The sequence below is a fragment of the Pinus tabuliformis genome, chromosome 4_2 (assembly GCF_031772625.1).
Source record: "Pinus tabuliformis cultivar Carrire ecotype Pingquan chromosome 4_2, CPIR1, whole genome shotgun sequence".
Lineage (NCBI taxonomy): Eukaryota > Viridiplantae > Streptophyta > Pinopsida > Pinales > Pinaceae > Pinus > Pinus tabuliformis.
In genome coordinates this window covers 840,613,756-840,685,844 of record NC_142304.1, presented here as the reverse complement: position 1 = coordinate 840,685,844, position 72,089 = coordinate 840,613,756, and positions in this window count along the sequence as shown.

The window sequence follows — 72,089 nt, the reverse complement described above, 5'->3', positions numbered from 1 at the left end:
GATATTCTGTGCGAAGGATTCATAATGACATTCAACTTTGAATATGGGTTTGACTGTGTTGACAAGGCTCTATAAGAGGTGAAAACATCAATCTTTAGGATATTGTGGGATCCTTTGGACCTGATTCAGCCTAATTGGGCTACTCAGCTGAGTCACACGCTGGAATGCTATAATGTAACCACTAAAGAAGAGGATGAAGACCCATGAAAGGTTAGCATCCCTGAAACGGAAGGTCACCACGAAGTTGAAGTACCGCAGATTGAGAATCCTGATATAACCACGCCATTGAAAACGAAACAAGTAAATATTGGTATGGAGGTAGAGCCCAAATTCGCGAAGATTGGAGATTACTAGGATGACGTGATGGTGGATAAATTCACTGAGTTGCTCCGCGAATATCAGGATTTTTACGGATTTAAGAGAGATAATCGGGGACCTATGTGTTATGAAGATCACATTGAAGCCCGATGCGAAGCCGATTAAGCAAAGACCTTACCGTATTAATCTGAAGTGTGAGGAGAAGGTCCGCTTAGAACTAGACAAGATGCTCACGGCAGGCATCATTGAGTCGGTGGAAGAATCTGATTGGGTGAGCCCAATGGTAGTATAGGAAAAGAAGTAGAAGGATGAAATAAGGATATGCGTGGATCTTCGAAAGTTGAATGATGCTTGCATACATGATCCTTTCCCAACTCCGTTCACTGATGAAGTTTTGGACAATGTCGGTGGCCAGGAAGCATATTCCTTCACTGATGGGTTCTCTGGGTACCATCAAAGCAAAATCACACCGAAGGATAGTAGCAAGATGACCTTCGCAACTTAGTGGGGGTGTTTTTAATACACTGTAATGCCTTTTGGATTGAAGAATGCACCTGTAATTTTTTCGCGTGTAGTCGTTGCTACATTCAAGGAATTTATTCATAAATTCCTGGAGGTATACTTTGATGACTAAACTGTGTTTGGGCTGGTGAAACACCATGTTTCAAGTTTGTGCCTGATGCTAGATACTTGTCAAAGATACTAGATGGCGCTCAATCTAAAGAAGTGCCTGTTTTGTGTTCCTTTTGGGACCCTGCTGGGTCATGTGGTTTGTAGACATGGACTGATGGTATATCCCGTGAATATCACGGTGATACTAAACTTGGAAGAGTCAAGGAGTTTGAAACAGCGGTGCACTACACTAGGACATACTAGATATTATAGAAAGTTTATCAAAGGCTATGCCCAGATCACTGCACCTATGGAGAAGTTGTTGAAGAAGGATGTCACATTCTGCTGGAACAAGGATTGTAAGAAGAGCTTGGATGTATTGAAAGAAAAGATGGTCACCCCACCAATTTTAGTCCTCCCGAATTGGAAAAAGGAGTTTCATGTACATGTCGACGCGTCCTGTATAGCGTTGGCAGCAGTATTGACATAGGCTCATGGAGGAGACTTGGACCATCCTATAGTGTTCGCAAGAAAAAGGTTATCTAAGGCAGAGAAGAACTATTCCACCACCAAGCACGAAGGGTTAGCCATGGTATACACACTCCAGAAGTTTACCACTACTTGCTGGGTGGTCATTTTAAGATGTATACAGACCATTCCAGGCTGAAATACTTGGTCAATAAGCCTGTGTTGGGGGGGAGAATCTGCAGATGGTTGTTATTGTTCCAGGAGTATGATTTTGAAGTTATTGTGAAGCATGGATGACTAAACATGGGACCAGACCATCTGTTGCACATCGAAACAGGGGAAGAGCCCACTAATTTGGAAGAAGGATTGCCTGACTGTTACAGGAAAATTTAGGCACATCAACCTGGACTTCTGGATCAGTGATATTAGGGTCCATCAGCCCCTAATTTAGTTGTTTTCATTCCCTACTGAAGTTAACCTACATCATGCTTGTCTCCCAAGAGTTTCATGTCGTCATTAATCCAAAAAATGCCCTTAAGGAGATCATCTCATGCAACCTTCTGTCTGGCTGCAATGCATTGCAGGAACTACACTGTCTGGGTGCTATGCATTGCACCTAGCTTTTGTTTCACCTGTGCCGAGTGAGATTTATTGAATTTTTGAAATGAATCCATTGGATTCCTCATCCAATGGATGCTTCTGGAAGTTTCGAGTTGGATTGAGCTCGCTTTTGGATGAGGAAGAGGATGAATGAACCTTAATCCATTATCCCTTCCTCCATGGAACCACTTCCCAATTTTGGAAAAGCATTGATGAGGGCCATTAATGGCTTAACCTCCTCCATTCAACTATAAATGGACCAAGCATTCAAAGGCTTGGGGAGGTTGAAACTTCTTGAGCTAAGGAAATGTTGTTTGGATGAGATTTGTAGAGAGAGTAATGTTATCATGTCAAATTGTTGCTTCGTGAGGAGAGAAGGTTTTGAAGCTAGAAGGATGACATTGAATCGGACATGCATCTACATGGGTTGTAATTTTCCTTCTATTAATAAAGAGTTCTATGATTTTTCCCATTCATGTGTTATATGATATATATTGTACATTTGATTCTATAATATGTTTAGTTAACATATCAATATGTATGCTTTGATGGTTTTCTGTCTCGGCTTGTGTGCAGGTACCTTTCAAGCGAGTTAAGTACGGAAGGGAGTGGAAAAAGCGGTCAAAGGGAAGAGGGATCAACTGAGAGATATAGGTTGGCTCTTTTTCTCCTCTTTCTTTTATCTGTTAGCTATAGGAAAAGCAATGGAATTACTTTAGTTGTTGTTCTAGACTTGCTACTAGGTCTAGGGGTTAGTCATTTGAAGAACACTAAATTTGACCATAACAAAATGGCGACCCCACTGGGGATGAATTTCATCCCTTATAGTAGCTTGTCAATCTCTTAAAACACTTTGACATACTTTAGCCTCTGTTATTCATCGAATTCAGGTCCAATTCACTGAAATTTGAGTCAATTTTGAGCATAAAATTGTCATTATGTAATCATCGCAGCTCTGTAACTGACATACTGCACTGCATTGCACCCTCTGCACAGAGACAGTGCTATGCATCACACTATCCCTCACTTTGGCTTGTGCTGATTCCTTTAGGATTAGTTTTCCCATCTAGGAGCTGAAACCTTAAGTCAATTTTCAATTGTTTGAATTGTTTGTTGGATTTAGATGAGGTTTTGTCTTTGAAAATAGTCTTTGTTTCCTTGTTTCGACCCGATTTAGACTGGATTGTTAAATTTTTTTTTATGTATTTATTTTATCATTTGCAGTCCATTGTCGAAAGTAGTTTCAGTCGATTGTTTTGTCAAAAAACGAAGTGTCGTAAAATATTCCTTCATTAAATAATCGATTGGTCTATTTGTGCATCTGATTCATATTTTCGTTTAAGTGTCGAAAATATTCATTTCCTTAAAGTTGAAAGTGTTGTTTAGTCTTCCTTTACCTTTAAGAGAAATTTTCATAAATCAAAATGTTTGTGAAAAAGAGATTTTGAATCATTGTGCATTAGTTTTTCTTAGTGCATAATTCACATTAAGGAGAACTAAAAGAAAAAGAAATACATGTAATTTCATTTTAGAGTTTGAATGTGTGTGCTTAAAAGGAATGGTTAGGGAAGTGCATTAGTTTGTGCTCTTTGTTGTTTGATCCAAAAAGTACTTGTTTTCTCTATTCCTTGTAGCTAAGATTTTCATGGTGAAAACAAATGGAAAGAGTGCTTCTCATTCTAGTTGCATTCTTAGGAATTCTGGAAAACATCTAGTGGTGAAACCCAAAGGCAAATTGTAAGCAAGATCAACCTAAAATTAACTTCAATTAACCTAATAAGTCATTGGAATTTAATGCAAACATCTAGAGATGTCTAGGCTAGATACGTGTTCTGGCATCTTAAAACCTAGTGGCTGTCGTTTTCATTGAGGTTGGGTGATTCCTCCTCTCTAAACAGATAAGTAATAGTAGGGATTTATGCTCCCTGTACCATCGCATATATAGTGGGAGAACCCAATAGGTTTAAATCCTTTATCCCTAGGAAGCTGAGTTTGCCGCCTTACCGATCACAATGCACTAAACATAGCATTCGGAACACTGACTGTCGTATGGTAAATCCTTGGCAATTTCTCTTTCATTTACCACCAAGGTGTATATTGTAGTTTTGTGATTAGTTTGGTAAACCCTCCTGCTTAGTATCTCTAGAGCAGTCACTTTTTCTCCTTTTCGACTCCTTAAATGAAAAGGTTCATCTGAGCGCTTGTCTTTTCAAGCTCATTAAACAACGAAAGCAACAACAAAAGCGACTAGAGTCATCTTTTGTTTTTTCTCGACTCTTAAAAAATGAAAAAGCAAAGTTATGTTCTAGTGTCATAAAATTTAATTGATCGCGAATAACATCCTTTTTCCTTAGTTGAGTTTAGGTTGATAATAACAATCAACAATTTTGGAGGAAGATCAACCTCCACTGCATTGTTCGAGGAGAGTTACGAGTATACCGCCCTTGCCACCAGAAGTGACACCCATCCAATCAAGGCGGACTCATCAAACTAATTCTGGTACTTCAAGAGTTTCTGGTACTTCATATGAATTACCAGAGCCGACTATTACGGCTGTTACTGAGCCTCAAGTTACTCCAACCATTTCTAGTACATCTGTTACACAAGAAGAAGTTACTCAACTACTTGAGGCCACTATAACGGAAATAAGTGAACAAGTACCTAAAGTTGATTCACAACCTGAAGTTGATCAACCAGAAATTACTTCAGAGCTTGAACCTGTTCAATTGGAATTTGATCCGGAACCTATAGCAGTTGAAACCGAAGACATTTCTAAAGCTGAAGTTGTTCACGAACCTTCCTTTGAAACTGAAGTTCTTTTACCAGAACATCTGGACTTTGACCTTGAACATTCTGAAGTGGTTACTGAAATACCTCAATCATATGTAGTTCCTGAAACTCCATCTTTAACACCAGAATTCCTTTTCAGACTTGACAGCGAAATCCTTCCACCTAGATTAATTATTGTAGAGGAAGAAGCTGAAGAAGATTCTATCCCCAGGACTCCACATCATTTTGGACCTAGTTTATATCTTTATTCTAAGTCTCTTCCTCGTTCTGTTGTTGCCTCTGAGATACCACTTGATTCATTAGGTCAAATTTTGGGTCAGTTAACCATGGCAGAACAACTTCAAACATCCCAGACTACTTCATCTGATGCAGCTGTTGCAGAATCCTTTGTTGCTACTTCTTCGATGTTTACAACCACACCCGAGTCACATTTATATGGACAGTCGTCTGTCCTAACTGGTTACCAGTCAATGTTTGGAATCCACTCAGGGGTTTCTTCTTTGCCATGGTCATCTCCCATGTCATCATCAGGAATTTTACCTGGTTCTTCTTATCAAGGACAATAATTTGATCCTATGTACCAGTATCAAACTGGGCAATTCGGTGAACAAAGATCTGTATGTCCTCTTAACACTGGACTGCCACCATATGGTCAACAGTATGCCTATTCACAGTATCCTCCCTATCAAGGAGGACAACCCTATGGTTATGTCCTGCCATATCCAGGTCAGCCTGAAATGAGAGTCTGTCAGTGGCAGCCAACTATGCCACTACAACCAAGGCTTGTGTATCCAACACAACCTATGCAAACTGAGCCAATTATATCAACCCAACATATCGTATCTATGCAACCATAGGTACAAGCTCAACCTGTTGTATCTCAGCCTGTGCAAGTTAGTTCTGCTACCTCACAACCACAAGTTTTGAGTCAGCAAACCAAAACTTCTCAAGCTGTTATGCAACAACCACTTGTTTCTAGGGTACAATTACCTTAGGTTACTATACCATTATCTGGAGTGACTCAAATTGCTACAGGTTTAGTTTATTCTCAGCCTGGTCAAACTGGTGTTGGGGGGCAATATCAAACTTCACAACTGATACCCAAACAACCTTGGTAGCCGCAGTATCCACAACCTCATTTTCAAAATGTCCAACCTCAGTATGGGCCTACTTTCCAAACTCAGCCTGGGCAAGGACAATATCAAGCATATCAGGGTCCTGTGTATCAAGCCCAACCTAGTTACGAACAAATGCAAGGTCAAGCTGGTTTCAATCCATATACCAGATATGTCCCACCACCTTATCAAGGCTATCCGCCTTATGTGGGTATAAAAAGGCCTATGGCACAGGCAATTCCATCTTATGCTAGGTATGCTCAACCTGATTTGAATCGACAGTTGCCATTTGTGGCAATCCCAGAAATACTAGATTTAAACTGGCTCACCAATGATCCAATTTTGTATTCACCATTGTGGCCGGTAATTCCTCACAAGTTGCCTTCCGATATTCCAAAGTTTAGTGGAAATCCTGGAGAAGACCCATCAAATCATGTTATGACTTATCATTTATGGTGTTCTTCGAACTCATTGAACGATGATTTGGTAAGACTCCATCTTTTCCAAAGAACGCTCATTGGTTCAGCTACTAAGTGGTATATTGAATTTCCGAGAGCTTCTTTTAATAATTTCACCCATTTAGCCACTACCTTTTTGACCCACTTCCAACTACCCATCATATATGAAACTGGAACGGAACTTTTGACCAACCTTAAACAAATGACTTCTAATCACATATAAGATCATATTCATGAGTGGCGTCATCGTCATCACATGGTTAAAACCTATGTTCCTGATCAACTTTTAGCTGAGTGGTTCATTAAGTACTTATTTCCATCTATCACTGAGGATGTGGCTAAAGGTGGCATTGTTACAGAAGAGCAAGTTATTTCTTGTGCCCAATACTTGGATTTGATTTACACACAATTCGGCATGCTCTATGAAAAAATTCCACATGCACCACGCCTAAATCAATCCATTCCACCTCCACATGGAATAGGGACTCTCATGCCAGAAACAGTGTGATCGGTTCCTTGAGAACACAAATGGTGAGTAGACCATCTGGTCAATCACTTGCCACAAATCAAACTGTAAATGCACCTGAGGTTCCTGCTTCCGAGATTAATGTCATGTCATCTGACAAAGGTAAAAATCAAAAGCAACCAGGAAGCAAGAAGAAAGGGAAAAATAAGAAGAAAACTGAAAACCCTCCTCAAGAGAAATCATCTGATTCCTCTACTTCGGGAAAGAAACCTCTTTATCCATGTCTGATATGTGATAACGAGCATTTTACAAGGGATTGTCCTCACCGCTTGGAAGTTTCTAAACTATTAAAAGCTTCTACGACATCTGCAGTGTTGACAGATCCATTTCCGAACCCAGATACGAATATGGTTGCAACTGAAAATGCTTCCACATCCTAGGTATTAATTTTATCCATTGAAAAACCTAAAGGTGAAGTTTTGGTTTAGACATGTAGTAAAGATTATGGTAATCTGTAATTATTGTCAAATAATCAAGCCACTAATGAACCTAGTTCTTCGACTTCGGCCACATCGGAAAATATTCCACTACTCGTTGCACCAAAGTTAACAATAAAGCCACCTAAGGGAGTTGTGCATAAATCAATGTTTAACCCTCTAGCTCGAGTTGCTCAAAATTATAACATAGTAGAAGATCTTGCTCAGTATCCTTCTGCTATGTTGACGCTTGAGGTATTACAAAATTGCCCCTCCCAAAAGCAGGCTTTACTGTCAACAATAGGTGGAATAGATCCAATGGATCCTAATCTTGTGGTTTTTAATCATTCAAGATATACACCGCAGTTACCAGCTCAATTAGCTTTTATGATTCAGGTTAAAGCTCTCAACAAAAATATTCATCGAACCATCATAGATGAGGGAGCTTCTACTTGTATTATGTCAATGAGCTACTGGAAAACACTAGGGTTACCTACGTTGTCAAGATCACCAACCACATTGAAGGCTTTTGATGGAAGAACTTATAGTTCATGTGGGATTTTGAATAATTTTCAAGTAGAACTGGGGGGCAAAACGGTAACTATTGAGATTGAGATGGTTGACGAACCCCTTGATTACAACATTTTACTTGGATGACCATGGGTTTATGATATGGCTGCTATTGTTTCCATGTACTTTCATACGATTACATTTCCTCATAAAGGTGGAATAACAGTTATCGACCAAAACTCATTTTTTGCCTCTAGTTCTCAAGTTATTGGAAGCATTCCACTTGTTAACGGACCCCTGCTTTCACTTCAATCTGTTGATGTAGGTATTTTTAAAGGGCCCTTCTTAATGGATACTTTCACACTTCCTCCACCATCTGGAACTTTCACACTTCCTCCACCATCTGGAACATTGGAAGTTGTGAGAGTCGAGACATGTAATATGTTATCCTCTACTTCATCTGATTTAAAGAGGATCACCAATAGTATTGAATATGAGAGTTTTACTGAGGTTATGCTGCTAAGTCCCATCGAAATCGCATAGCAATCAGTTTTTCTTGCTTGTGCGGCATTTCGAGATCCACATTCGCCAAGGGTCCAAGGATGGTTCGTTGTCTTGTGCCAACCTCGTTAAAAAATGAAACAAGGGTCCAAGGATAGTTCATTGTCTTGTGTCAACCTCGTTAAAAAATGAAACAAGGGTCTCCGAGGATAGTTCCTGGTCTTGTGTCAACCTTGTTAAAAAATGAAATAAGGAATATGAGGATAGTTCTTTTACTGTGTCAACCTCATTAAAAAATGAAACAGCTCCCCAAGGATAGTTCGTTGCTTGTGTCAACCTCGTTAAAAAATGAAACAAGAAGTATGAGGATGGTTCTTTTATTGTTTCAACCTCGTTAAAAAAATGAAACAGGTCCATGAGGATAGTTCTTGGTCTTGTGTCAACCTCGTTAAAAAAAGAAACAAGGAATCTGAGGACAATTCCTGGTCTTGTGTCAACCTTGTTAAAAAATGAAACTAAGGGTATGAGCATAGTTCCTTGTCTTGTGTCAAGCTCATTAAAAAACGAAACAAGGTCCCCTGGAGAAAAGTTCCAAGTCGAGTCTTTGATTGGATCTTGTAAAATCCCAATCGAGTCTTTCACTTGATCTAGTAAAAGAACCTACATTCCATCCACTTGATAGCCATAAGTAGTCTACTTAGGTGAATGTAATGAAGCTTGGGGGGCATGCACCTAGTGGTAAAGTTAATTTTCCCTATAGGTTACGTGAAGGGAATCACCCCATTCACCTTTGTCTATCTAGATGAAGCCAAAAAGGTGTTGGATAACCATCCTGCTTCATCGCAGCGACTTCCATCTGGTTACAGGAGACTCTTCCTTTCATCATGCTGGGGGCATGTAAACGAATTCAAGCATAGTTTTTCGTTTTAAGCTTGTGTAAAAATGAAACTGAATCCAAGCATAGTTTTTCATTTCAAGCTTGTGTAAACATGAAATTGAATCCAAGCATAGTTCCCTATGGTTCAAGCTTGTCTAAAAATGAACCCATTTCTAGTTTAACCCTCGTGATTGCCATTCTATCAGCCTCTTTTGTCAGATGAGCCTTGGTTGTTTTCATCCCATCGCCACCATCTCTTTGTCCGATCATACGCTTTCAGTTGGCTGTTTTACCCTTTTTGAGGAACAGTTACAATGAGTGGTCTTATTAGCCAACCTCTTCACATAAATCAACATGTTTTGAGAAGTCCCAACATCACCGTAACCAGTTTCTATCCTAGATACCACTCATTCCTCAAAATGGAGTCCTCTTTAAGCTCTTTTCAGACTCTCTAAATATGAAAATATTGTTGAGCACTTGTCGTTTCTAGTTCGTTAATGGATGAGAATCGATATCTACTTAGTGTATTTTTACCCCTTCTTCGAGATGAGATAGATTAACTACAAAAAAGGTACTCGTTGGTAAAAAATGATCAATAGGTTCTCTCTTATATTATTTTATGCTTTTTCAGACTTGAGAGACAAATGTATGAAAAAGAACTTGTGGAGTTTTCTTTTAGTCCCCTTTTAGACTCTCTAAATGTGAAAAGGACCGATTTATCTTTGTCGTTAAAATCGTTGAAAACATTTAATAGCGACAAACTTGTCCATCTAGACAAGACCAAGTTTCACCTTTGCTAGACTCATTAAAACATCAAATAGCGATGGATTCACCCAAAGGGTGGAATTATACAACAAGCATATGTTATCCTCCTAAAGATTGATTAAAAATAAAGAGATATTTGTCAGAAATGACTAGGGAAAATGGGAAAAAGATCGGAACACTTTATGGTAGCAGGTCTCTCTTGAACATGACTTTCACCTCATCACCATGACTATTTGGATTGGGTCATTCAGCTTGATGGTTATCATACCATTGGTCTATCATACCATCCATCACTTTGTTTTGGGTCAATGCTACCAATTCACTTCAGTGTCACTGATATGTTCAAGAGAAGTCATTCAGTTCAAAACTTCATCCTTTACAATACAGTAAACCTTCATTTTCATGCCCACCATTCTTGAACCTTGTGTCGTCTGTTAATGTTTCATCTCCAAAATCATTTACCTCATTTCATGTCGTTGATGTGGGATACATCAAGGCCCTACCATGACGAGTCACTTCTTGTTGACATCAACACATCATCCAAGAAGTTGACTTAGAAACACCCCTTCATTACCTTGAGGCTAGCATACTTCAATGGCAAGTTTCTCGCTTCCAGCGATAGGTTAACATCAATGGCCTTTGACTAAAAGACTTTGTATGGTGTTTGACATAAAGACATTTATTCACACCATGTGGAATGTACTACATTACCTTGAGGGTCATTATCATTATCGATGATTCCTCTCGCGTCTGTTAACGGCTTACATCAGTGGCTGGTAATTAGATGATGTCTCTCCATGTTCGACCTCGAATCATCTATTCACATGGTTAGACTTGTACATTGAGTGAAAGATTGGACGAGATTGAAGACCTTGGATCTAGTTCCATCCATTCGGGCTGCGATATATTTTCAGGAGTACTATATCAAATGTACAATGGCCTTACATTCATGGTCATCCACTCATGGGTCTACATCTGTAGACGACTATATTTTTACATGTAATGAAAGTTTATAAAGCTGAGCATGGGTATGCCTTCCCTCAGCTAAAAATTGTGAAAAAAAATCAAAGTATCATGATATTGTATTATAACTGATGCAGGTCACCTTCTGTTTCAAAACCTTCTCTCCAGGTGGTAAAGCATCTCACTCAACATGTTTATTTTCTACTTCATGCTTTAGGGGGAAACTATTACAGGAAAATTTGGGCACATCAACTCCGACTTCCAGATCAGTGATATTAGGGTCCATCAACCCCTAATTCAGTTGTTTTCATTCCCTAATGAAGTTAACCTACATCATGCTTGCCTCCCAAGAGTTTCATGTCACCATTCATCCAAAAAATGCCCCTAAGGAGATCATCTCAGGCAGCCTTCTGTCTGGCTGCAATGCATTGCAGGAACTACACTGTTTGGGTGCTATGCATCACACCTAGCCTTTGTTTCACCTGTGCTGAGTGAGATTCATCAAATTTTTGAAATGAATCCATTGGATTCCTCATCCAATGGATGCTTTTGGAAGTTTCCAGATGGATTGAGCTCGCTTTTGGATGAGGAAGAGGATGAATGAACCTTAATCCATTATCCCTTCCTCCATGGAACCACTTCCCAATTTTGGCAAAGCATTCATGAGGGCCATTAATGGCTTAACCTCCTCCATTCAACTATAAATGGACCAAGAATTCAAAGTCTTGGGGAGGTTGAAACTTCTTGAGCTAACGAAATGTTGTTTGGATGAGATTTGTAGAGAGAGTAATGTTATCATGTCAAATTGTTGCTTCATGAGGAGAGAAGGGTTTGAAGCTGGAAGGATGACATTGAATCTGACATGCATATAAATGAGTTGTAATCTTTCCTTATATTAATAAAGAGTTCTATGCTTTTTCCCATTCATGTGTTATATGATGTATATTGTATTTTCGATTCCATAATATTTTTAGTTAACAGATCGATATGTATGCTTTGATGGTTTTCTGTCTTGGCTTGTGTGCAGGTACCTTTCAAGTGAGTTAAGTATAGAAGGGAGTGGCGAAAGTGGTCAAAGGGAAGAGGGATCGAGCGAGAGATATAGGTTGGTTCTTTTGCTCCTTTTTCTTTTATTTGTTAGCTATAGGAAAAGCAATGGAATTACTTTAACTATTGTTCTAGACTTGCTAGTAGGTCTAGGGGTTAGTCGTTTGAAGAACACTAAATTTGCCCATAACAATGACGCACAGCTATTTGCAGTACATATCGTAGATGGTCATTTTGAAGATATAATACACTTCTTAATGATAGGAAATTCCCCAAAAGGATACACCATCCAACAAAAGAAGGAGTTAGTGGTGCGCACGGCAGACTTCTCTATCATTGCCAGGCATCTGTATAAAATTGGGTTAGATGAGATACTGCGACGATATGTACCAAAGTTTGAAAGGAACAACATCCTCACAGACGATTATGGGAGTGTTGCAGGAGGACATTATGCAGGGGGAGCATCTACGTAGAAGATTCTACATGCAGGGTTGTGGTGGCCAACCCTCCATCATGTCTCAAAACCATATTGCAAAGCGTGTGATGTGTGTCAAAGGAATGGCAGGCCATCACGGAGGGATGAGCTACCTCTGAATCCACATATGACATTACAACCCTTTGTGAAATGGGCGATATATTTTTGGGACCCATCCAGCCCCAAGGAAATATGGGAGCAAGGTACATTATCACCGTGACAGAGTATTTGACTCGATGGGTGGAGGCACAACCTGTGAAAGATTGCACAGGCGCGACTGCTATGAAGTTCCTCTTTGAGTATGTACTGACGCGATTCTGGTGTCCAAAGATCTTGATGAGTGATCGTGGTACACACTTTCTAAATGAGACAATCAACGTGCTGATAGAGGAATTTCAAGTCTATCACCAGAAGAGCATGCCTTATCATCTGTAGGCTAACGGGATGGTGGAAGCATTCAATAAAGTACTGGAGAATAAGCTCACCAAGGTTTGCAATGCTCAACAAAGTGATTGGGACCTATGCATACCCGCAGTACTATGGGCCTATCATACGACATGCAAGAAGTTGACTGGATAAACACCCTTTAGGCTTATCTATGGTGTTGACGCAGTAATGCTTATGGAATATATTGTGCCTAGTATATGAATAGTGGTACTCATGGGTATGACAGATCATGGAACCCTGGAGGAGAGGCTCTCACAGCTGGCTGAGCTTGAGGAAGAGAGATTTCTAGCTGGATTTCACTAACAGGTCCAAAAGCAACGGGAAAGAGCATGGCATGATCAACACATTAAGCTGTGCACATTTAAGGTAAACAACCTTGTTTTGGTATATGACAGCAAGTTTGTTAAATTTCTCGGGAAGTTTAGGATGCACTAGTTAGGGCCCTATGTCATTAAGGAGATTACCGATGGAGAAGCGGTTCAGTTGGTCAATTTGAATGGAGAATGCTTCCCAAGAAAGGTAAATGGAAGTTGATTGAAGTCATACACCAGCGGTCCGGCCATGTGACTAGATGAAGGTAGCATAGTCTTAGTGCTCCAGGTAGCTAAAAGGAGGCGCAGGACTATAAACTACACTACCTAGGTTGGGGAGCTGCATGATTGGAGGATTATGCGAAGCAAGGAAGTGTCACAGGGTTCACGGTAGCGTGAAGGGAGCTGTGCTACCTAGGGAGAAATCGTGCAGTTCGACCAGAAAGTGACCGTTAAAATTACTGTTCATGATTTGATGGTAGAAATGCGGCCAAATGGAGCAGGCAGCCAGCATTTAAGATGAAATTTATGGGTCAGATCCTTGAAGATCTGCCACCAATCCGGCATTAATGAACTGAATTTGGGGGGAACGGTTGGATTTGAATTCAAGATGCCCTATAAATTACAAGTGGATGTCTAGCGAAAAACACTTGGTATTTTGAGAATCTAGTTATTGAGCTCTCAGATGCACATGAATCGCGAGCACTGTGAACTTATGATAGCCAGTAAATTATTTGAGACATTGTTGAAGGAGACACATGAGTTCTTGCATAACATCATGTGGTGCCCATAGAAGGTATAGATACCGAAGCAGAGGAGTCAGTGCCGGAAATGGAGATGGAGGTAGAAGAAGCTGCTCGAGAAGTGGCTAAAGTATTAGTAGAAGTCCCTAAATTGCCAAGAACATCAAGACCAAATCCCACCCCAACCAAGGAGAGTGCGAGGGATAAGAAGGGAAAGCAACCTGCAATACTGGTGCACGCATCGCCAAGAAGAAACCCATCGAAGCCTACTGCACAAGAGAAGGGAAAAGGCATCAACTTGGAGCTGAAGGAGGAAGACATCAAAGACATCCTGATGGACGATAAGGATGTGGGAGTAGATGTGGAGGAGGTTGAAGCCTAGGATGCTGACCCTATCACTTGGTTTCCTGAGTATGTCCCTCTGCGCAAGGGAAAGACCAAGGTGCCAAAAGACATCGATGAAAGCAAGGTCCCCTTGTAGACCCCTCTGCTGTTGAATGAAATGTTTTTTGAAGAACGCCACATGGGGCGGGTTCCTCTATTGAAACTTGAAGACTCGGACTTGACCGACCACTATAAGTTCCCACACTTGTCGACTGAGCAACTGATGTGTCGCATCATCGATACAACCACTGGAAGGATTGCATTGGAGTCAAATAGGTGGCTCAGAGGAGTAGATAATGTAGGGTTTCTCAACCTGCTTTGGGTGTCGCACTACAACCCTACCCCGGTTACAGTATTGGTCATCAAGTAGTTGTTATACTTGGTGCATGATGGGTGTCTGTGGCTGGAGGAGCCAATACCCATCATTGATAGGTTGATCCATAGGATCATGCATTTTCCGTACACAAGAGAGAATCTGGCCATGATATTTGGCAGAAAAGGTGGTGAGCAGGCCCTCACGGAGGCCTTGAAAGAAAAGTTTGCACTGATGAAGAAGCCGCGTGGATATGCCATATCTAGCATCTGTGACCCTGCTGTAAAGGTAGCTACACATATTTTGGCGGGGAAGGTGATGAGGAAGTGTTGCACCACTGAGGTGTCAGTGCCTGTCATTGTGCTAGCAGCCTAGTGTGCCAAAGGAATCTAGTTCAACTGGTTGGACTATCTACGCGGAGAGTTCCTAGAAAACTGCCTCGAAGCATAGGAGCTCAACAAGACATTCCACTATGTGTGGCCCTTGTTGTCGATTGTACTGGTAGCGTGGGAGCTTCTAGAGGATAGTCAATTCCCTTCTGTAGTGCTAGACCTACCACAAGTAGCGAAGTACGCTTCGCTATGGGTGACCAAGGATGCATAGTGCGCCAAGGACAACAAGATCTTCTAGATCTTAATGGAGATGAAAATCCGCATGGCTATCAATTGCAAACCACGATTATTGCCTACTGTGTATGCCAACCTACAGGCCTATGTAGAGTTTAAAGAAGACTTTCACCATGTGTTCAACAGGGCGCAGAAGGACCTTATGCAGAAATGGTACGACTTGCCCCACCTGGAAATGGACGATGCCATTTATGCAATACTTGATCAATGGTTGGCAGAGTGGTGCTCTACAACAAACTTGGCGGTAGGAGGAAGCAAGTCCACCACACAGAAAAAGAATGAGGAGGCCAAGCTTAATATGACACAGTTGGCCGAAAATAGGAAAAAGGAGGCTGCTGACAAGGCCCAGGAAGAGCACAAAGCCACTCAATAGACAGGGAAGAAAACATGTGGAACAGAGTGGGGCTCTGACAAAGGCGCGAGGTCGCCTTCACCTGAGATAGAGGAGGAGATGGACGAGCAGACAGAACAACACGGCACAGATCCATAGGCGACGTCCACCTGCATCAAGCGTCCAAGGGAGCATGAGAAAGGAGGGTCCAGGGAGAAATCAAAGGCTACTAAGACATCACTGGACCCAATCAAGCTAACAGAGGGTGATTTACATGAAATCAGTAACACAGTCTGGGATGTCACCATGGAGGCCCTACAACAGTTTGAGTAGCAACAACAACTAGTATTGGGGGCTATCCTAACACGTCTGCAGGAGCTATAGACCTGCGCGGCACAGGCTCGCACGGTGTCTAGCAACCTTACTATTGGTACTTTAGAAGCTGCCGAGATGCTGTACATGAAGGCCTCCAGCGCGATAATGCTACATCATGGAGCATTGACCATAGAAAATGAAGCTGACAGGCCCACTGTTAGCGCCCTAAAAGGAGTAGGGTTGATCTGGCAGTGCTCCCTGGTGAAGCGCTCCACCTATTGCAGGATGGAGTGATTGCAGAGCTGAGGGCTCGTGAGCACAAAGCCCTTTAGGTAATTAGTGAGCAGCGGAATAACAATGAGCAGATGGCACTACAACGAGACTCTGCCATCGCCGCTGTGACCAAGGCGGCCAACCAGAACAAGTGCATTATGCAGGTCATCAAGGAGGCATGCCGAATGGTCCCAAAGTTGGCCATTCTTGAGGAGGAACCAGTTGAGGTACGCATCCGTAAGCTAGCCATAGGGGTGCGTGATTCTCAAACAGAAATGACGAGGGTTCAAATGGAGTTGAACCTGTAGATCATAGAGTTGCAGTTGAAGGCCCAACCTTCAACTCCGCCAGAAGTAAAGGAGCAGCTGGCAGCTGCTATCACAGAAGCAGTAGTGGCGGTTGACTGTGCAGTAATAGACTGCACGCAGCTTTTTGAGCAGTCGTTCGAGGTCCTGACAAGCTTGCAAGAGGACCCCAATGTACAACGACTAGATACATAAGCATGTGAGATACAACAACGCTATGATGAAGTCAAAGGCAAAACGTGAACCATCGCGCTCACACAGAGACTAGCAAAGTTGAAGGAGGCCAAGCAGCTGAAGGAACATGTGGATGCAGCACTGCACAAGGAAGCAGTGTTGAAGGCATGACTGAAGCCCTTGATGGATGAGGCTTACATGGTGACAAGATCTATTGAAGGAAAGCTTGTGATTCTGTAAGTAACTTAGCAAAAGCTTCAGGCTGATAGTTCATTAGCAGTGACTAAGCAAATGGTCGAAGACGGGAAGCAGGCGACCACATAGTGCACTACTGAGGTTGTGGTCATACGAATTGAACTGGAAGTTATTCGTGCTAAGATCTCTGCACCTACCGAGTGACTCGAGGGTGAGTCATGATGTTTATGTTGGGGGAATTTTGGGAAAGGGATTCCCCAAGGACAGTTTTGGGGCTAAAATCCCATGTTTTGGGTCAAATTTTGTAGTAAAATTGTAAACTCTCCGCATTTGTGGTCGCGGAGTGCGAAGGTGTCATGAGTCATAAAGGGTGGTCTTCCCTTATTTTTGTAAAGTAAAGTTGGCTATAAAAGATCTACAGATGGTCCACAAACCATGGGATTGTATAAAAAAGAGCTAAGTAAGTAAGCTCTAAGAAAGTTTTTGGAAAAACAGAGGGGGTTAAACATTCATTGGAGCAAACATCACAATATTTCTGAGAACTCCTTTTATATTAAGATTTCTAGTCATTATATCACAAATCAACAAACTTACAGACCCATTCAAATCAGAGACTACCCTAGATCTAACAATACATGGATTAAACTTCTGCTGAGATGTAGAGTCTTGCAAGCAACTATTGGCAACAATGAAAAATCACACAGGTCAAAAGTTTTATATATGGGAAAAGGCTGTTGATTTGTCCCTCTGTATCTTTTTTATAGACTCACTCACTTGATCTAGTCTTCTCTGAGGTTTCTTAATCCAACCTTTAATTTGGTCCTCTTTGACGAAATACGGGTTTCGTTTCCCTTTTTCCTATTGATCCTTTCAAAAGTAACCCTCTTTCTATTTTTGCAGGCGCACTTGTTAGGTCCCTATACTACTAATGTAGCCCCTTATTGTTATTAGTGAAACTGTCTTATTGTATTTGTTTTCCCATGTAGTCTCTATATTGTTATTATTCTGCCCCCATAAAATACCACTATTGTTATTGTTATGCCCTTACATTATTATTTCTATGTCGGCCCTGATTATATTGTGACCCCTTAGACTCCTATTTATAGAAAGGAGGTCTTTTCATTTGTATCATCAAAGAATTGTTCATTTGTGTAATTTAAATAAGGTTTCCCCCTCGAAGAGGCTTATTTTGAAGTAGTTGATCTATCACTTCTTCTATTTTGTGAGCTGGTTTAATAACATTTGGTATTGGAGCTTTGGATTCTATGGTTTCATTGCTTCAAACATGACATCGTGGCATTTTCACTATAAAAAAATTTACACGGAGCTTCAAAACCTAAAATTAGAACCCATTTGAACATAAATCTTAATGAACCTTGTGTACAAATTTCAGATCTTTTCTCTCTATATTTTCGGAGATGATCTGAGGAAGTTAGGATGTTTATAGGCTCCATAATTCGATCTCAAACGGATGAGCTTGGGAGAATCGTCATAACTTTCTCTCGCAGCATCGGATTAAAATTTCATAAAAATTGACCAAAAGAGGATGAATTATAGTTTGTTGGGTATCATTTTCAGGGGCAAAGGTTGAAACAGTGACACGTGGAACTTCGTACAAGTTCTCTCTATTGAACCATCTACAATCAGGTGATCGTGGGGGATTGGGAATAACTCTTTCTTGGAGAATCCAAGCTCGATCAGAATTTTGGGATCAGAAAGAGGACTCATAAGGATACCACAAGCCAGAATATGAGAAATTGGAGATACAAAATTACAGAGTTATAGTCATTTAAATATCGAGCTCCTAAAATTAAGAAAAAGAATGAATCAAATCAAGAAAATAGAAACACATAGTAAGCAAAATTGGATGGATGATTTGAAGAATGTGATCGAAGCTAAGATGAATACTTTTCTCTATGACATGGAAGCTAATACTAATGGTATAGAAGAAAAACTGAAATGAAACATGATATATCAAAATTACGAGACCAAGTGAAACAAATTTGGCTCTCGCAAAGAGTAACCAAAAATGAAATGGAACCAAAGATGGATGGTTTGAAGAATGGAATTGGAGTTTTGGATTCTAGGGTTTCATTGCTTCAAACAGGTCATCATGGAATTTTCTATATAATTTTTTTTTCTTTATATTTAGAATTGAATTGATTTGTATGGTATAGATGGCTTTGTTCTCGTAAACCACTTGTCACCTGGTCAATTTTCACAGAGGAAATGATATCACATTATGAGGATACAAAGAGCAACACCTTCTTTAGCCAATTGATAAATCTCAAACAAAAGGGTTCAATGGCAGAGCACATTGAGGACTTTCAAAAATTGAATATAAGGGTAAATGTTGTTGTAGAGAAGCAGAGGATTGATGTCTTCATAGGGAGTTTAAAGGATAACATTCAACATGAGGTTCGTCTTTGGGAACATGATTCATTGGAGAAATCATTCAGGTTGGCAAGAAAAATTGAAAGAAAAATTATAGCAACAAGGAATCCTACCACTCACAATTATAAATATGGAAGTGTTGTTACTCCTAGCCTTCCACAACCTACAAGGTTGACACCACAAAAATTGGAAGAAAAAAGAGAAAAATGGCTTTGTTACAGTTGTGATAGCAAATACACTAAAGGTCATAAGTGTGCTGAGAAGAAATTATTTTAAATGATTGTGAAGAGGAGGAATAAAAGGATCAATAAATGTCAAAAGAAGAGCACATACATGAGGAACCAACCCTAGAGAAAGAAGAAATGAATCCGATCATATCTTGTAGTCCATTGGCAGGAAGTAGCACTCCTAAAACTCTCAAAAAAGATGAATAAACAAAGATAGTGAACAAATATTTGGAAGGATATCTTCGTTTCTTTTTATCTGATAAACGAACACAATCGGTCAAGTGGTTACCTCTGGTTGAATGGTGGTATAACACTTCAGCAAAAATGACCCCATTTATGGCCCTTTATGGATATCATACACCATCCATCACATCATCTTTAAGAGAAAATTCTAAGGTTCAAGCAATGGAAGATGACATCAAGCATCAACAACGAGTTCTCCAAATCTTAAAGGATAGCCTCACTTTGGCACATAATCAAATGAAACAATAGGCAGATCAACATCGCAGTGAAAGAAGTTTTGATGTAGGCGATTGGGTATGTTTACGGCTACAACCATACAAACAAATGTCCCTCAATCAAGTTAAGAAGGTTAATAAATTATCACCAAAGTACTATGGCCTTTACATGGTGTTGCAAAAGATTGGTACTATGTCATAAAAATTGGAGCTTCCTGCATCTTTTCGAGCGAGCCTAGTTTTCCATGTTTCATGCTTAAAGAAGTTTATAGGTGACAAGATCCTAGTTCAAACAATATTACAGGAACTTGATGAGGAATAAAAAATCATATTGGAACCTAAATTAGTCATGGAAATAAGAACTTGACAACTACGAAATCGATCGATTTCATATTATCTCATTAAGTGGAAGAACTTGACCATTGAAGATTCCACATGGGAGGATGAGAATTTTATACAAAACCATCCAAAACTACTCAAGTGTTGAGGATAACAATTTTTTGAAGTAGAGGGGCATTTTAGGTCCCTATACTACTAGTGTCGCCCCTTATTATTGTTAGTGAAACCCCCTTATTGTATTGTTGTACCCATGTAGTCTTCATATTGTTATTATTGTGCCCCATGGAAACCCACTATTGTTATTGTTGACATTATTATTGTTATGTCGGATTTGATTATATTTTGACCCTTTAGACTCCTAAATATATAAAGGAGGTCTTTTCATTTGTATCATCCAAGAATTGTTCATTTGTGTAATGTAAAGGAGGTTTCCCCCTCAAAGAGGCTTATTTTGAAGTCATTAATCTACCTCTTCTTCTATTTTGTGAGATAGTTTCATAGGAACGCTTCCCTATTTTTCAGATGCGCATGTCCCAATATTTAATTCTCTTCCGCATTCCAGTTTCCGATGACCTACTTTGTCCATCTATCCTTCACAATTTTTGTTTGCAATTTTTTTCCAAAAAATGAAGGACCCAATAGGCCTTGACCATAATCTATTGACTCACCCTTGCGTGAATGCGTCACTGGTGCATCTGGCTCTTTATTTTTTTATGCTTCATTATTTGTAGTTATCTTCTTCAAATGAAGGAACCAACTCTGGCACTGTCTTTAGCACATTATCCTTAAAACTGGTATAAGTGGAAACAACAACATTCCATTTTTTAGCAGAAAATTTCAAAGTCATAGTGGCCTAGGGTTTGACTTGAGTTTCCAACAAAGGAGGTCGTTGTAGTCTATCTTTTCATCAACATTTTCGCTCCCTTTTAGCAAAGGTGTGTCTCACCCGAAGCGATCTGGAACCATTATAATAACTAAGGGATCTAAACTAGTATCAAAACATCATTTGCACCATTAACCATTTTATTATCCATGCAACTATATTACAACCAAGACAAGCATTCATCAAACAATAACTAGAGACATCATTCATATAATGGAAGCAATAATTTTTAGAAGGGGGCTATACATTCATTAGAGCGAACAACACAAGATTTTGTAGAAGTCCTTTCATATTAATATTTCCAGTCATTACATCACAGATTGACAAACTTATAGATCCATTCAAATAAGATAATACCCAAAATATAACAATACATGGATTAAAATTCTACGTAGATGCAGAGTCTTATGAGCGACTACTGGCATCAATGAAAAACCACACAATTCAGATGTTCTATATAATGGAAAATGTTGTTGACTCTTTAGCCTCTATATCTTCTTCTATAGAATCACTCGCTTGATCTGGTCTTCGTGAAGGTTGATTGATCCCACCTTTGATTTGGTCCTCTTTGATGAAATCTTCGTGCCATTTACCCTTTTCCTATTTATCGTTTCAAAATTAACCCCTCTTTCTTGTTTTCATGGGCGTGCTTCCCTGTTTTCTAGCTGCATAGGTCTTAATATTTAATTCTCTATCACATTCAAGTTTCCGGTAACTTGATTTTGATGTCTTTGTCCATATATCCTTTGCAACTATTTTCTTCCATATTTTTTCAAAAAACAAGGGAGCCAACAAGCCCTAACCACAATCTATTGACTCACCATTGAGTCAATGTGTCGCTGGTGCATCTGGCCCTTGATTTGTTTGTGCTTCACTATTTGTAGTTGTTTCTACTTCAAACAAAGGACACAACTCTGGCACTATCTTTAGCACATTATCCTTAAAATAGGTAAAAGTGAAAATAGAAGCATTCCATTTATTGGAGGAAAATTTCAAAGTAATAGTGACCCAGGGTTCAACCTGAGTTTCCAACAAAGGAGGTTGTCGTAGTCTAGCTTTTCGTCATCATTTTCACTCCCTTTCACCAAAGGAGTCTTTCACTCGAGGTATGCCAAAACCATTAGAATAATGAAGGGGTCTATATTAGTATCAAAACATTATTTGCATCATTAACCCTTTTATTATCCATGCAACTATATTACTGCCAAGGCATGCATTCATTGAAGAATAACCAAAGACATCATTCATATAAGGGGAACAAGAAATTTTAAAAGGTGGTTATATATTCATTGGAGTGAACAACACAAGATTCCCCATAACTCCTTTTATATTAATATTTTTATTTGTTACATCACAGATCGACATACTTATGAATACATTCAAATCAGAGACTACTCTAGATCTAACAATACATGGATTAAATTTCTGCGCAGATGCAGATTCTTGCGAGAAACTACTAGTAGCAATGAAAAACCACACAGTTCAAATGTTCTGTATATGGGAAATGTTATTGATTTTTCCCTTCGTATATTCTTTTATAGACTCTCTCGTTTAATCTGGTATTTGTGAAGGTTTCTTGATACCACCTTTGCTTTGGTCCTCTTTGACGACATCCTAGTGTCGTTTCCGTTTTTCCTGTTGATCCTTTCAAAATTAACCCCTCTTTGATATTTTTGCAAGTGTGCTTCCCTGTTTTCCGACTGTACAGTTCCAATATTTAATTCTCTGCTGCATTGAAGTTTCTAGTGACCTACTTATGAAGGCTTTGTCAATCTATCCATCACAGCTATTGTTTTCCATATTTTTCCAAAAATTGAAAGACAAAACAATATGAGGGATGTAGTCTTCATGAGCAGAGAAATTTAGCTCCACTTGATCATAGATAGGAAATATTTCATCATTAGTGCACACATAGGTAAATCCGAGATCTTTCTTGCAAGTGCTAACCAACCCAAAAAATTGAATCAACTAGGTGATGAATTGGTAAAATTAATGGCATCTTTGAGGGATGTACTAATGAGTAGAAATCTTACTTGGATATTTTGTTATAGGAATATAGATAAGTGTTTCAAGTACCTAAGGGTTGGTTAACACCTAAGAGGGAAGTCGAGCATCAGACATAATAGTTGCTAGACTCTCCATTTCCAAATATTAGGTTGTATAAAAAATCCATCCAAGAAGCACATAAACTGAAGAAATAGTTGTAACAATTGCTAGAGTAGGGAGTAATTTGACTAAAAAACTTACCTTGTGGATCACCTATAATCATGGTAACTAATAAGGATGGGACTTGGTGACTGTGTATTAACTATAGAGGTTTCAACAACATCACCCTCAAGAATTGCTACCTTTTACCCAAGGTTATGATTTGTTAGATTAGTTGTAACCCTACTAACCCTTCAAGTTGGACCAAGAAATTAATGAGTAGGTCCCATCTACAATAGACTACTCCACAATGGAAGCTTAGGTTGAGTTGGAAAAAGATAAAATTTTGTATAAGTCTAGAAATATTAGACATGGGTGGCAGGGAAAATTTTAAGGATAAATATTTATCTTAAAGTTTAGAAACCTTGGTGAATCTTACTAGTCCCTAATATGAAAATTATAGAATGTTTGGCAAAATTTTTATAAAATAAAATAAAATTTCTAATGATTTTATTTAATCTTTATTTAATTTTAATATTTTTTAAGGAAAACTAATTTATACTATAAAATTTGGGAAAATAATTTTTAGAGGAAATGGAAATTGGAAAATATTTTTTCTAAAAACAAAGTATGGAAAATTAACCCACCTACAAATATTAGATCCTAATTTTTTTTGTAGTGGGTAGCATGAACTTTGGGAAGTTGAGTCGAAAGGGTTGTTACTACTCAAACTAATAGGGGCCCCAGGAGGGGTTTTGACATAGAAACAACTAGGTCAAGTGGCAATAATGGAGTAATTGCCCACTAGCACCTCAGCTACAACTACCTACTCTTTACAGAATTTCATTGATGGGAGGAGACCCGATATTAGGAATATCACTAGGATAAATATATCAATGTGTGTGGGTACTGATTTCAAAAGGTTATTCAAAGGAGAGACTCTAATGATGGGGATTTTTTTATTTATAAGCAATGTGAGTGGCTCTCCAAGAAGGAATAGAAGGAGACCTAGGCCTAGGCTTGACCAAGTCAGGGAGGAGAAGAATGTTGGAATAAGGAATTACTAGGGGGCCGGTGGTGAATAAGTAATTGTGAGGTTCTTAGATCTTTAAAACAAAAATATTTATTTATTTTCACTACTACTGTTAGCCACCTACACCAATAGGTTTCATATTTCATGATTGGCAAAGGAAGTTCCAAATATGCTCTGCTTTGATGATGCAAAGATCCCATATTTCCAAGAGGAGACAATGTGTGTACATAGCTTGATGTGGACTCAATTTTGATGGATGGTCCAACAGCCTAATCTGGATCATGCCATGTTTCAATTATCTGTTGAAGAATAGAGAAAGATGTCTGTCCAAACTGTTTAAACTTGGCAGACCAGTAGCTTAGGTAGAGAATTAAGGTTCCCAACTGCTTAATCTGGGGCCTTGGAAGCAATAAGGGTAGCCTTAGATAGAAAATCAAGAGGAAAAAGCCAAAGAAAAGAAAAGGCACACAAGGGTCTGCAAGTCTAAGTGCACCCTCCTTGAAGAAACAAAAAATGCTAGGCAAGTAGATGGGTAGGTAGATGGGGTTGCAGAAATTTCATTCCTTTCAATTGAGGGTATAAAAACTGGGCACAAAGGCAAATCAGAGGATGGAGAAACTCCTCTTCTACATCATGTGCAGCAAAGCAAAGGAGCATGTCTAACCACCCATTTTCCCCTTCACATTCATTTACTAACATCCCTTAGTCAGCTAAGATTCATGGAAGATTTTGAGGTCTTATGCTGGTTCTTATGCCTTTAGAAGCCACATTTCCTGTGTAAAAATCTTTTCATTTTGATCTACTCCTAAAGCTAAGTGGTTTTCAAGTAAACTTAGTGATCTCACTCCTCATTCACCTTTTCACCCATATTAACCCCTAACTTCTATTATATAATTCCCCTATCGTGCCCCTTCCCTACTATTATAACACTATGGTGTATAAACCCCAAGCATGGTATAAATATCCCTCCCCTTGGCACTTTAGTCATATGGTCACTATCAGGGATTGAATTGACATCTGGTCAGTTTAAGAGCCCTAAGTTTTACCCCTTTGTCCCCCTTCAGAAATTGTCCAAACCATTAACCCCTTCGTTTGCTAAAAACCTTGTAAAAACTCCACTTTCACCCTTAACCCGCTCTATTTCACAAAAATACACAGAAAACCCACTTTTTCCGACTTATCCAAAGTATGGGCGCAATATATATTTTCATTTGAAAATACAATGAAAACTATGCAAATCCGCCATTTTCCAAAGGTCTCCACCGACCGCAAATCCCAAAATATATATTATTTAATCCCTCCCACGCCCATATCATCCGGCCACCTCAGCGATCCGTCGACCGTCAGATCGGGCCCTTTTGATCCGACGGCCCTCGCGCATATCGGACCGGCCCCGACGTCTGAAAGATACCTTCCGATATCTGTCAGAGGGTGACGTCAGGCCTCTGCCGTGCGTCACCCCCACAGCGTATTGGAGGTACATCTGACATTCCCGCTTCCGTATCACAAGCGGTGCGATATGAAATCGCTAACCACTCCCGGTTTCGATTGATCCGCCCTGCCTGCATCACCTGCCTACGTCACCGCCGTGTCAGCGCCCCGTCCGCCAGTCGCTCCGCCTGTCTGCCACCTCGTCATCCCCGTGGACCTCTTGTATGCCACCACGTCACCTAATGACGTCATGATGACGTCATCCGACTTTGACCCCACCTGATGACGTCATCCAAAAAAAGCGCCAAAGTCCCGAAAAAACCATATTTTTGCCGAAATGTCGCGTTTTTTGCACTTTTTTCAAAAAATGCTATTGTATCCTCTGCATGAACTTCACGTCCGAGCCTTCGCCAACCTGCTGAATTCAACCTGGAGACCGCTGGTGCGCCATTTCACCTGCATTCGTGACCATTGTTCTCTGTAAACCAGGTATTTATCCCAGTGAATCCTTCCTGCACCTGTTTCGTCTGTGAATTGCCATAAAAAAGCTTAAAAAACCGAGAAACATATAATTCACCGGCAAATCCCCTGTGCCTGGTCCTCATTTGCACCTATAACGCCGAAATTCACCAGTTAAGCCTCGAATTCCTGAGTTTCCATAAGAACTGCATTCTGTTCGCGCAATCGCGAACTGGTAACCCAAAAATATACCAAATTGCTGTAAAAGAGAGATTAAGGCCAGACATTTGCCTTATTCATGTTTTAAGCAGTATTTCAATTGCTGCAACTCACCTTTTGTCCTCTGTTCCTGAGTAATTCACCTTCTGTTCAAAGAAAACCTTTGGTGTTGCTCTGCACAGTAACACTATTCCATAAACTATAGAATCCTAAAAAGCAATCATGGATGCACCAGTAGCTCCGGTGGCCTTGAATGTTGCTCCACTAAATGCCCCACAGAGAGAATTGGAGTGGCAACCTCTAGCAGACCTCGATTATCAAATATCAGAGGAAATGCTGTCGAGAACCAAGTTCCACATCGACCTGCTAAATGAATTGAAGACTAAACATGAGAGTGGGACAGATGTACTGGGCATATGGGATTCTTTCCTCCCCATCTTCAAACTCCCTCAGGTCAGATAGTTCCCTGACCTCATTCACCTATGTGCTGAATGTTATGACCCTACTCAGAGGGCTGTGCTTGACCCTTCAGGCTCAGTCGTTTTCTATATCACCCCTGAAGCCATCAAAGAGATGCTGCACTTCAGGACTCAGAAGAAGCTAGTTCCTCTATCATTGATAGACTTGATAAATCAAGGAGCTAGATTGACTGATGCTCAGGTCACCAAACTCAATCAGCTGTACATTGGCTCTGACACTGTGCAGAATCCTCCTATTAACCAAGTTTACTTCAACCAATTGGGCAGAGATTTAGCAGACATGATTAGCCCCATCCTGGGCTATAATTCAATTGAACATGTTGATGAAACTGTGCTGGTGGTCATGCTCATGTTCGCTCCTGGCAAGTCTCCAATCTACTATGACTATGCCACCTATATCTCTGATAAAATACATGAGTAGTTAATGAACTTGGCCAGAGAAAAGGTGTTCAGATACACCTCTTACATCTACCACTTGATCCTATATTATCAACATGAAAAGTTTTCTTTTGTTGTGAAAAGAGAGGATGCCCAAGACAATCCAAGGTCAGTGGTTTATTGGTCCTCTGTCTTCCATCACAGAGCTCACTCTCCATATACTTACTGTGAGTTCATAGATCTTTTCATCCACCCAGCCATGTCTCTATTGATGAGCTCGCCTCCTCCAAGACTAACTGATGATATGCAAAGGATACTTCAGTTGTCTAAATTATACAGCATTGGGGACTGGTACTTCTACCAGAACCACATAGTTATAAGGATATATGGGTGTGAGTTGCCCCCATACAGATTGCCCAAATATGTGCCCATGAGACTATTTTCCCTGGAATACTTCAGGCAATTTGGGAATGCTGATGTGCTACACTTTTCAGGCAGAGGCAAGAAAGCACAGCTCAAGGTCAGGAACCAATTAGGCCACTTTGTCTACAACAAAAGGGAGGAAGGTTGGAAAGAGGCAGATAGAATGTTAGAATCCCTTGGCCTGCAAACCAGTTTCCTTTGGAAACCTTATGACCCCAATCACTTCATATCTGTAAGAAGGGTCAAGTATAGGTTGTCTGGCTATGATCATATAAGGATTCCTCATATAGAAAAGTATGCTAATCAAGTGAAATGGAGGAGGGGAACCTTAGAGGAGCCTCTCACACAAGAAGAGTTAAATCAGAGAGCTCTAAGAAATCTGAAAAAGATGGCTGACCTAGAAATCTGTCCACAGGTGTTCAATCTTCCAAGCAGTCAAGAGGGAGCAACTGCATCTTCCTCAACAGCAAATCAACAAGCATCCAAAGCCACTGAGCAAACATCTAGCAAAGGCAAGGAAAAAGAAATGGAACCAGAGCAGCCACCTCATGTAGAGGTGCAGCAGCAACAACAACAGGGACAACATCAAGAAGAGGGGCAACAAGAGAAAGAGCAGCCCTTACAACAAGAAAAGACAGCTGAGGCCCCAATTCTCAATGAGCAGCAGGCTCAGGACATGGTGCCTCCCAGGCAAGAAACTACTATTGAAGCCTCAGTCCTCCAAACTCCACAAAAGGAGGATATAAGCAGGAAAAGGGACAGAGAGACTCCCCTCACAGAATCCACTAATCAGGGAGAGAAAATACACCGAATGAATCCCCTATCTGAGGAGGAAATGCCAATGGGACAGTCTCTGGGCATGGGCCCACCTAGTAGAGAAGCATCTGCAAGTTCCTTCCAACAGGGACAAGACAGAACAGTGGGAGGAGAAGTCAGCTCCTCAAGCCACCAAAGAGAAGGTGAACTGGGCATTAAACAACAGTTCATTGACATAAAGAGGAGAAGTGAGCCAATAAAAATACAACTATATAATCATTTGTTGAAGATGGCTCCTACTAACCAGCAAAGACTCATGTCCGCATATGATGTCATTGAGGGCAAGATGATCATGAGTCACTTCATGCCAACTACATTGCAACCACAGTCCCCCTTAGACTACTTAAGGACCAATCTTGAGGTCCTTGCCAAGGACATCCACCCAATGGACAAAATCGAATTGCATAAGAAAACGGGTGAGATGGTGTATGCCTCCTTGGCAGACAAGACATTGGACAATTATAGGCTAGTAAATAGCCTAAATAATACAGCTGCTCAACTTGAGTTGGAGAGAGCATCGTCTCAAGCAAAGGACAACAGGATCAGGTCCTTAGAAGATATAATCATAGAGATTGGGCATGATCCCAAGGACATCAAGGGCATACAAGAAATATTGAAATTAAGGGATGCAGACATGGCAGCTTTGAGGAGAAAGATCAAAATCCCAGCAACAATTCACCCTCAAACAGATGAAGTTGCCTAGCAAAGACATGATCAAGATGCCTCAGCTTTGCTAGTGTCCTTGTACAAACAGCGGATCGAAACACAAGAGAAGCTGGGAGAATCAGAGGTTGCAAAGGCAGAATTACAAGCAGCATTACAGCAAAAGGAAGGAGGTCAAACATCTCAGCCTCCTCCAGAGGTAATCAATCTTGAGGAGCCTCCTCAAACTACTGCCCCTCCCATGCAGCAAACAGAACAGGCATCACCTTCTACCTCAGCACCAGCACCAACAACAGAGCAGGCCCCAAGCCTGGACATGCAAAAGCTGAGGAATGAGATTCAGGCCTTGGAAGCACAAATGTCAGAACTGAATGAGGCCAGGGAAAACCTTGCCAAGGTAAATGAAAGGTATGACAAATCCAAGCAGACTGTGGCAGAAAAGGGTAGGGAAATAAAAGCCCTCAAAGACAGGATAAAGGAGCTGGAGAAGGAGCTCAAACTGGATAAAGTAGTGGCTGAGCTCAAGACAGTGCTATGGGCCAATATTGGCCAGTCCATCACTGACCAATGGCAATATATTGAGACAATTCATGAGCAGTTGGAGCTCATTGCAAAAGCACAGAAGGAAATTCAGAGATCAAGGGCCGCTCTAGGCAATATGCCTGAAGTTGCCAACAGGATGATCAATGTGCTTAATAATAGAACAAGTGCTCAGTTGGCAACAATGGGAATCTCTAACAGGACTGAGACTATTTTGTTGATAAAGAGGGTCCTAACACTGAGAAATCTAGTGCAGACACTAGAGAGAAGGACCCAGGTTATGCAGACCGAGGTCAATAGGTTCATGGATAAGTTTGTGGCATTGTAGAACAAAGGTCTTCCAAGCTTACTGAACAGCACAGGAAGACTGCTTTCGCATGAAAGCTATGCCAAAAGGGTAAACACCTTTGCCACAAGTCAGATCACAGAGAAGGCCAGTACCTTAGAGGAAACAGGGCCAGCAACAGGACAAAGTCTCTACAACAGGGTAGAGAACTTATTTTTTATCATGGATGAAATCAAGCATCTGTTTGAAGTGCCTCCCAATTTCTACAAGTACACAGAGGCAGATGAAACATTAGAGGCAATTCTGAGACACCAATTGCCCACACAGGAATACTGGACCAAAATGATACATCTGATTTTGTAAGCTAGAGCCTGTGAATTCAGTTTTGATTTTTCAAATTCATAAGTGATCATGCACAGTAAACTCAATAAAATCAGCATGCAAGAAAAGGTAAAGGGCTGAGCCAACTCAGCAGAACTATTCGGCCAGCAAAGCAAGATGGACAGCTACAGGTTACAGGGCCGAGAAAAACAGCACGGCAGCCATAAAGGCACATTTTTCAGCATTAAATCAGAACGTTCCAACCGACTCAGTGGCCTCCAAAGGCCAAAATATCTTCTGACAGGCATATAGATGCATTTACTTTGTATTCAATGATGTAATAACTCTCTTATCTGATGTCTTGAAAAGTTGGTGAACGCACTCATTTCTGAGATGACTCAGCACTCAGATATTTTGTATAACCAATTCTATATATTTCCCCCTCGCATAAGGTTGCAGGGGTTGTTGTTTGATTGCTCTTCAAAAGTTTCTATTGCTGTAAACTCCCAGATTATTAATACAAAGATTGATGGAATTTCCAAAGCTCTGTGTTCTCTGAGTCTTTGTGGAGTGTTTGCTGAATGTTACAGGATTCCTGCGTACTCTCATGGCACAATAAGTCTTCTATAAACTTTCGTTATGTGTTTTTGTTATCTTTTCATGGCTCAATCACGCTACTATATTCTATAATTGACAGGATAGAAAAAGAATAGTTTCAGGACTTGTTATACAACACCCTGAGCTCAATCTACACTGTTATGAATGTTTGTTTCAGTTATAGACATAAGGTGTAATTCTTAATTGCTGCACTTTCAGACTATAGCTTTCACAGTGATTATTGTTTCAGGAATTCAAGTTTGCTCCTGTACAACGTATCCCTTCTTCACATCCAAGATTAGTGGAAAATTCTTAATTGCTTTTCACTATCTGAACACACCTCACAATCACAATTTCAAAATTGTTCCTTGAGATACCTAAATGGCCCTGCAGTATCAGCAAACCTACACAAGATTCCAGACAACCTTAGCCACAGACTCCATTGCCCAATGGACTAATTCTCTTTGAACACTTGCACCTTTGATGCAAAAGGCATCCCTCAACCAAAACATAAAACAAAACCCTGAATATCACAGCTAGCCTAAAACACTATCAGAGCATAGATAAATCATAAAGAGAGAGCCCTCTCTGATTACAGTTTGGCTAGAAGCTGTAATCCAAAGATTGGTTAGTGGTTACCCCCGCCGTATTCCCTTGGGAGTCATAGGGAACAACCTGGGTGTTAACATAAATGGCGACTCCACTGGGGAACTGAGCATATTGTTTTTCAACTGTTGTCTGCTAAGACAGTGGTTTTAAAAGCTTGAGCAGTCCCTTAAAACAGTCCTAAAAAATATCTTAAAAATACCAAAAAGAAGTTCAGAAGCTGGCTCCTAAAAAGGAAATCAGGCACACTAGGTCAAATCCTGACCCTAATCCACCAGCTATTTTTGAAAACCCCAATACAATCCCAAAAATCATCAGGAGGAAACAAAGGCAGGGAGATCCTACTGATTTAAGCCCTGAGATAGCTAACCCTGAACCAGTCCCAACTCCAATCAAGGTTCTATTTCGATCTACCCTTGATTCCCCCAGTTCACCATCCACCTCTCAAAGTCCTTCTTTCACACCTCCATCCACTGCACATATCCCCTTGACCAACACTTTGGTTTCCACTGTCCCCATCACCCCTGTAGTACCAGTTATTCATACTATCCCAGTTGTCCCAATCAATCCTATAAATCCTATAAACATGGCTAATAGATATGCACCCCTGCAGCTGCCTGCTAATGCTGCAGCTCTGCCTCATGAGTACCAATCCAAGATCACATATTTTGACTCCACTGGCCCTTTTTCAGCAATTCAGCATGCCAAGAGGATGCAAGACCATTTTGAGAACTATGAAATAGACGATGATAGTGTGAGAATGAGAATCTTTGTTCAGAGCTTGACAGGGGATGTAAGGACCTGGTTTAGATCCCTGGCTGCAAATTCCATCACAACCCCTGATGAGCTTTATCAAGCCTTTACTAACAGATGGGAGAAGAAGAAAGATCCCTTGCACATACTTGGTGAATATGATACAATCAAAAGAGGTCCCCAAGAGACTGTCTTGGAGTATTGTGCAAGATTCAACAATGTGTATAATGCAATACCACATAATTTAAGACCTCCTCCTGATTTAGCCTTGTACAAATTCCCTGATGGTTTTGATCCTGATATGGCATATCAGTTAAAGGAAAGAGCACCTGAAACCCTTGAAGAAGCCCAGAAGGTTGCTGTCACAGTGGAGGCTAACCTAATTGCCAAGAGAAACAGGGCAAGATTGGAAAAGAGAACCACCTTCAAAGATGAACCCTCAGCCTTTGATAAAAAATTGGATGCAATACTCACTGGTATGAAGAGGTTGGGAGATAGAGTAGAATCAGTTGAGAGAAAGTCATCATGGGAAGCACCACAAAACAACCCTAACAGAAATTCAAATTTTAGGAGAAATCAAAACCCAAATGTTGGCAAGACCGGTTCTGACCCAGACATAAGACCTCCTTTCCAGGAAAACTATACTGAGGCATCCACTTCAGATGAACAAACAGATGACACCCACATCAACCTGATGGGCCTGAATGAAGAGCAACAAGTTTTTCTAAGTCAAGAGGATCATAAGGATGATGACATTCAACAATTCCAAACTAGGACAGGTGAGTCATTTGACTTTAAACAAGGCTATGACACAGCTGTTTATGAGGTTCATAAACAATATAAGCTAAGGAGTAGAACTATAAATGTAACACAGCCTGAAAAAACAAAGGATAGCCACCAACCTAAGAAAGCCATTGACACAGAACCAAGTAACAAAATTGGTCCAATTACAGATGAGGTGATAGTTGAGGAAATAACTGAACAGCAGCCTATGGCTACATCACCCTTGCAGCCCAATCTAAGTAACACTTCTCAAGAAATGAGTAAGAAGGACAAGCTTCCAGATCAAGACAAGAAACAAGAGGAAGACCTGGTAAACAAGGAAAAGGCTGCCACTCACAACACCAAGATCCAATCTGATAGACCCTTTGACTTAGAAGCTGAAATTGGAAAATTGAAGGTAGCTGTTCCCCTCTTAGAACTGGCCAAACATGACATTTACAGGCAACAAATCAAAAAGTCCCTTCAGCTAACTCGTAATAAAGATAATGTGAATGTGTTAGATGACACCCCAGAATTGCTTTTCGGTCCAAAAGTTGATGGAAAAGCAGCTGTTGCAGGTATCTTACCCTTTTATGTTAGTTTACATGTTCATGATAAGATATTACACAATGCAATGTTTGACTCAAGTGCCTCTCACAATTTGATGCCTAAATCAGTCATGGAAAGACTAAATCTAGACATAACAAGGCCATACAAGGACCTATTCTCATTTGACTCCAGCCAAGTTAAGTGTTTAGGTCTCATAAAAGATCTCTGTGTCTCACTGGTCCAATATCCCAATAAGACAATCCTGATGGATGTTGTAGTTGCTGATATCCCACCCAAATATGGGATGCTGTTATCAAGATCATGGGGGGCTAAACTCCAAGGTTCCCTACAGCTAGACATGTCATATGCCACTATCTCTGTCTTTGGGCAACCAAAAAGACTATACAGAGAAACACTTATGAAATACATGGTCAGTAGTGAAGAAAAACCTCAAAATTTTCCCATATATGCTGTTCACTCTGATATAGATTCATACATTCTTTTCAATGATAATACAGGTCTCACAAACAATGATGAAACCAAGGCACTCAAACAGGAGCAAGACATTAATCAACAAAATGTTACCCCAGAAATAATGGCTGATCAATCATCAAACAAAGCTGCTGCTCTAGAAGTCAAATTGATCCAATCAAGAGATGAGACAGTCCTAAAAGACAAACCAGAACTTCAACTTACAGTTCCAGCTCATGAAGAGGTCATCAACTCTTCCCTAGAACAAAATATCCTGTGGTTCCTTGAATTTGATGGGTCAGTAAACAAATTAGGGGCAGGAGCTGGAGTTTGGATACATAATAAACAAAACAGTCATGCGGAAGGCAGGGCCTATAGACTAAATTTCAGATGCACCAATAACATGGCAGAATATGAAGCTCTCTTACTAGGCCTTAAACTAGTAAAGTCCTTACAAGCCATAAAGGTTTCAATTATGGGAGATTCAGATTTAGTCATCCAACAAGTAAAGGGAAATTTTGTCACTAATGACAAAAGATTGAGGTCTTATAGGACTGTTGTTGCTGAAATACTAAACTCCTTCACTGAATTTCAGATTACCAAAATTCCTAGAACCCATAATCTGCATGCCCATAGCTTGGCCACATTTGCAAGTACCTGCAAGCTACCTTTTGAGCCCCACCATTGCTTCACAGCTGAGGTAAAACACAGACCTTCTGTCCCAAACAATGTCAAGGACTGGCAAGTATTTGAAGATGATGCACAAATAAATAATTTCTTGACCTTGCAACAAGAATTTGTAGGACTAAATATTGACACTGACAGAGCAAGTCAATCACAAATACTTGACAGAGCAAGTCAATCACAAATACTTGACAGAGCAAGTCAATCACAAATACTTGACAGAGCAAGTCAATCACAAATACCTAATCAACAGAATCATAAGCCAATATCACCCAAAACAGCCAACCAAATCCTACATCCAACAATTTTCAACAAAGACAATATACTACAAATTCAACAAATTGGTTGTGAAGAAATGGCTGATGCTGAGGCTGAAGTTATACAATTGAAAGATAACTTTCTACCAACAGGCCTAGCCCCACTTGAGGATATTTTTGATTCAAATGATGTCCCTAGAAAACCAAAAATGCAGCCCCTTAACTCTGCCATTGAAGAATGCAACATTGGAACCATGGAAAAGCCCAAGATAATAAAATTATCTGCATCCCTACCTCCTGATCAGAAGCCCAAATACATTGACCTCTTCAAAGAATTCCAAGATGTCTTTGCATGGGGTTATGAGGACTTAAAATCCTATGACACTTCTGTCATTCAACACACAATCCCTCTCAAGCCAAATCAAAAGCCATTTAAACAAAAATTGAGAAGAATAAACCCCATGCTCCTCCCTGCAATTGAAAAAGAGGTACAAAAAATGTTTAAAGCTGGTATCATAGCACCAATCAGGTTTTCTGATTGGATTTCAAACTTGGTGCCTACAAGAAAGAAAACTGGTGAAATAAGACTTTGTGTTGATCTTAGAAACTTAAACCAAGTATCCCTCAAAGACAACTACCCCCTACCTAAGATGGATCACATTCTCCAAAGAGTGGTAGGAGCATCAAGGATCTCATTACTTGATGGATTCTCAGGTTTCAATCAAATCCTAGTGCACCCTGATGATCAAGACAAAACTGCATTCACAACCCCCTGGGGAACTTTCAAATATGTGAAAATGCCTTTCGGATTGAAAAATGCAGGGGCAACATTTCAAAGAGCAATGGACATTGCTTTTGCCAAGGAGATTCATGACTTTCTTGTCATTTACTTAGATGACCTTACACCTTTCTCAAAATCAGACCAAGAACACTTGAAGCACTTAAGGCAGATCTTCCTAACATGCAGGAAATATGGAATTTCATTGAATCCAAAGAAATCCCTGTTTGGTATGGAAGAAGGAAAGCTCTTAGGGCATATCATTTCAAAGGATGGCATCAGAATTGACCCAGATAGGATACAAGCTATCCTGCAAATGCCCCACCCTAGAAACATTAAAGAATTGCAAGCCTTCTTAGGGAAGATTAATTTCTTAAGAAGGTTTATCCCAAACTTAGCAGAACTGATCAGATTATTGAACAACATGCTAAAAAAGGATTCAAAAGTGAAATGGACAGTGGAAGCAAATCAAGCCTTTGAAGGTATAAAATTGGCCCTTACCCAAACCCCAGTCTTAACAAATCCTCAATTTGATAGAGAGTTTATCATTTTCTCTTTTGCCTCTCAGCATACTATTGCTGCTGTTCTATTACAAAAAGATGACCAAGGAAATGAGAAACCAATTGCTTTCTTCAGTAGAGCTCTTAGAGATGCACCTCTGAAATATCAGATCATGGAAAAACAAGCTTATGCTTTGGTCAAAGCAATTAAAGACTTTAGGATTTATATCCTTTATTCCCATGTTATAGCTTATGTGCCAAGTCCCATTGTAAAAGACATACTCACTCAAGAAAATTTAGAAGGCAGAAGAGGAAAATGGATTGCCAACATCTTGGAATTTGACATTGAAATAAAACCTACTAAACTGATAAAAGGGCAAGGTTTGGCCAAACTAATGACAGAAGCTAATTTCCAAGCCTTAGACATAAACCAGCTGGACAATGAACCGGGGCTGGCGACTCCAAAGATCAATGTAGCCTTTGAACAATCCCCTTGGTACTCTGATATATGTTATGTATTACAAAACCTGTGTGCTCCACCAGGGTTGTCCAGAACTAAGTGTAGGTTCCTAAAAATGAAAGCTTCTAAATTCTGTGTTATGGATGGTAATTTACTTTGGAAAAACCATGAGGGTATATTGTTAAACTGCTTGATTGAAGATGAGACTAACAATGTCACCAAAGAATTTCATGCAGGTGACTGTGGTGGACACTTGTATTGGAAGTCCACTGTGGATAAGATACTGAGGGTTGGTTACTACTGGCCCACCATGTTCCCTGATGTCAAGAAATTCACCACCTCATGTCATAAATGTCAAGTGTTTGAGGGAAAGAGAAAGTTACTGCCACTTCCCTTGAGGCCTATTGCAACTGAGAGACCTTTTCAACAATGGGGCTTGGATTTCATTGGGGAAATTCATCCCTCATCCTCAGGCCAACATAGATGGATTCTGACAGCTACAGACTATTTTACTAAATGGATTGAAGCTGTTCCATGCAGACAAGCAAATGATTCCACTATCATTCAGTTCCTTGAGACCAATATTCTTTCCAGATTTGGCTGTCCTGATAAAATAATAACAGACAATGCTGCTGCCTTCAGATCTAAGAAGATGGTAAATTTCTGCCACAAATTCCACATTACCTTGGGCCATTCAACTGCATACTATCCTCAAGGAAATGGCCTTGCTGAATCATCAAATAAAAGCCTGGTAAACATCATAAAGAAGGTATTGGGGGAAAATAAAAAGAATTGGCACAAGAAGCTTGTGAATGCCTTATGGGCAGATAGACTAACAACCAAGAGATCAATTGGGGTCAGCCCATATGAGTTAGTCTATGGACTAGAGGCCAAATTCCCTTCATCACTAGGGGTTCCTGTTATGAAACTACTGCAAGAAAGTCAAGCTGAACCAAATGACATGCAGAGGAGGGTAAATCAAATAATATGTTTGCAGCAAACCAGAGATCAAGTATACAGCAGAGTGCAAGTTTTACAAGAAAAGTTAAAGAAAGCTTTTGATAAAAGGACTAAGGCAGAAGATTTCAAAGTTGGTGACAAAGTCCTCAAGTGGGATTCCAGAAGAGAAGATAAGGGAAAACATGGAAAGTTTGATTCCCTTTGGAGAGGACCATTTATTGTTCAAGCAGTACAAGGAAACAATACTTATTTCCTTAAAGGTCTTAAAGAAACTGATTTGGATGAAGGTCCTGTGAATGGCATGATGTTGAAGCACTATTTTGACTATCATCCATAAGTGCAGCCTGAGTTTCCCCTGTACGTAATCACGTGTATATATTACTTTTTGTTAAAAGGTAAAAATGCAGTTTCTCAAGTTTTGTTGGTTCTCAGCACAAGGCTCATTAGTGCAGAAATTTATTAAGAAGGGAAAAGCACAATTTTGGGCTTTCATAGAGGAAAACTCCAAGTTTTGATACAAGAAGTCAAGGAACAAGGCATTCTGACCTGCTGTTCTTGGTCTTTCAAATAGAAAAACCATCCCCATGTGGAGCCACTGTTAGCCACCTACACCAATAGGTTTCATATTTCATGATTGGCAAAGGAAGTTCCAAATATGCTCTGCTTTGATGATGCAAAGATCCCATATTTCCAAGAGGAGACAATGTGTGTACATAGCTTGATGTGGACTCAATTTTGATGGATGGTCCAACAGCCTAATCTGGATCATGCCATGTTTCAATTATCTGTTGAAGAATAGAGAAAGATGTCTGTCCAAACTGTTTAAACTTGGCAGACCAGTAGCTTAGGTAGAGAATTAAGGTTCCCAACTGCTTAATCTGGGGCCTTGGAAGCAATAAGGGTAGCCTTAGATAGAAAATCAAGAGGAAAAAGCCAAAGAAAAGAAAAGGCACACAAGGGTCTGCAAGTCTAAGTGCACCCTCCATGAAGAAACAAAAAATGCTAGGCAAGTAGATGGGTAGGTAGATGGGGTTGTAGAAATTTCATTCCTTTCAATTGAGGGTATAAAAATTGGGCACAAAGGCAAATCAGAGGATGGAGAAACTCCTCTTCTACATCATGTGCAGCAAAGCAAAGGAGCATGTCTAACCACCCATTTTCCCCTTCACAGTCATTTACTAACATCCCTTAGTCAGCTAAGATTCATGGAAGATTTTGAGGTCTTATGCTGGTTCTTATGCCTTTAGAAGCCACATTTCCTGTGTAAAAATCTTTTCATTTTGATCTACTCCTAAAGCTAAGTGGTTTTCAAATAAACTTAGTGATCTCACTCCTCATTCACCTTTTCACCCATATTAACCCCTAACTTCTATTATATAATTCCCCTATGGTACCCTTTCCCTACTATTATAACACTATGGTGTATAAACCCCAAGCATGGTATAAATATCCCTCCCCCTGGCACTTTAGTCATATGTTCACTATCAGGGATTGAATTGACATCTGGTCAGTTTAAGAGCCCTAAGCTTTACCCCTTTGTCCCCCTTCAGAAATTGTCCAAACCATTAACCCCTTCATTTGCTAAAAACCTTGTAAAAACTCCACTTTTACCCTTAACCCGCTCTATTTCACAAAAATACACAGAAAACCCACTTTTTCCGACTTATCCAAAGTATGGGCGCAATATATATTTTCATTTGAAAATACAATGAAAACTATGCAAATCCGCCATTTTCCAAAGGTCTCCACCGAGCGCAAATCCCAAAATATATATTATTTAATCCCGCCTGCGCCCATATCATCCGGCCACCTCAGCGATCCATCGACCATCGGATTGGGCCCTTTTGATCCGAAGGCCCTCGCGCATATCAGACCGGCCCCGACGTCCGAAAGATACCTTCCGATATCTGTCAGAGGGTGACGTCAGGCCTCTGCCGCGTGTCACCCCCACAGCGTATCGGAGGTACATCTGACATTCCCGCTTCCGTATCATAAGCGGTGCGATATGAAACCGCTAACCACTCCGGGTTTCGGTTGATCCGCCCTGCCTGCGTCACCTGCCTATGTCACCGCCGTGTCAGTGCCCCGTCCGCTAGTCGCTCCGCCTGTCCGCCACCTCGTCATCCCCGTGGACCTCTTGTATGCCGCCACATCACCTAATGATGTCATGATGACGTCATCCGACTTTGACCCCACTTGATGACGTCATGCTGACGTCATCCAAAAAAAGCGCCAAAGTCCCGAAAAAACCATATTTTTGCCGAAATGTCGCGTTTTTTGCACTTTTTGCAAAAAACGATGTTGTATCCTCTGCATGAACTTCACGTCCGAGCCTTCGCCAACCTGCTGAATTCAACCTGGAGACCACTGGCGCGCCATTTCACCTGCATTTGTGACCATTTTTCTCTGTAAACCAGTTATTTATCCCAGTGAATCCTTCCTGCACCTGTTTCGTCTGTGAATTGCCATAAAAAAGCTTAAAAAACCGAGAAACATATAATTCACCGGCAAATCCCCTGTGCCTGGTCCTCATTTGCACCTATAACGCCGAAATTCACCAGCTAAGCCTCGAATTCCTGAGTTTCCATAAGAACTGCATTCTGTTCGCGCAATCGCGAACTGGTAACCCAAAAATATACCAAATTGCTGTAAAAGAGAGATTAAGGCCAGACATTTGCCTTATTCATGTTTTAAGCAGTATTTCAATTGCTGCAACTCACCTTTTGTCCTCTGTTCCTGAGTAATTCACCTTCTGTTCAAAGAAAACCTTTGGTGTTGCTCTGCACAGTAACACTATTCCATAAACTATAGAATCCTAAAAAGCAATCACGGATGCACCAGTAGCTCCGGTGGCCTTGAATGTTGCTCCACTAAATTCCCCACAGAGAGAATTGGAGTGGCAACCTCTAGCAGACCTCAATTATCAAATATCAGAGGAAATGTTGTCGAGAACCAAGTTCCACATCGACCTGCTAAATGAATTGAAGACTAAACATGAGAGTGGGACAGATGTACTGGGCATATGGGATTCTTTCCTCCCCATCTTCAAACTCCCTCAGGTCAGACAGTTCCCTGACCTCATTCACCTATGTGCTGAATGTTATGACCCTACTCAGAGGGCTGTGCTTGACCCTTCAGGCTCAGTCGTTTTCTATATCACCCCTGAAGCCATCAAAGAGATGCTACACTTCAGGACTCAGAAGAAGCTAGTTCCTCTATCATTGATAGACTTGATAAATCAAGGAGCTAGATTGACTGATGCTCAGGTCACCAAACTCAATCAGCTGTACATTGGCTCTGACACTGTGCAGAATCCTCCTATTAACCAAGTTTACTTCAACCAATTGGGCAGAGATTTAGCAGACATGATTAGCCCCATCCTGGGCTATAATTCAATTGAACATGTTGATGAAACTGTGCTGGTGGTCATGCTCATGTTCGCTCCTGGCAAGTCTCCAATCTGCTATGACTATGCCACCTATATCTCTGATAAAATACATGAGCAGTTGATGAACTTGGCCAGAGAAAAGGTGTTCAGATACACCTCTTACATCTACCACTTGATCCTATATTATCGACATGAAAAGTTTTCTTTTGTTGTGAAAAGAGAGGATGCCCAAGGCAATCCAAGGTCAGTGGTTTATTGGTCCTTTGTCTTCCATCACAGAGCTCACTCTCCATATACTTACTGTGAGTTCATAGATCTTTTCATCCACCCAGCCATGTCTCTATTGATGAGCTCGCCTCCTCCAAGACTAACTGATGATATGCAAAGGATACTTCAGTTGTCTAAATTATACAACATTGGGGACTGGTACTTCTACCAGAACCACACAGTTATAAGGATATATGGGTGTGAGTTGCCCCCATACATATTGCCCAAATATGTGCCCATAAGACTATTTGCCCTGGAATACTTCAGGCAATTTGGGAATGCTGATGTGCTACACTTTTCAGGCAGAGGCAAGAAAGCACAGCTCAAGGTCAGGAACCAATTAGGCCACTTTGTCTACAACAAAAGGGAGGAAGGTTGGAAAGAGGTAGATAGAATGTTAGAATCCCTTGGCCTGCAAACCAGTTTCCTTTGGAAACCTTATGACCCCAATCACTTCATATCTGTAAGAAGGGTCAAGTATAGGTTGTCTGGCTATGATCATATAAGGATTCCTCATATAGAAAAGTATGCTAATCAAGTGAAATGGAGGAGGGGAACCTTAGAGGAGCCTCTCACACAAGAAGAGTTAAATCAGAGAGCTCTAAGAAATCTGAAAAAGATGGCTAACCTAGAAATCTGTCCACAGGTGTTCAATCTTCCAAGCAGTCAAGAGGGAGCAGCTGCATCTTCCTCAACAGCAAATCAGCAAGCAGCCAAAGCCACTGAGCAAACATCTAGCAAAGACAAGGAAAAAGAAATGGAACCAGAGCAGCCACCTCATGTAGAGGTGCAGCAGCAACAACAACAGGGACAGCAGCAAGAAGAGGGGCAGCAAGAGAAAGAGCAGCCCTTACAGCAAGAAAAGACAGCTGAGGCCCCAATTCTCAATGAGCAGTAGGCTCAGGACATGGTGCCTCCCAGGCAAGAAACTACTATTGAAGCCTCAGTCCTCCAAACTCCACAAAAGGAGGATATAAGCAGGAAAAGGGACAGAGAGACTCCCCTCACAGAATCCACTAATCAGGGAGAGAAAAGACACTGAATGAATCCCCTATCTGAGGAGGAAATGCCAATGGGACAGTCTCTGGGCATGGGCCCACCTAGTAGAGAAGCATCTGAAAGTTCCTTCCAACAGGGACAAGACAGAATAGTGGGAGGAGAAGTCAGCTCCTCAAGCCACTAAAGAGAAGGTGAACTGGGCATTAAACAACAGTTCATTGACATAAAGAGGAGAAGTGAGCCAATAAAAATACAACTATATAATCATTTGTTGAAGATGGCTCCTACTAACCAGCAAAGACTCATGTCCGCATATGATGTCAATGAGGGCAAGATGATCATGAGTCACTTCATGCCAACTACATTGCAACCACAGTCCCCCTCAGACTACTTAAGGACCAATCTTGAGGTCCTTGCCAAGGACATCCACCCAATGGACAAAATCGAATTGCATAAGCAAACGGGTGAGATGGTGTATGCCTCCTTGGCAGACAAGACATTGGACAATTATAGGCTAGTAAATAGCCTAAATAATACAGCTGCTCAACTAGAGTTGGAGAGAGCATCCTCTCAAGCAAAGGACAACAGGATCAGGTCCTTAGAAGATATAATCATAGAGATTGGGCATGATCCCAAGGACATCAAGGGCATACAAGAAATATTGAAATTAAGGGATGCAGACATGGCAGCTTTGAGGAGAAAGATCAAAATCCCAGCAACAATTCACCCTCAAACAGATGAAGTTGCCTAGCAAAGACATGATCCAGATGCCTCAGCTTTGCTAGTGTCCTTGTACAAACAACTGATCCAAACACAAGAGAAGCTGGGAGAATCAGAGGCTGCAAAGGTAGAATTACAAGCAACATTACAGCAAAAGGAAGGAGGTCAAACATCTCAGCCTCCTCCAGAGGTAATCAATCTTGAGGAGCCTCCTCATACTACTGCCCCTCCCATGCAGCAAACAGAATAGGCAGCACCTTCTACCTCAGCACCAGCACCAACAACAGAGCAGGCCCCAAGCCTGGACATGCAAAAGCTGAGGAATGAGATTCAGAGCTGAATGAGGCCAGGGAAAACCTTGCCAAGGTAAATGAAAGGTATGACAAATCCAAGCAGACTGTGGCAGAAAAGGGCAGGGAAATAAAAGCCCTCAAAGACAGGATAAAGGAGCTGGAGAAGGAGCTCAAACTGGATAAAGTAGTGGCTGAGCTCAAGATAGTGCTATGGGCCAATATTGGTCAGTCCATCACTGACCAATGGCAATATATTGAGACAATTCATGAGCAGTTGGAGCTCATTGCAAAAGCACAGAAGGAAATTCAGAGATCAAGGGCCGCTCTAGGCAATATGCCTGAAGTTGCCAACAGGATGATCAATGTGCTTAATAATAGAACAAGTGCTTAGTTGGCAACAATTGGAATCTCTAACAGGAATGAGACTATTTTGTTGATAAAGAGGGTCCTAACACTGAGAAATCTAGTGCAGACACTAGAGAGAAGTACCCAGGATATGCAGACCGAGGTCAATAGGTTCATGGATAAGTTTGTGGCATTGCAGAACAAAGGTCTTCCAAGCTTACTGAACAGCGCAGGAAGACTGCTTTCACATGAAAGCTATGCCAAAATGGTAAACACCTTTGCCACAAGTCAGATCATAGAGAAGGCCAGTACCTCAGAGGAAACAGGGCCAGCAACAGGACAAAGTCTCTACAACAGGGTAGAGAACTTATTTTTTATCATGGATGAAATCATGTTGGAAATAATACTGAGAGGGGGGATCAAGCATCTGTTTGAAGTTCCTCCCAATTTCTACAAGTACACAGAGGCAGATGAAACATTAGAGGCAATTCTAAGACACCAATTGCCCACACAGGAATACTGGACCAAAATGATACAGCTGATATTGTAAGCCAGAGCCTGTGAATTCAGTTTTGATTTTTCAAATTCATAAGTGATCATGCACAGTAAACTCAATAAAATCAGCATGCAAGAAAAGGTAAAGGGCTGAGCCAACTCAGCAGAACTATTCGGCCAGCAAAGCAAGATGGACAGCTACAGGTTACAGGGCCGAGAAAAATAGCACGGCAGCCATAAAGGCACATTTTTCAGCATTAAAGCAGAACGTTCCAACCGACTCAGTGGCCTCCAAAGGCCAAAATATCTTCTGACAGGCATATAGATGCATTTACTTTGTATTCAATGATGTAATAACTCTCTTATCTGATGTCTTTAAAAGTTGGTGAACGCACTCATTTCTGAGATGACTCAGCACTCAGATATTTTGTATAACCAATTCTATATATTTCCCCCTCGCATAAGCTTGCAGGGGTTGTTGTTTGATTGCTCTTCAAAAGTTTCTATTGCTGTAAACTCCCAGATTATTAATACAAAGATTGATGGAATTTCCAAAGCTCTGTGTTCTCTGAGTCTTTGTGGAGTGTTTGCTGAATGTTACAGGATTCCTGCGTACTCTCATGGCACAATAAGTCTTCTATAAACTTTCGTTATGTGTTTTTGTTATCTTTTCATGGCTCAATCACGCTACTATATTCTATAATTGACAGGATAGAAAAAGAATAGTTTCAGGACTTGTTATAGAACACCCTGAGCTCAATCTACGCTGTTATGAATGTTTGTTTCAGTTATAGACATAAGGTGTAATTCTTAATTGCTGCACTTTCAGACTATAGCTTTCACAGTGATTATTGTTTCAGGAATTCAAGTTTGCTCCTGTACAACGTATCCCTTCTTCACATCCAAGATTAGTGGAAAATTCTTAATTGCTTTTCACTATCTGAACACACCTCACAATCACAATTTCAAAACTGTTCCTTGAGATACCTAAATGGCCCTGCAGTATCAGCAAACCTACTCAAGATTCCAGACAACCTTAGCCACAGACTCCATTGCCCAATGGACTAATTCTCTTTGAACACTTACACCTTTGATGCAGAAGGCATCCCTCAACCAAAACATAAAACAAAACCCTGAATATCACAGCTAGCCTAAAACACTATCAGAACATAGATAAATCATAAAGAGAGAGCCCTCTCTGATTACAGTTTGGCTAGAAGCTGTAATCCAAAGATTGGTTAGTGGTTACCCCGGCCGTATTCCCTTGGGAGTCATAGGGAACAACCTGGGTGTTAACAACTACTAATTACTTGTGAGTGCGTTCATAATACAATATAAATAAGCAACAAGATAATCCATTCACATGTACACGCAATCCATCAAACAAGAAGCACACATGTACAAACACAAGTGTTTTTACATGGAAACCCAAAGGGAGAAAACCATCAATCTATTTATTGTTGTGATGTAATTTAAGCACCTACTTAATTACATCAAATTTGTTTTTAGCACCCACTCACAAGAGGCCCCAACCCCCTTCAGATAAAAAGCTTCTACTTGCCAAGAGGCACCAACCTCTTATGAATTCAAGACACTACCTACTCTAGCCATTGTTCTACTTTTCGTACAATTTTCAAACTAAAAATAGAGGCTAATACGTATATAGGGAAATATAGATTTGATCTACTACAATACCAACTACTTCCCTTCAACTTTGTAGCTCCTCTACTCAACTAGACCTAGTCTCGACCATCTTCTCTTATGTAAACATAGTTAGCTCTCAAAACTTGAATCTCTGCTCATGGCACACTCAGCCTCGATGCAACTACTAAATTCACACTTTGCTCCAAGAAAATCTTGTTTTTTGTTCCTCTACTACTCGAAGGTCAATGCTATCTCTATTGTCCTCCTCATGTCTCCATTGTCTCTGCTGCTCTATAGATGATAGTGTGATTCAACATGGTACTATTGTCTATTGTTTCATCAAATATGTTATGTCATTGCAACTGTATTAAATATCGGAATGGGCCACCTGTGGATTTTCCACACTGTGAATTGAATCTCATTCTTCCCTACACACTCAATGATAACCTTTATTAGTTTTAGCCTGCAAAGATCATTTGGTTCCTCATTCTTCATAAATTTTTACAGAGCTCAAAAAGTACTTCAGATATGTCTCTTCTTTCTGCTTCAGCTGCAACACACCATCAAATATCATAAACTTACTGATATGGTGTCCCAGAGCCATTCTTCTTCATTTATTTCCCCATGGTGTGCAATTAATTATCAGAGGAGGCTTGCTTCAGCTTAGGACATAATTTACAATCAAAATTAATCAAATGGCACCAGCCTCTTTGTGTACCATTGAGTTGAAATCACGGATCACCGCATGATCATAACTTTTATAAATAGCATTCCTTAAGATATTATGGGCTCGCGGGGTTCTAGGCTAGGCTAACCTGGCCTTAGCACTTTCCTGGGCACCTTTCCTTTTATTTTTGCCCGATCTCCTTAAAATTCTTACCTGCAGTGTTTAGCCTTATTCATGGCTCGAAGGCCCTTGGTCACCATGACACATGAAAACTTTACAAAACCAAGTCTTGGGTGCGCCTTTGTATTTTTGACAAAATTTCAAATGTGAGAAAAAATATTGTTTTTCGTCTCTATTATTTTGCCACAAAATCCTGAGGCTTTATCCTTTTTATTTAATTCTTTATGGGCTTTCGGGCCTTCAATCATTTCTAGCTTTTAGGTATATTTGTTGCCACCTTGACTCAATGCTTATCCCATGACTTTTCTTCTGGGCTTTCGAGCTATCGAGTACTTTTATGCTACTCCGGGTTGATGCTATCTCATAACCCCCAATTTAAATAGAATTTTGAGCTTCCGAGCTTCTAATATTATAGGCTTTCGAGTTTCACACTACCCTGACCCACTGCAACCCATAACACTTTTAAATAATCCAGTAGGTTCCTGGTCTTTTTGGGGTTCTGGGCATTGCTACTAAGGACTTCAAGGTGCTTCCTTTGATTGATCATAACTTTTTATCTAGATGCCCAATTGCAGAATTCCACGCCATTGTAAAGATATTTCCAGGCACTTTACAACTATGCTAGTTTTAGGAGAAACTGAGAAGATTCCTTAAGATATAATCTCCTCCAAATTCTAGAACTCCCAAGCCATCCTAGTCATATTTTTATGACTTCTCCACTAAGCCTGCTACTATGATGATTCTCTACCGAATACTGCAGAAACTATGGGACTCCCCCTGAACAACATGCTCATAATTTCCAACATCTGTTGCCTCTATTCTTAATTCTAGCCTGGTTGACATCAATGCCAATATATCAGGTTCCATCAACCATTCAAACAATGCTAATTGTCCAATAATCTCCCGCTTTGGCATTGATGGAAACAAAATAAGCTCCCCTTGAAACCAGACATGGTTTTCTTCATCATTGTTCTTCTCCTTGGCACTATTAATATTCTCCCCCTTTGTCATCAATGGCGAAGGATCCTTTTGAAGACTCCCCATGAAACACCATAGCCTACTCTTCAATTGATTCTTCAAGTTGAATAGTTTCCAACACTCATTATAATCAAGTCATTTGGGAGGAGGAATCAAAATCCTATCTGCTGCCAAAGATACAAAAAAGGCTCTCGTGCAAGTGACTTAGTAAAAATTTCTGCAACTTGTTCTTTAATGGCCACATATTCAAGTCAAACACATTAGAAGCAACTTGTTCTCTTAAGAACTTAAACTTGATAGGAATGTGCTTGGTCTTTGAGTGCATGATAATATTATTAGAGATGATGATAACACTAGTGTTATCACACATGATTGGAATTAGATCAGTAAAATCTACCTTAATATCCTTCAAGGTATGATTCATCCAAAGAATCTTTGATCAGCAAGTGGTGTCTGCAATATACTCTACTTCAACAATTGATAAATAAATGGAGTCACGTTTCTTGTTGACCCAAGAAACTAAGAAGTTTCACAAAAATAATATTGCACTAGAGTTGATCTTCCTTTCGTTAATATTTCCTGCCTAATCAACTTCAATCTAGGCCTTTAATCTAAAATGTCTTCTCCTAGCACACCACAACCCGTAGTATGTTGTACATTGTAGATAATTGAAGATCCTTTTGACAACAATGGCATGACTTTCTCAAGGGAAAGCTTGAAATCTAGCCACCAGGCCTACTACTTAAATGATATCTAGTCTAGATGTTGTGAGATATAACAATCTTCCTATCATCAATCTGTAGACAGTGTAATTAATAAGTGGTGCCTCGTCTTCTTTCCATACCTTACAGCTTGTAACCATGGGAGTGTTAAACAAATTTCAATATTCCAGTCTAAATTTATTGAGAGTTTCTCACATGTGTTTGGATTGAGAGATAAATACCCATCTTTTGATTGAGAAATTTGCAATCGTAATAAAAAGGAAAAATCTCTATCATGGATATATCAAATTTTGTTTGCATATTGTATACAAATTGATGTCCCAACGGCTCTAGATAGCTACCAAAGATACTGTCATCCACATACACTACCACAATTAGTTGGTGGTGATATTCAGAATTTAGAAACACATTTCTGTCTATAGTGCCCCTCTTAAATCCTTGTTGTTGAAGGTATCTATCTAGTCTTGCATACCAAGCTTTGGGCGCTTGTTTGCTCCCATATAAGGCCTTTTTAGTTTGCACACAAACCTTTCATTTTCGGTGACCATGAACCCCTCTAGATGCTCAATATAAAAATTTTCTTCCAGATATCCATGGAGAAATGTTGACTTCAGTATCCATATGATACACCTTGATGTTTTTGTGATTGGAAAAAGTAAGAAACATTCTGATGGCTTCTAGTATTTCTATAGGTGCAAAGGTTTCTTCAAAGTCTATTCCCTCTATTTGGGTATATCCTTTGCAGAATAAGTGAGCCTTGCTTCTAACCACTTGACCTTTCTCATTTAGATTATTTTTGAAGACCCTTTTGGTGCCTATGAATTTTTTCTCTTTGGGTCTTGGAACAAGCTCCCAAGTGTCTTTCTTCTCGATTTGATCTAGCTCTTCATTCATTTCCTTTATCTAATATCTATTCTCACTTGCTTGACTAAGATTCTTAGGCGCAATCTGAGATAACAAAGCTAGGTTCTCATAACTTGGGATACCAAGGAATCTTATCCTAGTTTGAACCCAAAGTATTTGATCACCAATAATTTGACTATCTGGATGTTGTTTCTGAACATGCCTTGAGGGAGTTTTATGCCTTGGTGTTGTAATTTTTTCTTCCTCCTCATCTTCATCATTTGCCTCTGTTTCTTCTTGATTTGAGAGTCTGATGGCCTAACTTTATTTTCCATCTAAGTTCACATCCCCTTTGGAAGAATTGGATTTTGGAATTATTTCATCCACAACTATATCAATGCAGTCCTCAACTCTCTTTGTTCTTTTGTTGTAGAATTTGTATCCTTTACTTTGAGCTAAGTACCTGAGAAATATACCCTCGTTAGCATGAGAATCAAAATTTCCAAGATTTTTATCATTCTTTTTGATAAAACATTTTCTCCCAAATACCTTGTAGTGTTTTACAAATGTAATTCTTCCATTCTACAACTCATAGGGAGTTTTGTCTTATTAGATCTGAGTTGTGTTATGTTTGATAGGTACACTACTTCTTATGTTTCTTTTACGCAAAAGGTGTGAGGTGCATCTTCTTCATCCATTATCACTCTGGCCATCTCCTAGATTATTATTTTCTTTCTCTCAGCTACTCCATTTTTTTGTGTAGTTCTAGCCACAAAACATTGCCTCCTTATCCCACGTTCTTCATGTAATTCTTCAAATTCTCTTGAAGTGTATTCTCCTCCTCTGTCTGATCTTAAGAATTTGATCTTTAGATCTTTCTCATTTTCTACCTAAGCTTTAAATGTCTTAAAATGTTTAAGCACTTATGATTTCTCTTTTAAGAGCATGATCCATGTGGCTCTAGTAAAATCATCAATAAGAAACATAAAATACCTCTCTCCTCTTGGGATTTTTGTTTTGGTTGGGCCAAAGATATCTGTGTGAATTAACTCCAATATTCTAGATGAAGAGAATTCCTTTGCCATGAAATGAGTCTTGGTCTGATTACCAAATTGACAAGACTTGCAGATTGAATTACCAGGCCTTGAAAGTCATTGCAATCCTTTCATAGCTCCTATCTTACTGACTTCTATTAGATAGTTGAAGTTCATATGACCAAGTCTCTTATGCCATAATTGGGTTTCGCTTGTATTGCTCAAATAACAACTTACTTTAGAGTCATCAAATACATATACATTATTATGAGTTATGATTTCCTTTCCCACCTTCTTTCCATACTTTTCATATTGGATATCACAATATTTGGATTGAAAGGTGACAATATAGCCATTATCACACATCCGTCTCACACTAAGCAAGTTGTTCTTGAGACCCTCTACATACAATACATTTTGAGCTTTAATATTTTCATTGAGATTGACTATGCCCTTGCGCTTAGTTTTTGTTGGAGCATTGGTTACGAACATGACATTGTTCCCCCTGAATTTTTATTTCATAGATAGGAATTTACTGTTATCCCCGGTCATATGCTTGGAAAAACCATTGTCCACATACTATTTGTTTTCTCTATCATGTGTTTACATAGCAAGTCCACATTCCATATTCTTTCCAGACTTATTTTTCCAATTCTTCTTATCCTTTTGATAAGTTGGTTGCTAAGAATTTTGGGATTTAGATGATTAATAAAACCTATTACTTCACTCAATTTCCTTGTGCCCAAAATTATTACATTTGAAGCACTCAACATCATCCATCAGGGGAGAGAAGGGATTTATATTCCTAGGAGGGGAGTTTTGAGATATAATACTTTGATACTTATTGTATCTGAAATTTTTAACTCTTCCAACTTTTCCCCTTCTACAATCAATAGATTTATGTCCAAAAATATAACATTTATAACAATTACCATAAAATAAATTAGAGTACTTGAAGTTGGAAAGTTCATGAGTTTGTACATGAAGGTACCTTTGTTGTCTTGTTGATTGATTCATTCTCTATTGGTAACTGTTATAGGACTTCTCTTTCTTGCTACCTTTTTATCTTCATTAATTATTTCTTGAAGCACCTTTTCATAGCTATAAGGTTCCTCAAATCCTGCAGACCTGAAGTTCATCTTCCTTGTATAATATTCCCATGGTCTAGAATATCCTAGAACTGTTTTGTTTTCTGCAGACTGTTGATTGTTCAAAATCTGATCTAGCTTTCTTGTCCCTTCTACAAACTTTTCATTGACACCCTTCTCATTCTTTAGTCTCTCAAGATACGTTCTTAGAGAGACAAATTCTTCCCTGAGACTCTACGTAACACCCTCTTCCCACACTTAACCAAGTTCACTGATCTAGCAGGGTAAATATGTGATGAAGAGTTACTATGATATGACTCAACCTCCTAGGTACATTTAAGGAAGTGGAATTATCCAACAAAAAATTTACTAAATTCCCTCAGGTGCTATAGGACCCCCAATGGCTAAACCACCCTTCTAGGTTCCCAAACCCTGAGTTAACCCTCTTTATAACTAATCTACACTCCCATATGTTAGAACAACACTACTTGAATTTGACTGCAACTCTCTAGTAACATCCATAAGCCTGCAAGGGAGGAATTGCATTTTTTTCCCTCAGTTTTGTGCCTGCGACTGCAAGATTTCAGCCAATTTTTAGGGCTAGTCTTCAAACCACTGCCCAGAACTTGATGAAACTTTCCAGAATAATAATTGACACCAGGAAAAATCCTTCCATAAAAAACTCATTAGGGGAGTTTTGAGGTCTAAAATGAGCCTCTGTTAAGAAACCAGCGCAAGAAAAGATAGAAAAGATAGATCAACGCCTTAGAATTCAGCCTCTTTGAGGGGCAACCTCCTTTACATTACATAAATGAACAATTCTTGGATGATTCAAATGAGAAAACCTCCTTTCTATATATAGGAGTCTAAGGAGTCACAATATAACCCAACCAACTTAACAATAATAATATAAAGCCACAAAAATAACAATAGAGAGATTCTATGGGGCACAGTAATAACAATATGGGGATAATAGGGGCACACCAATATTAATAAGGGATGCAACTACAATAGTAATGGGGTAATTACTAGTATTATAGGGACCCAACATGCCCCTCTCCTTCAAAAAAGTGTTGTCCTCAACACTTGAGTAGTTCTCGATGCTTCGGTATAAAATTCTCATCCTCTCATGTGGAATCTTCAACTGATAAGTTCTTCCACTTGATAAGATACTCCGAAATTGATCGATTTCATAGCTGTCGAGTTCTTGTTTCTGTGACTGCTTCTGGTTCCAATATAGTTTTTCCTTCCTTGTCAAGTTCTGGCAATATTGTTTGAACTGGGAGCTTGTCACCTATAACCTTCTTTAAACATGAAACATGGAAAACTGGGTGCAATTGAGAAGCTGCAGGAAGCTCCAATTTGTATGCCATAGTACCAATCTTTTGCAACACCTTGTACAAACCATAATACTTTGGTGATAATTTATTATCATTCTTAGCTTGCTTGAGGGACATTTTCTTATATGGTTTTAGCCGTAAGAATACCCAATCACCTACATCAAAATTTCTTTTAGTGCGATGTTGATCTGCCTATTGTTTCATTCTATTCTGTGCCAGCACAAGGTTATCCTTTAAGAGTTGGAGGACTTGTTGTTGATGTTCGATGTGATGTTCCACCGCTTGAACCTTAGAATTTTCTCTTAAATATGATGTGATGGATGGTGGCTGATATCCATAAAGTGCCATAAATGGGGTCATTTTTGTTTCTATATGGAAGGAAGTGTTATACCACCATTCAGCGAGAGGCAATCATTTGACCCATTGTGTCTGTTTATCAGATACAAAGAAACGAAGATATCCTTCCAAACATTTTTGTACTATCTCAGTTTGCCCATCAGATTGAGGATGATAAGATGAGCTATGAGCTAACTGAGTACCAAGACAAGAAAATAATTCTGTCCAAAAATTTCGAGTGAAAATGGGATCTCTGTCACTTACAATAATCTTTGGGTTTCCATGTAGCTTTTGAATTGTTTCCATAAATGCAGTAGAAACTGTACTGGCTTTATATGGATGTGATAATGCACAAAAGTGTGCATACTTGGTAAGTCTGTCAACTACCACCATGATGACACTCTTTTCCTCAGACTTGGGTAAACCTGTGATAAAATCCATTGAAACCTCCTCCCAACGTTGGCTTGGAATGGATAAAGGTTGTAATAGACCCGATGTCTTAATTGTTTCAACTTTATTTTGTTGGCAAACTAAACATTCCGCCACAAATTTTTGAATATCCAATTTAAGGCCATCCGAAAAAAATTCCTTCTTAACCCTGTGGTAAGTTTTTAAAAATCCTGAGTACCCTCCTAAGGGAGAAGTGTGCAATTCCATAAGAATCTTTTGTTTTAGTTGGGAATTCTTACACAGGTATAAGCGATCTTTGTACGATAAAGAATCATTTTGCTAGCTAAATTGATCAGATGTACTGGAATGTTGTTGTAACTTTCGAATAAGTGCCCACACTTCTTTGTCATTCTTCCATTCCTCCCTTGCTTCGTTTATCCAATTTGGTTGGATAATAGAAATGGCACACAACAATGCTTCCACATCCTCATCCTTTCTTGAGAGTGCATCTGCCACCACATTTTGCTTCCATTTTTTGTAGATGATTTCAAAGTCATAACCCAACATTTTTGTGACCCACTTTTGTTGCTCTTCAGAGGATAATATTTGTTCTAAAAAGTATTTAAGGCTATCATGATATGTTTTTACCTTGAAGTGTCTTCCCATTAGGTAGGGTCGTCATTTCTTAAGTGCATGGAGTATTGTCAACATTTCTTCCTCATAAATAGCTTTGTGTAAAAACTTTCCCTTGATTGGACGACTTTCAAAAGCAATGGGTCTTTCATCTTGCATTAAAACAGCACCAATTCCATTTCCTGAAGCATCACATTTCACAATAAAGGTTTTTGTGAAGTCCGGTGTAGCTAAGACCGATGCTTGGAACATTGCCTCTTTAAGATGTTCGAAGGCCTTTGTTGCTTCTGGAATCCATGAAAATGCATCTTTCTTCAATAATGTTGTTAGAGGTGTTGCTATTCTCCCATAATTCTTAACAAACTTACGATAATACCTTGTCAACCCGAGAAATCCTCGCAGATGCTTTATGGATGTGGGGATTTTCCATTCCTTAATGGCTTTAATTTTGCTAGGGTCTACCTTAACTCCTTCATGAGATACAATATGACCCAGATATTCCACCTATTGTACTCCAAAGAAACATTTGGATCTTTTTTCATATAATTGTTTCTCCTCCAATAGTTGTAGCACCCTGTCAACATGTTCAACATGATCCTTCCAAGACTTGTTGTAGATTAGTATATATTCAAAAAATACTAACACGAATTTTCTAAGGAATGGTTTGAAAATGGAATTCATCAAACCTTGAAATGTTGAAGGTGCATTGGTAAGGCCAAAAGGCATGACCAAAAATTCATAATGACCCTCATGAGTTCTAAATGTTGTTTTCAGAATGTCTTCAGTCTTCATTCTGATTTGATGATATCATGAACAAAGATCCAACTTGGTTAAGTAAATTGATCCATGCAATTCATCCAGTAATTCATCAATGACGGGAATGGGAAACTTATCTTTAATAGTGAGCTTGTTGAGCTCCCTATAATCTGAACACATGGGCCATGATCCATCCTTCTTGTGCACTAATACTACTGGAGCAGAGAAAGAACTTTGACTCGGTTGAATTATACCAGCCTCTAGCATTTCTGCAACCATACGTTCAATTTCACTCTTTTGGGCATAGGGATATCTGTACGGCCTGATGTTTTGAGGAACACTTCCTGGAATCAGATGAATAGCATGATCATGATCATGAATAGGTGGGAGACCTTTGGGAGTCCCAAATACCTTGGAATGATTGTCCAAGACCTTTTAGAGATCTGGAGAAATAGATGATTGCAATGTGGAAACATCTAGCAAACATAATTGTGCAATTACACCCCTTTGTTCCTTTTTTAGAAGCTTTGTCATACCGTTAGAACTGATTATCTTTCCCGGTTTCCCTGCAATACCCCTTAATTCAACTTCCTTTCCTTCCACAGAAAATTTCATGAAAAGTTCTTGAAAATTAAAAGCTATTGTACCCAAGGATTGTAGCCATTGGACTCCTAGTACAACATCAGCACCTCCCATTGAAATGGAAAGCATTGGGCTAGTCAATACATATTCTCCCATGGATAGCTTGATATTATGGCACTTTCCAGAGCAATTTATTGTTCCTCCATTTGCAACCATCACTTGACACTCTGGTGCTGGATATAAGAAGAAATTCAATTCTTTTGCTACCTTACAATGAATAAAATTGTGGGTACTTCCTGAATCAATCAACACTATTACCTTTTTCTTCTTGATTTGTCCTTCTATCTTGATGGTTTGAGGAGTGGTAATTCCCACCAATGCATTACAAGATATGGTTGGATTCATTTCTTCTTTATCTAGGCTTTTTTCCTGGAGTATATCCTCTTCTTTTGACCTTTCTTGCTCCTTTTGTTCTTCATCTTCGCAATATATGTAGAATAATTTCTTCTCGGCACACTTATGACCTTTAGTGTATTTGCTATCACAACTGTAACAAAACCCTTTCGCTCTTTTTTCTTCCAATTTTTGTGGTGTCAACCTTATAGGTTGTGGAAGACTAGGGGCAACAACACTTCCATCTTTATAGTTGTGAGTGGTATGCTTCCTGGTTGCCATAATTTTGCTTTCCATTTTTCTTGCTAACCTGAATGCCTTCTCTAATGAATTAGGTTCCCAAAGGCGAACATCATGTTGGATACTATCCTTTAAAGACCCTATGAACACATCAATCCTATGCTCCTCTGGAATATTTTTTACCCTTATGTTCAATTTTTGGAATTCCTCAATGTGCTCCATTATTGAACCCGTTTGTTTGAGACTTATCAATTGGCTAAAAAAAGTGTTGCTTTTTGTATCCTCATAATGTGCTGTCAATTCTTTTGTAAAAATTGCCCAAGTGATAATTTGTTTATGAGAGAAAAGCCATTGATACCATATAAACTGATTTGGTTCCAAATATAAAGTTGGAATACGTACCTTTTGTGTGTTTTTCACATTATTGAGATCGAAAAATTGCTCCATCTATAATATCCATGCTGCGGGATCCTTGCCATCAAATTTCCTCATATCAATTTTTGGAATATGGTGGGTCTTCGATCCCACATTAGAGTCTAAGAAATCATGATTAACATTTCTTTTGTTCGCATCATGAGCTTCCTTTACTACCTTTTCACCATTAGTAAGTATTTCTTGTAGAAAATTTGTCAAATCTGTCTTCAAATCTACCATGTCTCTCTTCAAATCTATCTTCAAATCGTACATCTTAGCTTCCACGCCCTTTATCTTAGATTCCATGCCATTTATCTTAGATTCTGTTAGCTTTTGTGAGAGTGACATTTGTTGCACTTGTTCTTGTAATTTTGATATATCATGTAGCATTTCTTCGTCTTCGTCATGAGTCGTGCTAGAGCTTTCAAGTTTCTTACTAGGAGTTTGCATTTTATTTCCTCGGGGCATCAGTTATCGATAATAATGCTCTACTATGCCCTTTGAATTCCTTCAAAATAAATTTTCAAACCAAGCTTAAGCAAAAATTTTAAAAAATCTACACACCTTTTTTCACTTTGTAGGAGCTCGATATTACCTCTGATGTATCTCTGTACTTTCTGATAATCCAGTTCTAAAATTGCGACCTGAAGTAGCCCTCTGTGTCCTCTTTCTAATGCCACCAGTCTGACCCAAATTGGATTCTCCAAGGAAGAGTTATGCGAAATCTCCCATAGTGACTTGATTATAGACTAGTTCAGTAGAGCGAACTTGTACGACGTGCCACGAGTCACTGTTTCTACTTTTGGCTCTAAAAGATATCTACAAGAAACTACAGTCCATACTCTTTCTGTAAATTCTTACGAAATTTCAATCCGATGCTCAGAGAGAAAGCTATGATGATTTTCCCCAGGTCACCTATTTGGAATGTAATTCAGGAGTCTGCAAAAAGACCAACTTCCTCATATCATATCTCCGCAAATATAGCGCGAAAAGCTCTGAAATTTGGACCTGAGGTTCAGTGCGATGTCTTCTCAAATGGTTTTTTTTTTTTTAGCTTTTGAAACGTCGCAGAAAAAATGTTATAGCGAAAATGCCACGATGACCTATTTGGAGCAGCGAAACCCTAGAATCGAAAGCTTTGATACCAAATGTTAAGAAGCCAACTCAAGAAAAGATAGAAAAGATAGATCAACGCCTTAGAATTCAGCCTCTTCGAGGGGGCAACCTCCTTTACATTACATAAATGAACAATTCTTGGATGATTGAAATGACAAAACCTCCTTTCTATATATAGGAGTCTAAGGACTCACAATATAACCCAGTCGACCTAACAATAATAATATAAAGCCACAAAAATAAAAATAGAGGGATTCTATGGGGCACAGTACTAACAATATGGGGATAATAGGGGCACAACAATATTAATAATGGATGCAACTACAATAGTAATGGGGTAATCACTAGTATTGTAGGGACCCAACAACCTCCTAAGAAAAATGTACAATGAAAATAAAATTTATAAGAACCAATAGAATTCAAGATTATGATGTCAACCATGGGGGATGATTCACCATTTTTGGAGTAAAAAATTACAAAGATTAAAAAATAATAAAATAATAAAACTACTTTTTCAACTTGTATTTTCAACTTATCTCCCTAATTTTTTACTCAAATTTCGAGCGGGAGTACTTGTTGGATGAAAAATTTTAATTCCTCATCCAAGGAGTTCCGATATTGCATACTTTCGATGGACCCTACTACAAGAAAAATGAGAAATACATGAAAAAATGTGATTGCAATCACATTTTTCATCTATTTCTATTTTTTCGTGTAGCAAGGTCCATCAAAAGTATGAAACATGGGTACTCCTTGAATGAGGAATCATATTCTGCATCCAATGAGTGTTTCCGCTCGAAATTTGAGTAAACCCATAGGGATATAAGTTGAAAATATGAGTTGAAAAAATAGTTTCGTCTTTTTTCCCTCTAAAATTTGATGATGTAATCTAATTTTATTTTATTATTTCCACTATTATTTTATAATTTCCTTAGGAGGCCAATTTTATACCTCAAAAATCCCCTAATTAGTTGGCAAGAACTTGATCTAGCAAGGCATAACCATGACAGTCATTTTATCAAACACATGATGAACGTGTATTCTATTGGTCATAATCACATATCTGAATATAGGGATCTGATACTTATCTGAGAATTTTCAAGAAGGTCTAATGCCTTCTCACAATAGTTGAATTATCATCTATTAGGTCATATATTCATTTACTAATCAAAACATGATAAGAGGCATAACTAGAATTTGCCATAAAACCATGCTTATAACCAACATGTAACTAGAATAAGAGCAATAATAGAAAAACCATAAAAGCCACATCATAACCAGTATAAATACTCATGAAATACAAGGGAAAAAGAGATCTTATTAAAATATGAAAAATCCAACCAAGTCAGGGACTTCCATGTAACACTTGACCGTAGATTGGGCTGAACCAAATCTTTCTTTTAGCCAATCACCCTTGTAGCATATTCCAGGAATGAATGTGGGACTCACAACAAAACAACCATGGCTTCCTTAGGATTTACTGTATATCTCAACATTACCGGTCATGGGATTTCTAGGCCTAAAACCCTCACCTATACAACCAGGCTTTACCGCAATCCTACCATTACTAGTCAAGGGATTCCTAGGCCAAACAATAAATATACACTACCAGGATTGACCGCAATCCTGCCAACAATGGTCAAGGGATCACTAGCCCCTAAACAAGCATGGATGCCTCTAGATTTCTTCACCAATACCTTGAGAAATTTTCCCATATCCATCCTTAGGCTTTACCATGTATCCCACCATTACCGATTAAGGTATTCCTAGGCCCTTGGAAATTTTCCTAAGACCACCTCACTCGATTCCAAAACCATCTGGATATCCAACTCAACCAAACAAAATAACTCTAACACACCATGGCTATCCAAAAATGGCAAGGAGAGGCTGAAAACCATTATCACACCTAGAAAAACCCATGCCAATGACAATAATAAAACCAAATACACACATGCATATACCATGGATGCCAAACTAGCAAGGAAATCATACATGCAACTCGATACCTACAAGTATCTCGTTGTCGCCACTTGATCCAACTATTCCTTGCTTGATCTTTGCTTTCCTTTGATTTCTTGTCCTTCCTTTGCCTCCCTTCCTCAATTGCTATAGTGATCCAAGAATACTCTAAGTGTGCAAGAGTATGAGAGAGAGAATAGAGAGAGAGCTCCCGAAAATAAATTGACAAAATGTTGTGAATTGATCCTCAAAAGACATTTTATCATTGAGGCCTATATTTTCTTCAATTTTCATTATTTCTCTTCAATTTCCTCCTCACATACAACCTGTGATCTTTCACATTCCTTTTCTCCTATTTTTCTTTATTTTCATAAATACAATATCAATAAATGCCTCTTTTCCTTTTCAATGCCTTCGCCAATGACTTTGCCAATTTCCTTAGCCATCATAAACCAAATGAACACACACTAGGATTTTTTGCCCAATAGTCAGCTTGGAATACATGTTCCATGACCTTGGTCTTATTTTTCCTTTATTAACTTTATTACATGGTTTTTTAACTAGGGTTGTTACAGAACCCTTCCGCTTGGGGGAACACTGTCCTAAGTGTTCAATGACACCTATAACCAGCAAGCTTGCTAACAATGAAAACATACTGCTCATGGAGCTTTAGAACTTAGCTCGATGCAATTTTTACAATGAATCAATCTACTCAAAAGCAAAATAAGATCTTTGCTTTCATTTTCTTTCTTGTCCTTCCTTTTTCTCCCTTCATCCAATGCTAGAGTGCTCCAAGAATTCTCTAAGTGTGCAAGAGTATGAGAGAGAGAATAGAAAGAGAGAGCTCCAACAATTAAACTGACAAAAGGTTGTGAATTGATCCTCATAATACTTTTTATTGTTGAGGCCTCTATTTTCTTCAATTTCCATTATTTTTCTTCAATCTCCTCCTCACATGCAACCAGTGAGGTTTCACCTTTCTTTTCTCCTATTTTCCTTTATTTTCATAAATAAAATATCAATAAATGTCTCTTTTCCTTTTCAATGCCTTTTCCAATTTCCTTAGCCATAATAAACAAAATGAACACCCACTAGGATGTTTTACCCAATACTTAGGTTAGAATATGTGTCCCATGACCTTGGTCTTATTTTACCTTTATTAACTTTATTACATGGATTTTTAACTAGGGATTTTATAGAACCTTGCCCCTTAGGGGAACACCATCCTCAGTGTTCAATGAAACCTATAACTAGTAAGACTATTGACAACCAAAGCATACTGCTAGTGGAGCTTTATAGCTTAGCTCGATGCAATATTTACAATGAATCAATTTTCTCAAAAGAAAAACTATCAAGACAAACATAACAACACGACAACCATACCACTTATTGGAGCTTTATAGCACAACTTGATGCAGTATTTACATACATATACGTAGACATAAACAAAACACAACACCAAAACATATACCAAAATACATCTGCTCAACTAGTAAATAGAGAAGGATACATAGCCCACATCTAATCATCCATCTCGCATGTAGCTTCATTAGGCCCAAAGGGCTTCCACTGCACTTCAACTTGCTCAATTTCTCGGTTCGATATCATAAGCACATTTCGCTACAAAATGCACTAAGGTTTCGCTGGAATTCTCCTTTGGGCTCCACTTGCAATACAGACCAATCAATCACATGATTAACATCCTTTACATATCTATTAAGAAATGAAACATGGAAAAAATCATGGACTTTCATGTAGGCAGTGCAAGTTTGTAGGCCACTGGTCCAATCCTCTCAAGGATCTCGAAAGGCCCATAATATCAAGGTGCCAACTTCACACATGACACAATCCTCAAGGAGCTCTTATTGGGCTTGATGCACAAGTACACATGTTCTCCAACTTGAAATTCCCTAAATAAGTTGTGTTTATATGTATAACTCTTCTTCATGCCTTGTGTTTCCTTTATATTCTTCTTGATAACCTACATTTCTTGTTGCATATCTACCAATGTGTCTGGTCCTATAAGTACCTTGTTCACTGGATCACTCCAACTAATATGAGTATTACAACTCTGCTGATAAAGTGCCTCAAACAAACTCATGCTCAGTGACTCCTAATACCCATTGTCGTAAGAAATCTCCACCAATGAAAGATATTGTTCCCACTTTAGCTGTTGATGCATAACATGCATTCTCAACATGTCTTCTAAATCTTGTTGAACCTCTCTATCTTTCCATTTTTTTGCAGATGATAAATTTTGTTGAAGGACAACTTTGTACCCAAACCTACAAATAACTCTCTATAGAACTTATAAGTGAACTTAGCACTCTGTCCGACACAATCTTCTTCAAAACACCATGCAACCTCACTATATATCTGATGAAGACTTGTGCTACCTCACTAGCTAAATGAGTAGACTTCATTGGAATGAAGTGATCTACCTTAGTCAATCTGTCAAACACAAACATGAAATAATCATGTTGTCTATATGTCCTTGGAAAACCTGTAGTGAAATCCATAGAAATTACCTCCCATTTCAACTTTAGAATCAGAATCGGTAGTATTAAACCACCTGGATGCTTGCACTCTTCTTTTACCTGTTGACAATCCAAAAATCTGTCCACAATTTTTTCCACCTCTTTCTTCAAATTTGGCTAATTGTAGAATTTATTAATCGTTTCCAATGGCTTCTGATATCACAAGTGACCTAAATAGGGATTAACATGAAATTCTATCAAGATAAGCTTCTTGAGATCACTGTTGTCTTGCACATAGATCCCGTGCCTAAATCTGATCAAACCATATGCTATGAAATGATAGTCCACATCCTATTCACTTGTACCCTGCTGCTGTAACATGTTCCAAAGCTCACTGTACTTGTCATCTTGTTGTATTTCCTATAAGGTCTGATCCTGTAAATCTGTCCCATATGAACTCATAGTTGCTATGTGATTTACCTATACTCTTCTGCTAAGAGAATCTGCAACCCTATTCTTTTTACCCTCAATGTACTTGATCTCAAAGTCAAACTCAGTGATCTTATCCAACCATATAGCTTGCCTAACATTCAAATTCAGTTGGTCAAACAAGTATCTCAACTCGTTGTGATCACTCATCAAGATGAACCTCCTACCAAGAAGATAGTGTCTCCACATCTTCAAAGCATAGATTATCTCTGCCAACTCAAGGTCATGCGTCACATAATTTTTCTCATGCTCATTTAGTTTCCTTGAATCATAGCATACCACTTATCCCTCTTGCATTAGGACTCAATCAATTCCTCTCTTGAAAGCATCTGTACACACCACAAACTCTTTATCCAAATATGCAATCTTCAGAACTGGAGCATTCGTAAGCAACTTCTTGAACTGCTCAAACATGGTTGCACATTCCTTTGTCCATTCAAATTTCTTCCCTTTCCTCTGTAATGATGAAATAGGATAGTAAATCCATGAAAAGTTCCTGATGAACCTCCTATAATAACCTGTCAACCATGTTGTATCTGTTTCTTGAAGGCATTTATTGGTTGCAAAACCGCATCAAGAAACCAAGTCGACCAAACTTTAGGTTCAAGCTAGTCCTTGAATGAAAGGGAGCTCCCTCAAGTGTTATGAGGCATTTTTTAAAGCTATTCACTATCATTGGATAATAGCTTTTGAAGAAAAATTACCAGATTTATTATTTGTTGTAGGTGGTTGCTGATGAATATCCAATCTCTGCTTAGAAATAAATCCCTCTCTTGCAGAAACTTGATCAAAGGGCCAACAACTAGCTTTGATAGAATTACATACTTTGGAGAGTTTGGTAGAGGAACAAAGAGAATATATGGTAATCAAGCATTCATATTGAATACTTAATCAACCATATATAGTAGATACATGTAGACTTCTGCATCCAAACTAATATATGTTCAAGAGATGAAAGGAGACGACAATTAAAGATGAAGAGGAGTTATTTCAAATATATTGTTCAACAAGCTAATCATTTTAATGATGATAACTTCATAGTGGGTTTTCAGTGAAGTTGATACTCAAACATAGCATTTCCATAGCTCCTATGTTACCATGAACATATGCATAAATAAATTATGAAAGAACTGGAAAAACATACAAAGGAAAAACAAATTTTGTCAAGAAGTAGAGCCAAAATACTTTAATTAAAAAACTATAATAAAAGTATTTACAAAAATGGAAGGGTTCTGGCATCAAAAGCCAACCCTTTCTTATTACAAATGAAGCAATATATAGAAAATTATAATCTGCCATCTATTGCTAGTCCTTAGGATACAAAATCCATAAAAATAATAAAATAAAATAAACTTAACCTATATATTACAATTTTTATGGAAATAAAATCAAATAATAATCTAAAATAATGATAATCTCGAATAGTTTGCAAGAATATTGGAACTACTAGAGTTTTGATTCTGAAATCAATTTAATTATGCATTGATTCCTGCCTCGAAACATGGGAATTGTATTCTCTCTGTTGGGTGTCTTTGACTGATAATTCATCCCTTGGAATCAAGGATTTGACAAATTCCCAACTGTTGATTTTATTCCTTCATTCCTGAGATTGGTTACTTGAATCTTGCCTCAAAATCTTCCTTTAACTCTGAAAATGACTCTCTGATGTTGATCTTCCTCTTTAAAATCTGAAGTTGTTGAAGTTGCTTACTAAAAATATGGAAATTGCCCAAAAATATGGAAATGAACCTTGATTTCTAGTTGTATCCCTCTCCTTCAAAACTGGAATTGATTGGGTTACTAATATTTTTCCCAGAGATTTGAATATGTTCCCTATCTTATAGCTTCCATATTATGTTTTGTTCTGGTATTTTCATTGATAGGCATAGCAAGGATATTCAAATCATGATCACCATCACGATCTTCACTAGCCTTATTAGTCTTTGGAAAGAACTTCAGAGTGGGAAATCCACTAACACCTATTCATCATGCCACAGAGAATTATCCTCATGGATAACACAATCCCAAACCTAATTTTCCAAAGAAAAAATAATGTATAATTCATGAAACAATGCTAATTCCATACAAACATAAGATGAACCTGTAATGAACAATCCTAAACAATGAAAATCACCAGTTATTCCTGTCATGTAACAACCTTGAGCACTGATGAAGAATCACTAAAAGAAACACAATTCAAATCACAAAACATTGTTCTCTTTGCAAAAACTTCATAATCTTTGGTTCTTTTTCTTCCTATACTTGTTATAGCATCATTTTTCACCCTTGTATACTTGATGCTCTGAGTCATGGCCTTGGGTAGCCCTTTCCCTTCAGACTTGGTCCTTTTACTAAAAAACAATATTTTAAATTCCATACCCAACTCTTCCCTTCAAAAAGAGCGTACACATGCGGGTCCATCTATACCCAACCCACATATATAATTTGAAATATATAAAAATATATAAAATCCCTATTTTATGGGCATGGTTTACGAGTTACACCGGAAGCCCACCTATAGGAGCATGTGGTATAACTATATCCCAACTAAAACAATTGTTTTGAGGTGGTATAAGTACACCTCATTGGAAGGGCTAAAGCGAGAGAAAGATAGGATATTGATATTATATCCAATTGGTCCCTGATTAAGTCTGATTTATCCCTGTGCCTCCTGCACTCCTAGGTATAGGAAACCCTTTCTTCCTCACAGAGATGTTCATATCCTTTATATGAATCTATGTGTATGCATTTGAAATGTGATTGTTAAGGCTTGGGTTGGATGGATCTGAAGGAAGGTTTCACATGGAGTCGTGGTTGAATCAGGTTGTATTCTTCTAGATTTCTTTGGAGACATCAATAAAGAAGCTTTGTAATGTTCTTGATGTTATGATCTAATTATGTATGATTTGATGCTTTATATCCTTATGCGTGTATGATCTAACATTCATATCTTAAACATGCTTTGAACTAGTGTTAGTAAATATGCTTTTCTAGAATGAGTTCCAGGTTTTGAAGCATTGGAGGAAGCGGAGGGTTTGAACCTTGTGGGAACTTCTTCAAATGTAGGACCTATGGGTACTCTCTCTTCATCTCACTTTAATAGTTTAAGCATTAGGACTGCTTGTTTGCTTTCTTCTTGTTGGTGTATGCCCTTCGATCTATTGGGGTTTTCAACCCAGACCCTAGGGTGTTTTATCCCGTATTAGAATTGGCAACTCCGATGGGGAATATAATCTTGTATTTCCTTGTTTGGGTTATTTCTCTCTTGATCTGGGCCTTCTTGTTTGGTTTCTTGATTTTTCTAGTATCTTTGACTTGTTTGCAATCTGGGAAAAAATTCAGATTTTCTAGATCAGGCCTAAAAACTTTATTTTTCTTTTCTAACCTTTTTATACACAGTTTTTAGTTCACACAGTTGCATACACACGTGCTTTTGTCCAAAGAAACATGCATATACTCATGTTTTATTTTGTACAGTTGCATACACACATGCTTTTGTCCAAAGAAACATGCATATACTCGTGTTTTATTTTGTACAGTTGCATATACACGCAATTCTATCATTGCACAGTCGCACATGTTTGGTTTTCAATGAATTTTTCAGAGCCTGAGTCTAGTAAAGGGTTTTGCCTGATTTTTATTGTGTGTGTTTAGTCATTGATTTTTTGGGAGAGTCTTACTTCCATATTTTCAATTTCCTATCTCTCTTTGTGGAAAAACCTAGTCAACCTAGGGTTTGCTTTTTGGTGAAGTGTTAGTTTTTGTGTTTGGGTTCAAGGCTTCTTAGTGAAGTTCTTGGCTATTATGAGCTTTTGGAATAGGGAATTGGTCTCAATTAACTTATAACCCAATCTTTACATTGTGTTGCCTTGCTTTCTTGAAAGTTGACATATTTGGTTTTTTCTTGGTTTTTGAGAAAGTCCTTGCAATCTTGAAAAGTTTTTCTTGGTCTTATTGAGATATTTCTTGTTTGTTGGAGTTTGTATGTTGTTGTTCAGATCATTTTGTTTGAATTTGCAGCCTCTTTTCACTTTAATTCTTATGATGCTAATGATTCCTATGGCTTGTGAAATTTGAGATTCTTTATGGTTGAATATTGATCTTGAATTCTTTAGTAGTTTTTGTTTTCCCAAGAAATATTTGTGCCCTTAAAAAGAAAAAACATAAAAACATCTTTTTGTTTCCTTTATTTTTCTTTTTGGTTTTTTTTTTGGTCTTATCATTTTAGAGCAAGTGTGAAGTCTTTTCATTAGGTTGAATTTGCTTGATTTTTGGAAAAGGTTTGTGATTGAATTTGTTCCTCATTTTTGTCAAGTTTTGGCCTCTTGATCTCTTTGAGAAACAAAATTTCTTGCTTTAAGAGTAATCCTTAGAATATTGCATTAATAATTTTTAGTTCGCATTAGGATAGTTGCACTATGTGAATTTTTAGTCCTTTGTAGATTTTGAGTGTGTGGGCGTGTGTTTTGAAAAAGAAAAGAAAAATTTGCTTTCTTAGTTTGTTCGTAGAACCTTTTGTAGAAATATCTTTCGTCGAAGAAAAAGAGTTGCATATGCATGTAGCCAGGTTTTTGATTGGTTTTTTCTTGCATCAAATAACATCATAAGTCTCACTTCCATTTTACCCTTGACTTAAGAACAACCATTAAAATCAAGTGCTAAAACTAAAATGAACTAGAATTTTTTGATTTGTCATATATACATCAACTAGTCTAGGTCATTTAGCGCATTGGAATAGGTCTGTGGAGAGTTAACTCTCTAAGGCCACTCTAAATTTAGACATATAAGTTGATTAAAAGAGTGAAATCGAATGTTGTTAGGTTGTCTGGGAAAGGTTTTCTCTTCTCGAAGCTAAGCACGAGGGCGAGTGAAAGCAAGGAAGAGAGATACCCCCTCTCCTACCTATCGGATCCTGACCAAAGACTTTTCCACCCAATTTCCAATATGAATTGGTGACCTTAGTTGCCATTCCTAGGGATTGCATAGGTGATTGCGGGGGGGAATACCCGTGGTACTTGAAGCAGATGTTGCATCACTTTCATAGTACTTCTGGAGGGTGCCCTTGTGAAGCTAGGGTACATGCATTGGAAAAGGATTTTGTCTAGAGGTTACTGTAATTGTTTTTTTACCTTCACTGAAAGGCCCTTTACTTCACTTTCTTGTGTTTTGGTGTCTAGTCCTCATCACCCTGAGCGAAAATACTTGGACATTGCTTGATTGGTTGCATCTTTAGGGACTTTATAATGGAGTACTCTTTGCTCTTTGTATTTAGCTGGATTTAGGTGGATTTTTCTTGTCACTTTCGGACCTTATATTCATAGCGATTGACCAAGCACTCCACTGGTCTTGAAAGGCTTTTGACCTTTCTTTTGAAAGTTGTGGAGTTTCCTCCTTAAGGGCAAAGATTTGATTGTGCATGTCTCTTCCTTTGAAAGTAATTTGTACGATCCCGTCAGGGAAGGATCTGCATATAAGTTGGGTATGGCCAATGTTCTTATGGAGGCCAACCAAGGGACCCTTCCAAAAGGGGATCCTTGTGCTTTTCCTTTCTTTGGAAATGTTGGTACCACCTTGATGGCCACTTTGAATATTCCTAGATTGAATTTTGGACTACCAGTTTCGCTGTGGTCCACTCCAAATATTCCAAATGTTATTGATTCTTCTCAGATGATTTCATGGTATTAGTCCGACAGTTTTTGATCCTATGGTTTTGGCCCGTGGTATTGCATCCAAAAGTGTTGATCTCACGCACTTTCATGGTTGGTTCATGGTATTAGTCCAACAGTTTTTTTGATCCTATGGTTTTGGCCCGTGGTATTGTGAAAGGCCTAAGACTATAAAAGAGGAAGGAGATCATTTGGCAAAGCATCTTCTGAATTATTGAATATCTGATAAAGTGCTAGATTTGGAATATTGTGATTGGGTTATGGTGCAGATCTGGATCTGAATGAAGAAGGAACCTGAGCATAAGGAGAAGGATAAGTTCTATTGATGGGTCAAAATCTTAAGGCTGGAATAGTGGTATCTCTATATGATTTTGATCTGTGATATGTGGCATATGCTTGATCTATAAATCTAATAATCTGGGTCTGAATTATTGATGCATGTTTTATTTTACACATGTTATGATCTGGGTATGTCTGATGTAACAACTGCAAAGTTATAAGGAAATATTTGCAGATCTGTATGCGGGTTGGCTTTGGTGAAATTAGAGATTGATGATGCAAGTGTAGTTGATGGGTTTTTGATGTTCTTGGATCCAGTCTGAAAATTAATGAAAAGTGGTCCTTGAAAGAAAAGAAGTAGGGGGTTGTAGCTCCCTTCCAGGAGAGACTGGAAAACGAAAGAGAGAGTTGTAGCTCTCTGCAGGTTGTAGCCTGCGTACTGGTAAAGGACTGCACCAGTACAAAATCATTGTAAAAGGAGTTTCTTATTAAAAGAAGATAGAGACATATTGCAGCAGGTGGTTTTCACCCACATTGGGTTTCCACCTTATATCTGGTGTTCTTTTGTGTGACTATTTGCTTTCTTTGTTCCTGCTCATTATTTTATGATTCTGACATACAAAGTAATGATCAATATTTGAAGAATTATTCAAAGTATAAATAAGGAAGATATATTGAAAAGAATTAGATAATACTGATTCACCCCCCCCCCTCTCAGTATTATTTCCAACAATTGGTATCAGAGCAGGTCCTTCTGAAGAAGCTTGATCGCTTGAAGGAAGATCTAACATCATGAGCAACTACGAGAGGGAAGCATCAATCAGGCCACCGATTTTTGATGGGACAAACTTTGTATATTGGAAGGTAAGAGTTACTGCCTATCTTCAATCTTTGGGTACAGAAGTATGGTACATTATAGAAACAGGGTATACTTTTCCATCAGCTACTCCTACAGATTCAGCTGAGAAGAAGAAATATGAAACAAATGCAAAGGCGGTTAATACTCTTCTAGGATGTCTATCTCAATCTGAATTCGTGAAGGTTATGCAATATAAATCCGCAAAAGAAATATGGGACAAGATTGTTTTGAGCTACAAAGGAGATGAACAGGTAAAACGTGCAAAACTTCAAACCCTCAGGATTCAGTATGAGAATCTCAGAATGTATAATGATGAAAGTGTGGCTAACTATTTTCTTCGTGTGGATGAGATTGTTAATTGTATGAAAAATTTGGGTGAAGAAATAAAAGAGGCTGTTGTGGTTGAAAAAGTTCTAAGATCTTTGTCACCTAGGTTTGAATCTAAAGTTTCTGCTATAGAAGAAAAGGAGAATCTACAACATCTTAAAATGTCACAACTACATGGAATTCTAACTGCTTATGAAATGAGAAAAGGAGGTCCATCTGACACGAAAGAAGCTGCCTTTAGGGCTTCAGGTAAAGGAGAGTACTATGAATCAGGACATGGGTCAGAAGAAGAAGAAGAATCAAATTTTGTCAGAAATCTTCAACGGGGTGCTGGACGGTTCAGAGGTAAGTTACCCTTCAAATGCTTTTCTTGTGGAAGAGTAGGTCACTATGCTGCCAAATGTCCTCATAAGGATAAGATTGACAAGGGAAAGGAACCTATTAGATGGAACAAGAAACATAATGCAAATAAGAAAAGCTACTACACTCATGAAGACAGTGATTGTTATAGACATTTTTGTGCCTTGCAGCATGAAGCATGAAATGTCCATAATCTAAGGGATCCAAAGTCCCTAAACATGTTGTTCCTACCCCTAGAGGAACAAGGTCAGCAAACCACAACACTGAAAATCAATTCTCCACCTGAAAACACTCAAAAACAAGCAATTTCTGGATCATGTCAACTTCTCCACTGAGCATCTGCGCTGAATGTCAACTGCCCCTCTCTGTACCTGCGTTGAATGTCAAATCCAACAAAGGCTACCTGCACTGAGCGAGATTGGACAAGTGGCACAGTCATTCCTCAAGGTGTCAATGCCCAGGAAGCTTCCAAAATGACACTTGGATCAGGGAATTCGCCTAGTGATGAGTAAGAGGTTCTTAAACTCCAAGTGGACTCAAGAACTGAAGTATAACTGAAGTGAGAGAGGACACTAGTCAGCTTGAAGCCAGCCTCAAGCTGACTTATCCTTTCTCCAAAACTCCTATATATAGAGATCTCTCATGAGGTCTAGGGAGGCTGGAATTTTGTGAATGTAAGGAAGTGCTGTTGGTTTGAGTTTAGAACTATTGGGTGATTGCTTTGAAGGAGGTGAAGAGGAGATTTCTTTCTGCTGGAAGGTGTTGCTGGATTGGGCCTCTTATGGTTGTAACACTCCTGGAACTTTACTTCTTCCATTAATAAAGCATTTGAGGTTCTTCTATATGCATGTGTCTCAATGGTGTATTGTTATACTTGTGTATTTGATTTATTCTAATCCTTGAATCAATTATGAATGTATGCTTCTTGTAGTTTCCCTCTCTTGCATTTTTGCAGGATCTTTTTGTAGCTGGGCCAGTGAAAGAGCAAGGAGCTGGGAGCAAGCAGCAAGGAGAGAAGATTGGATCAATCATTAGCGAAAGACATCGGTTAGTGGATCCCTTTCTCCCCTGTTTTACTTTCATAAAGAAGAAATCTTAGATAGCTTTGCTTCGGTTGTTGCTGAGGTACTATCACCCTTAGAGTGGGATAGGGTCATCCCGTATTGGATACTTTTCCCTACAACAAATTGGCGACTCCGCTGGGGATCGTATCTTGTTGGTTGCTTGTGTTTTTTGCTATTCATTTCCTAAACACAGGGAGTACCGAATCAAACTGCATTTGGATCTTTCAAATGCAAAGTAGAGGGCAGCTACTCTGGCTCAGTTTTTGGGCATGTTTATGATTTGAAGAGCTGATTCACAAGGACTCTGAACAACTCTTAGTGATAGCTTTTCATCCTCCTAATTACCCTTTAGTGTGTACTTGACTGATAGCTTCTGATTTGGCCAAAAACTGTGAATTTTTGAGCAATCTGTGACCCGGAAACCAAGAGAAACGAAAGTTTCGTTCTTCAGTGCAGGCACTGTGAAGGCAGTCTGCATTTCAGCGCAGTTCCCGAAGGGGCTACCTGCGATGAATGTCAAACTAACAGTGTACTACCTGCGCTGAACCAGTCTTGCCTTGTGCTACTGGGGTTCCCTGCTGTTTCTTGCCCTGTTTTCACCCTTGTTTTTGCAGCCTGTTACCAGTCAATATACCTATCTGAAACCAACTTTCCTTGCCACTATTTCGCCTCGGTTGTATAAAGAAACTGTGATTGTTCTTTGTGTATTTCTTGCATCATTTACAGTTTCCCATAACGAAAAGCGAACTAGTCTTGCTGTGGCCTCTTAGATCCAGAACTATGATAAGTGTCGTAGTGATCTTAAGAGTTAGTTTGTTTGCTGATCATAGCTGATTGAGCTTTTGCTTTCGTCATATGGTTTGAATTTATATATTTTTCTAGTGTCGAAACAAGTAAATCTTAAGGTGTATTTTGATTTTGGACAAGCTTGTTTGCTTTCACTTGAAATTGAATTCAAAATTATACAACAGCTTTCTTTTTGTAATACATCAACATTAAGAAAGAGAAAAGAAATAC